This window comes from Ananas comosus, linkage group 7 (genome assembly GCF_001540865.1).
Source record: "Ananas comosus cultivar F153 linkage group 7, ASM154086v1, whole genome shotgun sequence".
Classification (NCBI taxonomy): domain Eukaryota; kingdom Viridiplantae; phylum Streptophyta; class Magnoliopsida; order Poales; family Bromeliaceae; genus Ananas; species Ananas comosus.
Genome location: NC_033627.1, coordinates 10,086,207 through 10,158,295, shown reverse-complemented (window position 1 = coordinate 10,158,295; position 72,089 = coordinate 10,086,207). Strand labels below are relative to the sequence as shown.

The 72,089-nt window shown below is 39.5% G+C and overlaps 3 protein-coding genes across 7 annotated transcripts in view; 1 reads left to right on the top strand and 2 right to left on the bottom strand.

Annotated features, from left to right (window-relative positions):
• Positions 1-6,468, top strand: part of LOC109713108 (probable calcium-binding protein CML7) — an 8,418-nt gene extending 1,950 nt beyond the window's left edge. Inside the window, exon 2 of one of the 2 annotated variants that reach the window (XM_020237071.1) lies at positions 6,170-6,468. The gene's annotated coding sequence lies outside the window, so the exon portion shown is untranslated. Of the gene's footprint in view, positions 1-5,442; positions 6,148-6,169 lie in introns of those variants that run through there. The other variant, XM_020237072.1, reaches the window with a different exon arrangement.
• LOC109713471 (WAT1-related protein At4g19185) lies at positions 41,118-52,423 on the bottom strand. Of its 4 annotated transcripts, none has more exons than XM_020237567.1 (8): positions 52,318-52,423; positions 51,890-52,154; positions 45,285-45,347; positions 45,089-45,205; positions 44,727-45,012; positions 43,212-43,367; positions 42,059-42,210; positions 41,118-41,508 (listed from the first exon to the last, which is right to left on the bottom strand). In XM_020237567.1, the coding sequence occupies exons 2-8, from the start codon at positions 52,108-52,110 to the stop codon at positions 41,298-41,300; spliced, it is 1,206 nt and encodes a 401-aa protein (XP_020093156.1). In that variant the 5' UTR covers positions 52,111-52,154; positions 52,318-52,423; the 3' UTR covers positions 41,118-41,297. The 4 variants fall into 4 exon arrangements, with proteins under 4 accessions (XP_020093156.1, XP_020093157.1, XP_020093158.1 ...); XM_020237568.1 differs by having other exon boundaries at positions 51,890-52,151; positions 52,318-52,407; XM_020237569.1 differs by lacking the exon at positions 52,318-52,423 and having other exon boundaries at positions 44,727-44,875; positions 44,963-45,012; positions 51,890-52,266.
• Positions 58,185-70,836, bottom strand: LOC109712737 (conserved oligomeric Golgi complex subunit 6). Its single transcript, XM_020236479.1, has 11 exons — positions 70,547-70,836; positions 70,369-70,421; positions 69,608-69,755; positions 69,375-69,482; positions 65,434-65,501; positions 63,902-64,025; positions 63,679-63,825; positions 63,332-63,595; positions 62,972-63,256; positions 60,698-60,838; positions 58,185-58,901 (listed from the first exon to the last, which is right to left on the bottom strand). Exons 1-11 carry the CDS (start codon positions 70,769-70,771, stop codon positions 58,377-58,379), a joined length of 2,088 nt encoding a protein of 695 aa, XP_020092068.1. The 5' UTR covers positions 70,772-70,836; the 3' UTR covers positions 58,185-58,376.

The window sequence follows — 72,089 nt, the reverse complement described above, 5'->3', positions numbered from 1 at the left end:
AGCTTTGTGAGATTCTGAAAGATACCAAATACTCAAGCGGTACTTTATAGATACACTGGAGTTCTTGTGGCTCTAATTCGGGATGGAATCATTTCAAGTGGCTTAGTTCCCACCGTCCTTTTTTCTATTGGATGACACCTGCATAATGCATTTTGTTGTTGATAAACTCGGGATTGATGTTGATAATTAGTTTTGTTTCTTCATGAACAATGTAGGACTATTTTTATATCTTTGCACAAGTTAGTCGGTTTATTGCTTTATGCTATCTGATCATTTAAGCCGGTTTTGATGTATGTTATCATATCATATTATTATTAAGAATATTTTGTTTTCAATGCATCCTGTATATATCATATTCTCAGATATATATATATATATATATATATATATATATATAGATATATATATATATATGCAAGATAAGTGCACTAATTGTTTTAGCTTTTCTTTGTTAAAATCGGCTGTACAATTCGCTGCAGCTCCATTCATCTCGTTCCATTTTGGATCTTGTTCGAGAACGTCATGTCGTGGCACCGATTCAAAGCTGTTATAATTGGCTTGATGGAAGCGGACCGGGTGAATGAGTGGGTGGTTACTGAGAAATTAGGTGACACGATGAAGACGAAACCATTAGTCACTGTTGTTAACAAGCTACGTACCGAGTTCTGGAAAAGGTGATATATAAATTAACTGCATGTGTGATGTTTTTATTAACAAAGTTTACGAAATTGAATTCCTTATGTCTACTTTATAAACATCTAAACATTGGGTTTTTTTTTTTTTATTTATCCCTGCAGGTTTAATTTTGCAGAGCTCGGAATTGCAGCTTTTCTCATACTGTNATATATATATATTTTTTTTTTTTGTATTGCCATATTAGTGTTGTGTCATATCCTTGTCCCATATCCTTGTTTGTGAAACATAATGCTAAAATGACCCGGAGAGAGCACGTTGCAGCTTTTTAACTGAATCTGACTTCAATTAGAATTGTATTGAGAATTGGCCGATTTCACTAAAACAGACTATTATTAATAATTTTTTTAGTTCTCTATGAATTTATTATGCGTTAAGACATGGTTCGTATGTTTGATTATGGTATGACAAGTCAGATATCTACTGAAAAATTAAAGAGCTATCTGATTATCTTGACTAGATCATTAGCTCAGTTGGAGCAACACAAAAGATGGGTCCATTTTATGAGCATCTGATAGCCTATTCCTGATTCTTTTATTATGTTAGAGTTCATGCGTAATATATATATATATATATATATATAGAGAGAGAGAGAGAGAGAGAGAGAGAGAGAGAGAGAGAGAGAGAGAGAGAGAGAGAGAGTAGGTCTTGTGTGCTATTAGGAGCACGGAGGCTTCCGTGCTCCTAAGCCGTTTTCGATGATATAACTTCCGAATCGATGATCGGCACCGTTAGACTTGATCTAACGTATTTGAACTATCTATAAAATAAATTTTATGGTTTTTTGATATCATTTACCTAGTGATCGAAAGGATTTAAAATCAACGGTTGAAAATAAAAATCTCACAAAAACTTATGATGTAGCACTAAAATTTTCGATCAGAGATATTGATCTTGTTGTAAATAGTATAAAGAATTTTCTATCAAAATTCATCTAATTTGAATATTTCTACACCGTTAAATTTGCAAACGACATATATCAACCATTAAAAAATTGTTGATTTTGAATCCTTTTGATCATTAGGTAAATGATATCGAAAATCTGCAAAAATTATTTTCTAAATACTTCAAATACGCTATATCAAGTCTAACGGAGCCAATTGTCAATTCGAAAGTCCCATCATTGAAAGCGGCTTAGGAGTACGTAGTCCGTGCTCCTAATAGCACACAAGTCCTACTCTAGATATATAATTTTATACACACACACACACACACACACACACACATATATATATATATATATATATATCGGTATATAGAGTTGAGCTGGAATACTATCGGTAGCAAACGGGCTCCGTTGCCACCCATTTGTTTTTGATGATGGAGCCTCCAAATCGACGATCGGTACCGTTGAAAATGATCTATACCACTTGAAGTATCTAGAAATCAAATTTCATACTTTTCCGTTGTTCTCTTGTTCATCAAGTGGGCGTAAAAATGAACGGCTGAAAATGAATATGCTCTAAAAAGTGATGATAGAAATTTTGTAATCAAGATCGAGAGTATAGATCTTGTTCTAAATAATTTAAAGTATTTTCTAACCAAAATTCAATTGATTTGGATAGCTTTACACCGTTAAACGAGAAAACGCCTCATATCAACCATTAAAATTATAAATTTTGACACCCCTTGATCATTAGGTTAATGATGTCGAAAAGATTTGAATTTGATTTGTAGATACTTCAAGTGATATAGATCAAGTTCCACGGTGCCGATCGTCGATTTGAAGGCTCCATCATCGAAAACAAATGGGTGGCAATAGAGCTCGTTTGCTACCGATAGCATTCCAGCTCAACTCTATACACACACACACACACACACACACACACACACACACACACACAAAATATACATAGAATTGAGCTAGAATACTTTTAGAAGCACCAATTTCTAAAAGTATTCCACATTGTGTTGGCACTCGGCATGCCATTAGCGTGGGAGTGTATCAGCATGCCACATTGTGCTGAAACAAAAGCTTCTTAATTTTATGCGGTAATAGAGTTCATCTATGTGCAAGAAGCTTTTGAAAGAGAGCAAATAAAACAACTTTTATAGCTATTTTTTGTCAACAGCGCCACCACGGTACAGTTAAACATACTTCAAGGAGGAATATTACGTTGTTATAGAAACCATGTAGAGTGTTATCTTGGGTGGTCAAGAGGTCTTCTGTTTAATTAGGTTTATATACGGTGAGGCGGATCAACATCTATGGTATTGGTTTGCTATGGTAGTGATATGTTGGCCTACTTTTCCTGATATCTATATTAGTGATATTTTGGCCTACTTTTCCTGATATTTATGGTAGTGGTTTGGCCTAAACTAAGCTTTAGGCAATTTCTGTAATAGCAGATGGGATTTTAGTATCATTCTCATCAGTTATTATAGAAAATAAAAAGAAAATATGATGGGGCAGTATGAAGGAAAAAAACTGACAAAAGCCACAGTAAGTTATGTCATTTGTTTCCTGCTGGAAAAAGGTTTGCCAAGACGATTAGTAAAACCTATGTGGAGCCAACTTCTCAGTTGGGTCAATAGGGACAGCTTTCCATTTAGCAAATTAAACTCTTTGAAAACTCAACATAAGATTGTAGCAAGTAAAAAGATTTGCAGACAACATATAACCTGCCTAACAACCGGTGTTTAAAAAAGCGCGCCTAGGTGCTAGGCTCATCGGCCAGCACCTAGGCAGCCCACAGGCGAGCGATGTTGCCTAGGCGCGCGCCTAGAGCTAGGCGCAAGGCCTGCTCAAGGCGTGCCTTCGTCATATCTATCCTAATGGGTTTGGATTTAGATCTATATGCTCTAATAGGTTTGGATCCATATATTTATTGGTCTATTGGGTTGAAACATCTAAAAATAAATCTGAAATTCTAAACTAACATCATCTAAAACCCTAAACAATCATCGAATGACAAATCTGACGAAGGAGAGGAGTATTCTTCCTCGAATGATGAAGATGATGATTGATGATAGATGATTGATGATTGAGGAATGAGGACTAATTAATATTTCTACTGTGACGTATTTTGGCTTAGAGTCTTGAACACTTAGCTTTCATATGATCCCCTTTTAATGATTTTTGGCTTGAAACTTTAAATTTTACGCTTGTTACTTTTTTATGATCTTGTACTTATAAATTTTTCAAATTAAAATTTTCCATGTATTTGTGAATTACTAGTTACCTTTATGCTGGCCTTTATTTGGAGACAAAAAGGTAATTTGTTCTTTACTTTTATTTGTGTTATTTTATTATTTAAAAAATTATCATATATGTTGCTGGGCTTCTTTTCTTTCTTTATTTTTTTCTTCATAAAATATGGTTATGTGGTAAGTTATAGAATATTTATTGTGATAATGTGATTTTAAAGAGTATTTAATGCTACTTAACAATTATTAGGAAGTATAGTAAAGAACTTCTTGGTTATTTCAAAATTCTATGAAAAATGTGCGCCTTATCTCTCTCAGGCGCACACCTGTGCCTTACGCCTTGCGCCTAGGCTCTAACAGCTCTTTGCGCCTAGGCTCTAACAGCTCTTTGCGCCTAGCTGCGCCTTGGGCTTTTTTAAACATTGCTAACAATGTGGTTATTCATAAAGCTGATGTAGCCAATAAAGTTGGCAATGTTAATCAAAATCACTGGCATGCAGAAAAACAACCGAATTGCCCTTACAATCTAAATACCAGATTTTTGTAGCTCAATGAATTCCAACCTCGTTTCTGTCGCTCAGTGAAAGCCACATAGTAGATTGGTTTGTAGAGGTCTGGATGGTATCTATTTTTGTTTCGATGACATGTATATGTTTTTCCTGGGCATCCATCCTTCCTAGTTCCTACCTGTTGTATTGAGCACATAAGAACCTTTATCAGTAATTATGCTAAGTCCTACATGTATCTGGTTCTTCGAAATCTGAAAGTGACTAATATAATTCATATGTAGAGGGACAGTATAGCATTTTCTACTCAATCACATGGAAGATGAAAGGAGGAAGGAGGAGATCGGAGCTACTTGAACCTGGATGTCAATCGTTGTGTATGGAGAGTCGACTAGTTAAATGGTTGCAGTAGAAATGAAAATGCAGTAGTGAGGTAGATGTTCTAATACCAATTGACATGGCCGGCACTTGTAGCATGCGGTGGGTTTTAGCTGAGGATTACAATCCTAAAAACCTTTATTTGTTCAGGAGTCAAGTATCTAGCATGTGGGTGCTATTTACAGTCTTTCAGTTTCTATTTAGTCTGTGATTACAACATAAACTACGTTACTTAATGAAATACCTAATTTTAGCTGAATACAAGAAAACCCGGGCAATTTCAATCTAGCGTATCTCCATGTGTATGCCTAGTTCATAATATCCTCATTTAGAAGTTAGCAGAGTTGAAAGTGTCCTATATACATATATTTTAAACTCTCTTTGGGTTAGAAACACTTGAATTTGGAATGAGCATGAAGTAATTAAGTATGATACAGCCAGTTGGCCTGTAAGAACAGGTACAGATAATCCAAGCCTTTTTGTTGGAGTCGACAGATCAGTTGGTCTATCGGCACAGAGGGCCTGGTCAGCCAATCTGCTGCCGCAACTGGTTGATCTAGGGCCATGTCAAATGTAAAGTTCCCTTGGTATAGTTGTTGTGATATACTTAACTCATTTCCTTCATTTATATTACTTATTTGTAGTTGGATTTCAGCAAAAATGTTATATATAGAAGTGTTCACTAGACCAGATTTTTTTTTTTCTGGTAATTCTACAGATTGGAGTTGTTTCTAAAGTTGTACTGGCAAAGGGAAAAGAATGCCTGACTTGTTGAATCTTATTATTTACTGGCCAATCCCTTGAGAACATTAAAGATTCTTCGGCTAATTGGTGTTGCAAATCACTAAAGAACTGCTCTAATGTAACTATTGTCCAATTTCAGGTTATACACTGTGAACTGTTGCTGTATCTGCATATTTTAGTGTTAATTTAATAGTAAACTGATATATGGGTTTAAAGGTTTGCATGTGCTGTCCCTTGTTTAATGTTGATATTCTGCTGGAGCTCCATTTTAATATTTTTATAGAAAATTTATTCTCAATTTGCTTGTTCTTGCTTTATTGGACCTGCTCTAGCATTTGGACTAGCTTTAAAAAAATTATGATACACAACTAGTATCTGTTAAATTTGTGTTTCTGCTGTTATTCCATGGAAATCATGGACATTCTGCACTGACCCAGATACGGAACTAGCATCCCCTTCAACTTATTCTTGCTTTTTCAGTTTTTATCCTCCCATATTTTTCTGTATGAACATTTCCCTTACAAATCACATCATCCCCTAACTTTTTGGCAGCATGATAAGATATGTAACTCGTCTTGAAATGTTCTATCTGTCATGTATTTGTAACTTCTGATAATTAAGTATTTTCTGCTATTCTAGAACTATCTGGAATTAAGCTATCGCTTTCTTGAATCCTGCAATACTGTTTCTCTTGCATGCAGGTAGAAATGAAGCTCGTTGTGGAGGCGGTGCTTATCATTTCGCAATTTAATATAGCCATTTGTTTTGAGGGTGTTTGATGAACAAGTGGTATCCGAACGTGATCTTTTTAGTTTGTTTTGAGGGACTACTTCTAGTCCCTTTTGTTTCCTGGATATTGGATTGTAACTAGTATTCTCAACTCAATGTTATCAGTGTGATTTGTTTAACTGCCTGTATCTGTTTCTTTTAGTTGGTTCTGTGATTGTTGGTAATGCCAGATTAATGAGCAACATGGACAATAAAAAATCCTTTTGACTGAGCAGTGTGGAGGCTGTAATATTTTTTTTCCCCTTTTTTGGGTTGATTAAGGCCTGTAAAGTTCATCTGAGCAAGCTACCAGGTAACTTCATTATATATTTAAGCTCAGCATAATTGCTTATTTTTTGCTGCTGCTGCTGCTTCATGCTTTACTGTTACAATTTAGGGCAAATTTTAGAGGCCCAGTGTGACAGAGCAAATATGCATTTACAACCTTGTTAGGGCTTTGTCCCTCCTATTATTTCTACTTTAGTATTCTGACAAATGTGCTATATTCGATGAACCATGTTAGTACTTTACTATTCAGCACGTTCTTGTGGAAAATGAAAATAAAAATCTAAATTTCAAAATTTAAAATTTCAAAGTTAAAATTTTAAATTTAAAAATATATATTTAAAAATTTAAAAATTTAAATTTAAATATAATAAGAGAATAATATGATTATTTTTTATTTATAAAATCTACTATTTTTTTTATTTCATCTTACCTAAACAAACGCTATTTTTTTTATTTCCAGGAATAATTCAATTTTCATCCAAACGCAAAATTGATCTAATCCCCGCTTATACCTCAATTTATATCTATCCCTGGAATAGTCATTTTTTGCTTATCCTCGAACCAAACGATACCTAAGGGTCGCAATATTTCAAATAGCAAGATAGAAGATTGCAAATATGCTATACCGCAGTTGTGAAATTTTTTGAGGAATACGTCTTGAAAAATGCGACACCTACATTCCCAATGAGGTGTGCGTCATGCACCACCCAATTTAAGATGGAAGCGTTTTTACTAGTCACGTTACATGACTAGTGAAAGATCTTCCGTATCACAACGCTATGGGACTTTTTTTTTTAAAACCTTTTACGTGAAAATAGCAGAAAATTTGCATTTTTTCTCTTTCTAAAACTAATATAAAAAAGTTACCTTGGAGCGTGCATAGATTTACCACGTGGACCGAATCTTCTCTGTACAAACGGATATAATCCTTCCTATACATATACGACATAGAAATATAAAATACCACCAAAATCAACGTAATCAATCACAAGAAACAACAATTACAACAATCACGACGGATATGAAATCAATGAAGTAGATAGGTAACCATCGAATAGTTTAAATCTACAATTATTCAACCAAGAGATATTAATACTGAAAGAAAGCGAACTAAATGCTAGGAAACATAAATTCGTGATTATTAGATCAAGAGACATGACTTGGAGTTGGCAGCTGTGGTGTTTGCTTGACCCTTTGGCGCCATTGCTTGCACGGGAAGCACTGTGAGAATTATACTAACCACAAGAGCCTTCAATATCTGTTCATCTAGAATGAGCTGAATTTGAGGTAGCGCCGGCGGTTGGAGTTACTAAGACTATAATGTAAGTATCCAGTATTATCCTGATAAGGCTGGTGGGAGATGCGTTGAGTAGAAAGTCAGCGTAGAGTCTGAATATGATGATCATTCGACAAATGTTGTTTGCTTGAGGAGATGAGATGGTTTGGACTAGAGGTTGTGTCCCTTGGGGTTTCTACAAGGATCAGGGAGAAGCAGAGTGTAGACCAATACCTAACGAGGATTCGAGCTAAGGTTGAGAGCGGACAAACAAGGAATTTTAGTATAGATGTGTGCTTGTGGATTCTGAGATCGGCTATGTGTGCCTGTGGATTCAGAGCTCTGCAAGGAGATTTTGAAATAGGTTCATTGTACTCATTATACTATGCATCCGTGTGGAACCAAGATGTATAAAGACTTGAAGACACATTATTGGTGGAATGAAATGAAGAGAGATATTGGAAAATATGTTGCTTAGTATTTAACTTGTCAGTAAGTGAAGGTCGAGCACCGGATACTTACTGGCAAGCTTTAGAATCTTCCTATTCTGGAGTGGAAGTGAGACTATATCATGATAGATTTTGTCGTGGGATTAAGTCGAGCCCAGAGTGATTATGATGCAGTATAGGTGTCACGCCCCGAGACCCGCCTATTTGGTCGGATTCGGGCCCGCTAACAGACCGCCGAACGGACAGAGTTTTTCCTGTACGTCCTAGGCATCGCAATCAATACAATTCGCAAGGTTCCAACCAGAAACAGATTTCACTCAGAGATTGCATGAGGAAGTATCAAAAATATAAAACAACTAAGTTATTACAAGCATTCACATTACATGCTTTTTACATATTACATTTTCATTTTCTTCTCTTCCAAATACAATCAAGATTATTACAATATTATTTTTCTTTCACTCTATACCCCTAGCTAGGCCGACTTGGGGTACTGCTATCTCTGGTCTCAGTGGTAGGACACTATCTACGGAGTTACGCCCTTTCCTCGCACCGCCACGCCGCTCGCGTGTGAACCTGTAATCCCCAAAACAACGTGGGGTGAGAACTATTGTCCATAGTTTCCAGTGGGTACGGCCATTCAAGGAAAAAGCTCGACCTACCAGGTCCGAAGGAGACACTGCAACATGTTAGTCCAACGAATATCCACAGATATATACTTTTCATCAAATAAACTATGCAACTAACATTTATCATGTTCATGCCTTGCAACATGCAACAATGCAAATCATGCAATGATGTAAGTAGATCTACTTTCTGTATCGCTATCCACAGCTCATCCAATTGATTTCTAAGTTTTTCTCTATTTTAGATTCATGCCAATTACAATTCTGTTCATAAGGTTTCATCTACCTTTACTGTTTGCTCACAAGGTTTCATCTACCTTTATAAAGCTATTCACCCGACTCGATCTTGAGTCAATCATCCGCGGAATACCGCGTAAAGCCAGGCTCAAGGTGAAGGACGTCTCACATGCACCTCAGCCTTAAATCCACTCAACTGGGATACCGAATCCACTCTACTGGGATTCAACTACAGCTCATATGCTTGTCACCCAATCTGCTTGGCTAACCCGAAGGTTACGCCTCGACTCACTTCTCAAAATCTCATAGGTGAGGGGAATCCGCACTCGCACACCGAGACTGTCTGCGGGACAACTACGTCTGCCTCTAGTGTGAAGTACTCCGGAGACCACTGCTTCGGTGGAGCGACCACCGACAAGCGAAAACAGACTAAGTGAGCATGATCCAATCCTCGTTAACTGAGGATACCTAGTCTACAAAGGTCATAGTGCTTCTGCTATACTAGTCCAAATGCCACTCGATCTACTTGACATCCTGGTTGTCCACATCGAGTATTATAGTTTACACATTCTTGTTTTTCAATGTCGACTTCTCTAATCAACCTAGAGTTATCGATCCAAGTTCAACATCTACATGAATCCAATACATGCTACAACATGTCATCATGCATATTCTATCAACATAATCCACCATATGTGCATGCATATATTTTCATCATCCAATGGTAGTCATTACATAGCAATCATCTTATGCATTCACCTAGCATTTAATTCATGCATTCATCTACCATGTATGTCATGCATTCATCTAGCAATTCTACAACATGTCATCATGCATTTCATCTAGCATATACTCATCTAGTAGATTCCAATGGTAGGCAACATCATCAAGCATAATATGATCCAAGCATTCATATTATCATACAAGCCTACCAATACACATATATGCATCAATAATAAAACTGCATTCCACTTCGACATAGAAGCGAGCTAGTATCTTCGGTGAGCACAACCCACCTCGCAATGCTCTCCGATTGCTTGTCGACACTTGCAATCGGCCTCCCGTGGCACACAATACCCGGTTCGGCTCGAATCCGCAATCGATCACCGAACGTCTGCTAATCCGCGACCTAGGGTCATTAATGGCTCATCTCTAACCTTCAATTAGAGAACAATAGGGTTTAATTAGATCAAAACCCATTATTTGCCCAAACCCCATTTCTAGCCCTAGCATTAAATTAACCTCCAAATATTCCAAGATTAAATGGAGCGACATGCTAGAAACACTCTAGAGACTACTAGAACACTAAACATAAAGGAATGCCAAATCCTAAATACTTACCGAACTGCGAACGTTGAGTCGAAAGCACGCCGCTCAACCGGGCGCACGAAGACTCGAACCATCGCTCCCAACGCGTTCCCAAGCTCGCTCTCCGCCAACGCCGCGAATTTGAGAGAGAGATCTAGAGAGATAAGGGAGATATCTAGAGAGAGAAAGGGAGGGTTCTCTCTCCTCCATTCCATACGTGTGGGTGTGTGTTGTGGAGTGTGCTGGCTGCGAAGAAGAAGAAGAAGAAAGGGGAAGAATACCCTTTTACAAGTCAACCCCTCACATTAACAAAATTCTCAATTTAGCAGCTCAGAATCTGATATTTTTCGCCGGAGCCTATCTGAATGTCCGTTTGCGCTCAAATTTGACAGTTAGGCTCGGTTTAAGCTAATAAGAAAGAAAATGTCTTAACTTCTCAGTTTCAACCATCTTTGGTCACCGAAAGCTCTACCGAACTGTAATCTCTAGCAGATAGCAGTCGGGTTTTATTTTTCACTTTTCGGGTATCGGAATGATATGAAACTTTAAATCTAGCCTCATAAAAATAATTCTGACATACTCTCCAGTTTTCATAATTTTCTGACACTGTACATTTTCTGCTAAAATATCAGTCCCGTTCTATACAGAAAATTCTAAATCTTCTGTTTCCACTCCGATTTCAGCACTAGTCATTTCCGACCTATATTTTACTTCTTTAAGTCCAATAAAAATAGTATCTTCCACTATTTTTATTTACACTTAATTTTTATATTAAAATCTGGTACATTACAATAGGTGATAGTGGACAAACTGACCAAGCATGATCACTTCCTTCTAGTGTAGACTACATGGTCCCGGGAGCGACTCGCATAGTTGTACATAGACGAGGTAGTGAGATTGCATAGAGTACCTACCTTTATAGTATTAGATCAAGACCAATTGGAAGTTTAAGTTTCAACTGAATATAAATTATGGTGAGCCAAACAATGGAAGCAAACATTTGCAACAAAAAACAACTCCACCCGTTCACTTTTGGTAAAACAAACACCTCCAAAATTCCAGACATCCAAGAACTATAGAAGATAAAAGTACATAAATAGTCATGCTTTTAAAAGTATTTTAGCACAAATTACTAAGGAGCTGTTTAGTTTTTGGAAAACCTGTGAAAAAATTCTAAGAAAAAGTTTTCTATGAAAAGCTCTTTTTAGTTTTCCGTCCATTTAATTCCAAGAAAAATTAATTTTTTGGGAAAGTTCTTTTCCAGATTGAGGTTCATTTTACATTTCTGGAGCCTACAGACTGTTTGGTAACTCAATTGCACTTTAGTACAACCTTTTGCCCATAGATCGATGGACGGTCGGAACAGACTATTGAGAGCTTGGAGGATATGCTGAGGGCATGTGTTCTATATTTTGGAGGTGGGTAGTCATCGACACTTGAGGTTGGTGGAGTTTGTGTACAACAATAGATATCAAGTGAACATCCAGATGGCTCCGTTTGAACCATTGTATGGATGCAAGTGTTGATCACCCATGCATTGGAGTGAAGTGGGTGAAAAAAAGAAAGACTTTGTGGAGCAAATATTTTGTTACAGACAAAGAAAAATGCCAGGATTGCGTGGCGACATCTAGTGACCATCTAGAGTCGACAGAGGAGTTATGCTGATACTAGGGGATGAGACTTGGAGTTTCAGGTTCGAGACGACGTGTTTTTGGAAGTCTTGTTGTCCAAAAGGATTCGCAGATTTGGAGCTCGCAAAAAGCTTAGTCCGTACTATATTAGTCCCTTCGAGGTATTAGAGCGAGTTGGACCGGTAGCATACAGGATTGTATTACCGTTGAGGCTAGTTGGTATCCACGACGTCTTACATGTCTCGGCTTTCAGAAGATAAGTGTTCGATTTGTTGCACGTGTTGACTTCACTCCACTTGAGTTGGATAAGGACTTGAGTTACAAGGAGAGACTTGTGCGAATTCTTGCTCGGAAGGTGAAAAAATTACACAACCAGGTCATTCCTTATGTAAAAGTGTTGTGGAGTAATCACAATGAGCGGGAGGCTACTTTGGAGCCGGAGATAGAGATGTTGAAGTTCTACCCCTACCTGTGTCGAGGATGCTTCTTGAGATATGAGTTTAAATTTTGAGGACGAAACTTTTTACAAAGGAGGATATGGTGTTCCGGAAGCTTACTTGTCGGAATGACTATAGTATCAACAGTTGGACGATGAATCTGTAGAGTGTTGGGTCAAGCCTAAGTCGTTTTGGCGTGAAAAATGGATGTGAAAACAGACTCTAAGCATTGAAAACAGCCAAAAATAAAGTTTTGGCCAAAAATGAAGTTTTGGCGACTTTCTAAGCGAATGCCCTAAAGATGAACCGGGCACCTAGTTTCACAGTGCAGAGCTGCGGGAGTTATTGAAGTAATTTCAAGCTTTTTTTCCAGACGTCCAAAAGTTACTTTAGCAGTTCGAAAATAAGTTGGTGAGCTCCTTGAGTGTAACGAACTATGCTGACACATATAAATTGGGTTGTTTGGATTCGAGCACAGGTTTGACTGTTTCGGGCTTCTCAGAGGGGGCCTGTAATGTACCAAATTTTAATACAAAATTAAGTGTAAATAAAAATAGTGCGAGATACTATTTTTATTGGACTTAAAGAAGTAAAATATAAGTCTGGAATGACTTGTGCTAAAATCGGAATGAAAATAGAAGATTTAGAATTTTCTGTAAAGAACGGGGCTGATATTTTAGCGAAAAATTCACAGTGTCAGAAAATTATGAAAATCTGAAAATATGTCAGGATTATTTTTTATGAGGCTATATTTAAAATTTCATGTTATTTTGACACCCGAAAGGTGGAAAATGAAATCCGACTGCTATCTGCTAGAGATTACAGCTCGGTAGAGCTTTCGGTGACCAAATATGGTCCAAACTGAAAAGTTAAGATATATTCCGTTTATTTATCAAAAATCGAGTCTGACTGTCAAATTTGAGCGGAAACGAACATTCAGAAGGGCCGACGAAAGGTATCTGTACCTGAGCCTGCTAAACTGAAATTATAATAGTGTTTGGGGGGCATATATGTATATGTGAACCCATCTCTCTCTCTCCCTGGTTGTGTCCAAACCGAGAGAAGTGGAGAAGCTTCTTTTTCTCTCTTTCTCTCTTTGTCTCTAAGGTCTCTCTCTCTCTACCAAAGAGAGGATAGGAGGAGAAAATTAGACAAGCTTGGTAGAGAAGAAGGCTTGGAGTTGAGCTATTTCCTTTTCTTCTTTCTTAGCTTGAGAGGGAAGCTTGTGAGGTAAGCTTCATGAACCTCTAATGGTAGAACCTTAGGGTTTGGTTTATATACCCTAGAAATGGTTTTAGAGGACTCCCTAAGTGATATTAACATGCTATTTGCATGAATCAAAGGATTGTTTGGAGTATTCTTGCAATAGTAAACATCTAGGGTTCTAAATGTGGTTTTGCAAAGTATAGGGGTTTGATCTAAATTGGACCCATGTAAACCTAATTGCTAGGTATTCTAATGCGCTGGTGAAGTCGATTCGGCGATCCGTCGAGTCTGCGCGAAGATATTAAAGAAAAGACCTGTTTTAGTACAGATTGCCGCAGCACGCGGCGTAAGCTTCCAAAAATCACGAAATAAAGATCGTAGCATCGTGACATCACCTAAAGGTAGGGGGTGTCATCCCGAAGCAACCGGGTTTCCTTTTATGTCTAAGTTCTATATTGATCATATTCATAGAGTGATATTATGCATATAGGATGAGTAGATGGTTGCATTTCTAATTCCTTGCATGCTCTCTTAGTAGTGTAGCATTGTGGGCTTGACATTTGGACTAGGGATGCATGAGGATTGAGTCTTGTGACATGGAATCCTATAGTGGCATAAAGTGATGAACTTAGACTTGTGATGATAGAAACAAGCGACATTGGACTAGTGTAGTTGAGACACTACAATATGAATGAGTGGCATGTCAATTTAGTGTAGCGAGACACTTACAACAAAATGACATCACGAGTGGCATTCAAATTTAGTGTAGTAGAACACTATGACATGAACTTAGGATAGATAATGATCTCCTGAGTAGTAGTATGTGAACTAGTGCAGCAGGGGTATTAACTATCCTCCAGTGAGGGGATTAGATAATACTCACATAGTTTGTGTAATCTTGGCGTGGTCGCTCCACCCAAGTAGTGAGCTCCGGAGTAGTAGTCGCGTTGGGGCAGACATAGTTGTCCCGCAGACGGGTCTCGGGTGGGTGTAGCGCAGAGTCTCCCCACTAGCGAGATTTGAGATGTGAGTTGGCAGTAACCTTCGGGTTAGCCATTAGTCGGTAGTAACCTTCAGGTTAGCCGAGATGAGATTTGATTATCGAGGCATAGTAGCACGACGCACTATGTAGCAGTTCGTTCATTTGGATTATTTATTGAGGCATAATATCATGTTGTAGATTCATACTATGTAGTAGCTCATTCAATTGTATATTGAGACATAGTGCATGTTGTAGAGCACATCCTATGTAGTAGCTCATTCATTGATTATAGAAGCATAGTATCATGATTAGTAGAATATCATTACTATGTTCATGCATTTCATGATTACAGAGGCATAGTAGCATGTGTATATTCCATTACTATATAGTAGCTCTTTTCATACCTATCTATCTATCTGTTGCTTATACCTGCTTAGACCTAGTGGGAAGATCGGCGGAGTTGGCGGCCGAACCTACTGGGAACTATATTTATATAGTTCTTACCCCACTTTGTTGCCTTGCCTAGCGAGAGCGTACCGGCAGTTGACCGTGGTAAGGGCATAGCGCCTTAGTAGTAGCAGCTTTCCTATTTTGCATTAGAGTACCCTCGTGTACATAGAGATGTTGATGTATATATTGGAAGGCTACTTATGTATTTTGGAGATGAATGTGTATTCATTTTTGGGAGATGCAAATGTAAATTTAAAGTTGTAAATGCCGAATGTGGATGTAATAGCTAGATTGTCTCTCTTTTATGCACTTGTATATTTACTTGTATCTTGCTCTTGTTGGTATAGCACTTGTAGTGCTTTATTGAATCATGTATGTTAATTGAGTTTATTCTGGGCAACTTTTGTACATGATTGTCGTTGTTTAGCCTTGGGCGGACAGGGGAGGCTCTGTCCGTTCGGCGTCTGTTCGACATGCCCGGACCGGCCAAGTTGGCGGTCGCAGAGTGTGACAGGGCCTAATTCCCATTTTGGACGCAGCTTCCGGCTATTTCAGATGGCAGAAAGTGGTTTCGGGAGCCCGAAACCTGGATTTTTTGCAGGGAACATATTTGCTTTTGTTAATTCAAGGGTTCTTTCTATTCATCCATTTCCTCTATAAATAGCTCACCTGTGTCCCATGCTCACTCTAAGAAGGACAACCTAAGAATTCCTCATTTGCAGCTAGATTACTGGTTAGTTAAGATAAATTTGAAGTTTAATTGGATTCTCCGAACCTAATTGAGTTTCGTTAGATTTTTTTATTCTAATTTTTATACCTATGGATTTCTGCTTGGTGTGGAGTTTTCCTTGAATTTCTTTATCGAATCTAAGCTAAGGATCTCATGGGTCACTCCTTCCAGAAGGTTTGAGATGTGAGTTGAGTTAATTTTGGTAGAAATTCGGATTTGTAGCTGAATTGCGTAGTTTTTGTGTAATTTTCAGATTTTCGTTGTTGTAGCAGACTTTTGTTGGTTCTAGAGAACTCTAGGCTCGTGAGCTGTGAGGAGGTCTATTTTGTTCCTATTGTCGGATGGTGAATCGAGGTGGGTTTAATTTATCGAATACAATGAATACCTAGTATGTCTATGTGGAATCTAGCATTTACATGTATTATTATCAAGATTGCAATTGATTGTATATTTCTGCTTAATATAACTCCCTTTTAACTGATCTTAGTTATGTACATTGCTTTTTTTTTTCTGCAAGGTAATTAATGGCCATCTAGCTAAAAGAACTATCTTACACACTACATGGAAGTATGCAAACTGAATCTAGTCTAGTAGAGCTAGTGGGTTCATACAGTTGACCTACATAGGGTGGTATCAAGTTATAGACTTCTTTTGACTTACGTAGCCGTGGGTTCATACAGTTGTAAAATATACTAGTATTTGCATCATTTGTGTCGAGGACACCTAGTTAGTGATAATCTGTTTCATCATATGCGTCGACTATAGTCTACAGGAGTGTAGTATGCTTGACCTCCTTACTTTGATCCTTGAGCGGGTCGCTCCCTGAGCGGGTCGCTCCCCTCAAGTGGCATTCCAGAGATTGGCGGCTGGATTTAGTGGATATCTATTATGTCAATAACCATCAAAATTTTGGTAAGGATCAGACATGAGGCTAGCGCGGGTTTGACTGGACTTTCAAGCTAACCAGTATGATTGGGTATATTTCAGCAGTGTTGTAGCTAGTAGATGAAAATCTTTATGATGCATTCATTTCCCGTAGCATAGTTAGAGGCATAGTAGTGGCAGATTCTTTTTGCAGTTACTTGTTATCTTGTTTCCATTCAATAGTTCTTATTACTTATGGCTCTAATAGACCTAGTGGGTAAGTCGTTGTCGTCATAATGGTACCCACTAGGGACTACTTTTACAGTAGTTATCATACCCGTTGATATTTCTTTCATAGCCCTCTACTATTGTCGTTGCTTTTGATTGAGGTAAGAGAATCACGGGATAGAGAGCATCTCCTACCGGAGACCTGTACTAGTGGTGGACTCGTTGGACTCTAGTTTTGGCGTATACTGTACATAGAGGACTAGCAGTGCCAGCAGGGTTGTATACTTACTTTATGCTATCCGAGAGGTAGATATTATACCTATTTTGGAGTAGTGATGTATGTACAGTATGGTTTCATCTATGTATTAGTTAATTTTATTTACCCCTCTGATTTCTATGGTTGTAGTAGATCTTTATATGTGTACAGGTTTAGACGGTTCGTGAGCACGGTGCCTCTAGTGTATATGGCGGATTTGTTGGCGAGCCCAGGTTCCACTGCAACCTAGGTCGTGACACATGCTCATTTTGCAATGTCTTTACTTGCAAATAAATACATCAAGAGTTATATGTAATAAACAACCAAGTCTCTATAAAATTTATATTTAAGTAATAAAACTAGAAAATGTAGAAAGTAATTATACCTCGAATGTTGTCTTGTCTTGAAGAACAGATAAGTGTAGTCTTTAGCCATGCCTTTCGTTTGTGCATTTCATAGTCATTCTTCTTTTATCACTTTTCTCAGCATTAAACTCAAAGCCATTTAATACTGTAAAATGATTTAAGGATCTCTTCAATGTCTTCTTGTTCGGATATTTCACACCAACTTTCATGATTGGATTATCCCTACCAAACTCATAGATTTCACCATGAGATTCTATGATCATTAGATCCACTGCTATATATAGTATGAAGAATATACCATCAGACAATGTAGTCTCAGAATCCTTCTTGTAAAGTTCCTTTTTATAATTACCCTCAACTCCTACTGGGCTCCTAAATATGTTGTCCATTTGAGTTCTCTGTAAGGGATCCGCATTAATATTTTCTTTACTAAGACACTGGATGCTATACCTCTCCCTGTTATTACCACTAATGCTCATACCCTATAAGCTACATCCTGTTTCATTGCCATCACCAATGCTAGTAGTCGACACATTAAACAAGTTAATGTTTTCGCCTATGTCACATATAATACTATTTGCTTTTCATCACTATGCATATTAAAAATTGACATTAGCTGTCCATCATTGCTAATTGCCACATAATCTCCACATTGTGTAACATACCATAAAATCAATACTTGACCGTCACCCCAAAACTTTTCCTAATATCATCAAAGATTTCAAATTGACTATAGTGATTCATTTCTATGTAAATAGTGTCTTGGTATCCACAAACATACCTTCTACTCTTGCCTTTCTTCGTGTCTTGAAGTTGTCATCCTTATCTTATTGTTTCTTTAATGGTTGTATAAGAGTCCATCTTGTGGATCACATTTAATAATGTCATTAAATTTGACAAAAAGTGATTTATGTCATTAAATTTGATAAAGCCACCAATGAATTTTTATAAAAGATTGCTAATTAGGTTGATTGAACTACTTAATTCAAAAAGTAAAAAATTAAGGGGTGTTAATTGAAGAAAATGTAGTTGAAAAGGTCTTTAAGAATGGCCTTTGAAAGGTCTCCAATATTTTTGTCATAACAAAATAAATGTAAATAAAGTGCACACTCAACATATAAAAAAACATAGTTCATGAGCTTATAATTAAGATCTTATACTAATATGTGCATAAAATGAGAATAATGATATCTAGTTAGAATTAAAACTAACAACTAATAGATCTTGCCCAGCACATGTCCCTACAAACATAAATCCTTCAGAATGTGATTAAGAGCAAAAGGAGATCAACATGCCCTACGTAATAGGGTCTTGCCGTAGACCAGCAAAATAATAGAAGGAAGAGAAAGAGGGCAAGAAGGAAAATGAAGGTTTCTTGTTGAAAAAGGAACCATCTAATGGTGTAAGGCTTTGGAAAGATGAAGAGTTTCTGTTTTAGCATTAATTAGTTATTTCCTACTGAAAATATCATCTTTTGGGGGTAAATTCATCATTCTATACTTTAACTCTCATTTAGCTACATTTTAACTCGGGTAGAGTGATGCACGGTTAAGGCAGGGGTAGTAGTGATAATTTTATATCTTTGAAGGGATATTTATGATATTTTAAAGTTTTAGAGGGATATTCACGAAATTTACAAGTTTAACAGGGTACTGATGAAATTGCCACTAAATAATAGTTGATTTGTAGAGAAAGTGCTAATGTCTTATCTCAAAAGGTCACATTTCTTTGATGAAAAATGACACTATTTCTATTTTTTCATGCTCAGTATTCTTTGATACCATTTCTCTTGAATCATTATAGGAGGTATGAAGTAGTTCAACTTTCTTGATAGTTGTTCATATTGTATTGCCTTTTCCTCTTTGATTGATTATATGGTTGTCATGCATTCTTACGTATATATACATGTCTATGAAACATTATTACCTACTATGTTGAATGGCAACCTAGGCTCTATGAATATTCATGCCAGGAAGGAGGGGTGGTTGGTTGTTAGCCGAGGTTAAGAAAATACCCTCAAAAGTATAAGTTATAGAAGAGACCTGGTGAAGCACTAGAAGCACAAGATAGCTACTGAAGGAGAATAGGGAGTTGACATTTAGCAAGCATGAGGTGAGTTCTTTCCTTAGTTTTTACAGTATTGTTTGATAAACTAAAACTGCTAATGTTCTTGGATAGTTATTAGCAAGTTTTTTTTCTTATTTTGTCGATATAGTCTTCTCAGACTCTTATTATAATGAAATGTTATTTGTCGATGTCCAAAGATGAGATATCATGGAGTGCCAGACATCTTTATACCAAAATAATGATAGTAAGTCAAGTAGTTCAATGGTGAATCTTCAAATATGTCACGCCTCGAGCCTGCTACCAATTTGGTCCGGTTCGGGCGCGTCGAACAGACACCGAACGGACAGCACCTCCCCCGTCCGCCCAAGGCTAACAACCAGATCATGAACAAGAATTTGCCCAGGAACTTAAATTCAATACATACATGATCACGAAAAGAACTAGTAGTGCCAACAAATAAGAGCAAGAATCCACAAGTATAACAAGTGAAATAAAGAGAGAAACACCTAGCTATTACATCCATGCAACCATTTTTGCATCAAGTTTACATTTATAACTTGCAAAATGGATAATTATATTCATCTCAATTACATCATTAGCTCTTCCAAAAACATAAAGCATCTAGATACAAAATGGTGCTCTAATGCATAAAGGAAGCTACTATGCTACTGCTCAGGCGCAATGCCTTTGTTGCGATCCTCGCCCGACGCGCCTGCACTCAGCCCTGAAATGAAATGGGGTGAGAACTATCTTCCATAGTTCCCAGTGGGTTCGACCGCCGACTATGCCGATCATCCCACTAGGTCTAAGCAAGCATAAGCAGATAGATAGATAGATAGATATCCAAAACTGTAAATAATGCATATTGAAAGAACTGCAATATTCTACTATGCCTTGAGATTCAAGAATGAACAAAATAGCCATGCATTCGCTAACATGCTATAATACCAACATCGAGTATGGATACAACTCTACAATGCTCAATATGCACAATATGCCCAATATGCCCAATTTGCATTACTCTCTTGAGTTTATTACCCAATTATCTGGCTGGCCCATAGGCGCGCCCTCAACTCACATCTCAAATCCGTCTATGAAGGGGGACTCGAACCACCCAAGGGATTGTCTGCGGGACCCCACATAGGCTATCTCTTGGGACCCCACCTAGGCTATCCCAATCGATTCACATGCCAAACTCCGGAGCGCACTACTTGTGCGGAGCGACCGCCACAAGCGCTGAACAGACGTGTGAGTATAATCTAGATCCATTCCTCATCAAATGAGGAGATCCAGTCTCTAGGACTACCATGCCACAAGTGTTCTCTAACACTGAATTCTAATGCCACTCGTCAAGTTGTTTACTTGGTATACATTTGCCACTCGTCAAGTTGTATACTTGGTATATATTTGTCACTCGTCAAGTTGTTTACTTGGTATACATGTCACTTGCCATAATGCAATTATCCTGACTATACTAGTCATATGTCACTATACTCATCCATGCAAGATCAAGTTACGGTTTAACTTATCTCTATAGGGTTCTATGTCACAAAGCTCATTCTTATGCATTCCTAAGTTCACATGCCAAGCCCACTATGTCGCATACCAAGGAATATGCAAAAGTAGTAAAGTAACATCTAAACACCCTACCATGCATGATGCTATATATGGAATGTAATCACATAAAGATACTTAGACATAGGGAAAAGCCTAGTTGCTTTGGGATGGCCACCCCTTACCTTCGTCGATGTAGAGGTTCTAGAAACGCCTCCCAACGAACGTTACGACGATGTCTCGGCCTCCTAGGTCGAAACTAAGCTTGGTCGGCCTTGTTTTGCCGAGAACTTTTCACCGGCTCGACGAATGCTCAATCCATCTTCGCCCCCGAGTTTAGACACCTAGCAATTAGGTTTAGATGCCATCATATGAGATCAATCTTATAAATTTCCAAAAGCCCCCATTTGGAGCCCTAGGGTTAGCATTATGCAAAGCACCATGAAACCCTAGCCTCTAGCTTTAATCCAGCATTAATGGTGCTAGAGGTCCATTTGACCTCATTTCCAAAGCTCAAAACCCAAAACCCTAGGTTCTATCATTAGGGCTGAGAAGCTTACCTCTAGGTTAGCTCCAATGGAAGGAGGAGGAGGAGGAGAAGATGGTAGTGGTGATCTCCTTCAACTTCCCCTCCTTCTTCTTCTTCTTCTCTTTCTTCTTCTTCTCTTCCTTCTTGTTCTTCTCCTTCTTCTTCTTCTTCTCTTTCTAGAGAGAGATAATGGGAGAGAATGTGAGAGAGTGTGAGAGAGAGAGAGTGTTAGAATGGGAGAGGGAGTGAGTGATCTCCCCTCTATACCCTCTAACTAATGCATAAATGTAGCCAAGCCCCTCAACTTTATCCCTCTCAACCTGCCCTGCCTGGGCAGATTTCGCCCGGAGGGACCGGTCCTTCCCTGCCAGGGACCGGTCCCTGAGGACCTTCTCAAAATCACGCGTATGGGAACCGGTCCCCCTCACCAGGGACCGGTCCCTGAGAGCAGAATCTGTCAAGTGCAGATTTTGCACCATTTGCTCTCGTGGACTCGACTCCAATGCACTTTTGGGTTTCGTGCCACTCCGACCTTTTCGAAGCCAACCCATATGACAAGTAGTCGATCCTGGATGAAGTACAACTCTCGAATTTTGAGAATTCACTTCCTTACATCCTCCCCTCCTAAAAGGAGTTTCGTCCTCGAAACTGATTCAACTTAAATTTAACTCATTTTCCATAACTTATTCCTCAAACAGGTGAGGATGATGCTCTCTCATCAGATCCTTGAGTTCCCAGGTGGCCTCGCAATCATCATGATTGCTCCACCGGATCTTTACGTAGGGAATCTCGCGATTTCTCAGTTTTTGCACTTCTCGAGCAATAACCATCACCGAAAATTCTTCATAGCTCAAGTCTTCTTGGAGCCCCGGTGGCTCATACAGTAGAGCATGCTCAGGATCATGAATATATTTGCGAAGATGGGAGACGTGGAACACGTTATGCACATCTGCAAGCTTTGGCGGCAATGCAAGCCGATAAGCCACGGTCCCAATTCGTTCCAATACCTCGTAAGGTCCAATGTATCGGGGACTTAGCTTTCCCCGAACTCCGAATCGCTTTACACCCCTCATGGGTGAGACCTTCAAGAATACGTGGTCGCCTACTGCGAACTCCAAGTCTCTATGGCGCTTATCCGCATAATTTTTCTGTCTCGATTGTGCCGTGAGCAATCTCTTGCGAGCAAGGCGGACTTTCTTTTCCGCTTCCCGCAAAACATTCGGGCCAAATTCTGCACGTTCACCCACCTCACCCCAATGTATAGGAGATCGACACTTCCGCCCATAAAGCGCCTCAAACGGCGCCATCTCCATACTAGCATGATAACTATTGTTGTAGGCGAACTCGGCCATCGATAGGTAATCCCACCAATTTCCCTTATAGTCGATGACACACGCCCGCAGCATATCCTCCAGAGTTTGTATGGTCCTTTCTGTTTGCCCATCGGTTGAGGATGGAATGTGGTACTGAAATCGAGCCGTGTGCCAAGGGCTTCCTGCAGGCTTTTCCAAAAGTGCGATGTGAACCGGGGGTCGCGACCCGATCCGATCCGATCGACTTTGGCACCCCATGCAGTCTCACTATCTCGTCAGGATACACCTGTGCTAGCTTGTCGCCCGCCCATGCGGTGTGAATCGGCAAAAAGTGAGCCGACTTCGTTAATCGATCCACAATCACCCAAATTGCATCGTGGCCGCCTGATGAACGAGGCAAGCCGACCACGAAATCCATCGATATATCTTCCTATTTCCAAACGGGGATCGGTAGGCTCTGAAGCTTACCCGCTGGAAATCGGCGCTCTGCTTTTACTTGTTGGCATACTAAACATTTTGCCACGAAGCGTCCAACATCACCCTTCATTCTAGGCCACCAATAATGCATTTTCAGTCCTTGATACATCTTGGTGCCGCCTGGGTGATCGCAATAAGGCGACCAATGTGCCTCTTGCAAGATTAGCTCTCGGATCTCCTTATTATTCGGTACACACCATCGATTTCGGAATTGAAGTGCACCATCGGCGTCTACCGTGAAATCGCCGCCACGGCCCTTCTTGATGTCGCGCCACACCTTTTGGAGATCTGGGTCCGCGGGTTGCAGATTCTTGATTCTCTCCAACAAGGTCGGTTGGACAACGAGCGCCACAACTGAGTCGGAATCTCTGGAGCAACCACCTCAAGGTTCATTCGCTCTATGTCCAGCCTTAGGGGTGTTTGATTTGTAACCCACATAGCAAGGTTCTCCGCTGACTTTCTGCTAAGCGCATCAGCGACCACATTAGCTTTCCCGAGGTGGTAAAGGATGTCCACATCATAATCCTTTAATAGCTCCAGCCACCGCCGTTGTCGCATATTAAGCTCTTTCTGTGTGAACAGATACTTCAGACTCTTGTGGTCGGTGTAGATCTCGCAATGCGCACCGTATAGATAGTGCCACCACAACTTCAAGGCGAAGATCACTGCCGCTAGCTCCAGATCATGGATGGGGTAATTCTTCTCATAGCTCTTCAGCTGACGGGACGCATAAGCGATTACCTTTCTGTTTTGCATCAGTACACACCCCAAACCCATATAAGATGCATCGTTATAGACCACAAAGTCTTCGCCTTGCACCGGTAAGGTGAGCATCGGAGCCGAAGTCAATCTCTCCTTTAACACCTTGAAACTCCGGTCGCATTCATCGCTCCAGACGAATTTGGTGCTTTTCTGAGTCAGACGGGTAAGTGGAATTACTATTTTTGAAAAGCCTTCCACGAACTGTCTATAATAGCCCGCCAAACCCACGAACCTTTTGACTTCCGTGACGTTTGTTCGGTACGGCCAATCCTTGATTGCCTCAACTTTCCTTGGGTCTACGGAGACTCTACCCTCGGAAATCACATGCCCTAAGAATGCGACCTCTCTGAGCCAGAAGTCACACTTCTTCAGCTTAGCATATAGCTTCTCCTCCGGAAGGACTTGAAGCACTATTCTCAGATGCTCGGCATGTTCCTCGTCGTTGCGAGAATAGACCAATATGTCATCTATGAAGACCACGACAAATCGGTCCAAATACTCTCTGAAGACACGGTTCATCAAATCCATGAATGCCGTCGGGGCATTCATAAGCCCGAAGGGCATGACCGTGAATTCGTAGTGTCCATACCGCTTGCGGAATGCGGTCTTCTTGACATCCTCCGGCTTGATCTTCAATTGGTGATAACCGGATTGCAAGTCTATCTTCGAGTACACACACGACCCCTGCAATTGGTCGAATAAGTCATCGATTCGGGAAAGTGGGTACTTGTTCTTGATCGTGACTCTGTTCAATTCTCGGTAATCCACACAGAGTCGAAACGATCTGTCTTTCTTCCGCATAAATAACACCGGGGCTCCCCACAGTGATACACTTGGCTGGATAAATTGCTTGTCGAGGAGGCCCTGTAACTGACTCCTCAACTCCTTCAGTTCTGCCGGCGCCATTCGGTATGGAGCCTTCGAGATCGGTGCAGTACCGGGAATCAAGTCTATGACGAACTCGATCTCCTGATTCGGCGGTATCCCCGGTAACTCCATGGGAAACACATTCGGTAACTCCTGTACCACTGATAACTCCTCCAAGGTCGGCGCCACTCGATCCACTTCTACAACGGTCACCAAGAATGCTGTGCAACCACTGTTGACCAACTTCCTTGCTCTCGTTGCCGACACCGTCGCGGCGAAACACGAGCTCAGACAAGCCCGATAAGTGAACTCCTTTTGTCCTGGCTCTCGAAATATGATCACCCTGTTCTTGCAATCAATTTTTGCATGATACTTAGAGAGCCAGTCCATGCCCAATATGACGTCGAACTCTTTAAGGTACTTGAGTTCCAACATCCTAATAGGCATTATTCAGTCACCTACTTGTACTGGACACGAAGAACACTCCGTATAGGTATTAAACATCGACCCAGGGCCCTCAACTCGCCACTTGTCCTCACTTGCCTCTATGACTATATCATGCATGCGTGCAAATAATCTACTAATGAAGGAGTGTGTGGCACCTGTATCAAACATAGCCCTGGAGCGAACTCCGTTAATTAGAATCATACCTGCCACAAGGCGATGCTCCTCCGGCTCAGTAGGCTCCTCGGCTTGGGCCTGAGCGGCGAATACCCGTCCGCTCGGCGCTGATCGAGTCACCTCGGGCTGACGCGGCACCATTGCGTGCCCAGCCGATATGGCAGTAGGTGGGGCTCCTCCATAATGCGCCGGAGTCGCCGGAGTCGACGCAATTGACGGGGTAGGCGGGGCCCTCACTGGACAGTCGCGGCTCAAGTGCCCTTCTTGCCCACAGTTGTAGCACTTGCCTTGACGTTGCCTACACTGCAGCGCTCTGTGGCCCCCGCCACCGCAAATAACGCACTGTTGCGTCCCTCGACTCAACGACTGAGTGCGCGGATGCTTCGAGGGCTTCTTGGAACTCGATTGTCCCCCCGAACCACCGCCTTGACGCTTCTTTCCCTTGTCCTTAGACCCAGCCATCAGCTCACGTTCTTCTCGCACATGGGCATCTCCATGTTCTGCCCACAATGCTCGATCGAAGACCTCAGCAAAGGTCGTGAGCTTGAACAATTGCACGGCCCTGTAGATCCCAGGCCGTAATCCACGTAGGAACCAATCCGCCCGGTCCCGGTCATCCTTGACAACCTCCGGAACACAGTCAATAATATGAGAAAACTCTTGCTCATAGTCCGCTACCGAGCGATCTCCCCGCCTCAGTGTGCGGAACTTCTCTTGCAACCTCCGCTTAACCGTATCCGGGAAATAGTTGGCGAACATCACCCTTTTGAACTCGTCCCACAACATCGGTGGAAGATCAGAAGGCCGATCTCGCTTCACTCGTTTCCACCACACCTTCGCCGTCTTCTCGAGACAATGGGTGGCGAGGTTCACCTTGTCCTTTTTCGGAGTATAGAGATCCTCGAAAAGGGTTTCCATTGAATTGATCCATGACTCAACCATCGACGGCTCCACCTGTAAGGAAGTGAATTCTCGAAACCCGAGGATTAGACTTCGTTTAGAGTCGACTAATTGTCAAGGGTATAAGCTTCGGAAAGTCCGGAGGTGATTAAATGTATAAAGTGGATTAGGAAGAGTCCGCGAGAGCAGCAGTGCAAAATTCTGCACTGGAGCAGAATTGCTCTCGGGGACCAGTCCCATCAGGCTGGGCTGGTGGGGATTCTTGATGCAACCGGTCCCTGGCAGGGGAGGACCGATCCTCGAACGTTAACCCAGCGAGAAAAGCCGAAATTTGGCTAAGTCCCGAAAATCTAACTCTCGGGAACCGGTCTCTCAGGCAATGACCGGTCTCCCGAGGACCGGTCTCTCAGGCAGGGACCGGTTCCCGAACGCGAAATCCCCTCTGCCCGTATGGGAGGCTCTCGGGGACCAGTCTTCCCGAGCTGGGACCGGTCCCTCACTCCGAGAAACGCCCAGGCAGGGCTGTTTCATAGATGGAAAGTTGAGGGGCTTAATTGCAAAAATGGCTTATATGAGAGGTGGGGGACCCTCTTCTCTCCCTCATTGCTCTCTTTTCCCCTCACTCTCTCTCTCTCACTCTTTCCCTCTTTCTCTAGAAAGAAAAGAAGGAGAAGAAGAAGGAGAGGAAGAAAAAGAAAGAAAAAAAGTAGAGAAGGAAGAAGGAGAAGACTAAGAAGAAGAAGAAGATCATCTTCTTCTCTCTCTCTCCCTCAAGCTTGGAGCTTTGTATAGAGGTAAGCTCTAAACCCTCTAATGGTATTTCTAGGGTTTGGGATTTTTATTATTTAGAGATGGTTCGAATGGAACCTATTGAGGTTAAGGAGATGGCTCGAGCTCGAAATTGAAGCTCGCACCATGGATTTCTCCATCATTGCCAACCTAAGGCACGGATTTGAGATTGTTGGAAAGCTAGGGTTTTGATCTCGTTTAATAGGTCGTAAATCTAATTGCTAGGTCTCTGAACGCGTAGGCGAAGACGGTTCGTCGATTCGACGAGCGAGTGCGAAGATATCGCCGAAACAGGTACTTGAGGGTTCGCTTTGCCCCGAGGAGTTGAAGCGACGTACGAGGACCGCGATGTCGAGTTTGCTAACTACGCGGCACTGCCAAAAGGTGGGGGAGTGCCATCCCGAAGCAGTTGAACTGCTCCCTATGTCTGAGTCATCATATTGATCAAGTGCATATTGTGATATAGCATTATAAGGAGTTAATGTAATTGTTACATATTAATGCATGCTAGGGCTAGTTGGGTTTGCGGATACAGTGAATGAGAACCTAGTATGCAGGAGTTGAACATGAGATAGTTAACCCTATGTGTGATGAACATGCTACGTGAATATGAACCTAGCTGTAATACACTGGATCTTAGCAAATCGCAAGATTCGAGTGTTTGATCTGTGTTTGGAGCCTCTCCACAGTTTTTGGAGGGTCGTTGATAGTGTTCCGACCCCTGGCACGCACCCCGAGGATGTTGGTTTGAAGCTTGGTACCAAAATCCAAAAATTGGATTCATTGGACAGCTCTCGGGTAGCCTGCAGCAGAGCTTGTACCGGAACAAGACTGGCCTTGTACCGGTACAAGGATTGATGGTTGTACCGGTACAGCCATTGGGCTTGTACCGGTACAGAGCCGCAGACCGCGCGACCCGAGCCTCGGGTTTGCAATTTCGTCAGCCTTGTACCGGTACAAGAGCCCGTGTACCGGTACAAGGAGGCAGATTTCGTGCAGTTTGAACTGCAGGGGGTTTTTCGCGATTGTGGGCTTTTTATAACAGCACCCACGCCCCTTAGGGCTTTTTTTGTGCTGGAACCAGAGGAGAGGAAGGTGAGTGAAGCTCCACCTTGTCCCATTTGATTTTGATCTCCATTTTGCTTGGTTTTTGATGGATTTTCTTCTCTTTTGCCCTTTGGTGCCATTTCCACCATGGATGAAGCCTCAAGCTTGAATTTGAAGCTAAGTGGAGGATAGATCTTGGGATTTAAAGAATTTAGAGCTTGATTTGAAGCTTCTAAGAGGTAAGCATTATGTTATCTTCCTCTAGATTTGAGTTTTATTGGATTTCATGAGATGAAACCCTAGATTGTGATATTAGGGTTTATTTTGGGTATTTTGAATCTAGGGCTTTTGAAGCTAGATTGAGTGGATTAGAGGCTTCCATTAGGTTGGATTCGATGAGTCCTAGCTTCATTTTGGAGCTTTAGAGGAGATTTTTGCACTAGAGGTGAGTTTTTCTCACCTATGCTTGATTAGCTTAATGATTAAGCTAAGTTTTGTTCGTTTGCCCCGTTTGACATATGTTTCTATACCTCTAGGGTACTAGGAGACTAGAGGATACCCTCGTGGGAGCGCACAAGGAGTTTCGTTGTCATCGGTGGGTTTGGCTTCGTGGAAATGGGGCGAAATGGCCCCTATGCTCTTTCTACTTGTTGTAAATTATTTTTAAGTTCATTTCTATACTAAATGGGATTTATATGAATTTTAGAGCACTTAAAATGCATGCCTTGTGTATTATGAAAATTTCACTATATAGTAGAGCTATATGAGTAGAATGCATGCATACGGAAAAAGTGTTTATTTTGCAAGTGAAAAATACATCTCTTATGAGGATTATGACTTGGAATATATACCTTGGAACATAGTTGCCATGTTTTGACATAGAGAGCAAGAGTGTCATAAAGGGGCACTTGAAACTAGTAAACTATGAAACTGCAATATAGAGACATATTGATAGGCCACTACATATCTGCTATATTCCATGTTAGAGACATGATGACATAGGGATAGGCCATTGAGATACTTGACACATTCCATGTTATTAGAAATGAGGACTTGGTACTTGCGACAGATCGTTTGACTACTTATCATTGTGCTCATTCGCACATGCTTGTGAGGGTCGCTCCCTACAAGCCGGCACTCCGGAGATGGCCATCGCGATTCATATTCGTCGTGCGGGATTGGGCACCGAAGTGGATTGCCGTGGGACAGGCTCATTCCTAGGGTGGGGATGATGACTACCACGGGGCCATTAGGCTCGGCACCGGCCAGACAGCCTACGGGTGGGTCTCAGGGCCATAGGCAGCCTTCGGGTGGGTCTCTTCAGATTGGACTTTATATATCCATTATGACATGTGGACAGATGATGACTTAGTGTACTACTTGGACATTGATTAAAATAGTAAACAACGAAATTTTACTATTTCACATTGTGAACACCATGATAGTTGGAGACATTTACTTCATGCATAGTTGCTTTCATACTTATGCTATTTATGCTAAGTAGAGATATCATGTCGTAGTAGGTTACATTTTTACTTACCTGTCGCCTTTCTACTTTTATAGTCACTGACATCTTTTGTAGCTTTGAGCCTTGTGGTGCATTCACTGAAGTCAGTAATTGCCCACTGGGAACTATTTTTAATAGTTCTCATGCCCTCGTTTTGTAGTTTACTTTTCAGAGCCTTCGGCACCGGCGGAGGCACGGGATCGCGGCAAGGGGATCGCTTAGCTAGCTAGCGAGGAGCGGTACTTTGCCTAGATGGTTTACTCTTTCTTTTTGTAGTTGAGAGAGTGAGAGATTTTTGTATCCAGGTATAGAGACCACCTGTGTATCTACCTATAGCACTTGTATCTGGGTTTTCCTTGTATCACTTTATGTTTCATTTAATGGATTTACAGTTTTATCCTTATTCCTTGCTGTAGTATTTAGACATTTATTATACTCTGATACGCCTAGATGTCTTTTATTATTGCTTTTATTATTGTTGTTTTTAGACGCCTTATGCGTTTTAGACGTATGGCGGGTCTGGGCACGTGCCGGGCGGGCTTCCGCTGGGTCCCGGGGCGTGACAGATTAATTTGGTATCAGAGCCTAGGGATGAGTCTTAGGGGACCTAGCAAACCTTAGGCCGGTTGGACTATAGGAAATAGGCTCGTGAGAGACGAGATCTATTCGACTTGTAAGCGAAAGTATCTAGATTGGGTATCTTGAACAACTCTAAAAAGTGGAGTTAAATTGAAGTGTATAACTCCTAACTTCGCGGAGGGTTACGTTGGTGGCCGACAACGTAACATCGGGAGTTAGTAGTGAAGAACACTTCTTTACTTTCGCATGATTTGGGGTTTGTCTTTTGAGCGGGGATGCGATAGCGTAAGTGTTGCTAACTTGCGCTTTTATGTTTTGTAGTGACGATGCCGATTACTCGCTCCCAATCTGCCGGGCCGGACAATGCGGCGAACTTCGAGGAGGTCGAGACCTCCGCTACCTCCGGATCCAGCGAGGTCCGTGAGTTGAGGGGCCAGCTTGCGGCCCTCACTGACTTGGTCACTCAGCAGGCGGAGGCGGCCCGACAGCAGACCGAGGCGGCACGCCGACAGGAGGCGCGGATGAAGCGTCTGGAGGACCTACTATTGCAGCAGGCGGCAGCTTCCAGGGAGACTCAGGCCCCTACACCGCCAGCACCAGTTGTGGACGTTGCACCGAGAGCGCCGTCCCCCGCGCCCAGTTCTTCTCGTGCGGCGCCTGCCTGTCTGCGCCTGGTGTGGTAGCTCCACACAGGTAGTGCACTCCGGAGTTGTCACCTGAGGAGGGTTAACGTATTTACCCTTGGACTAACGTATCTGTTCGCAGGCAGTTTCGGGGGTAGTTGAGCCTAGGCTCCTCCCCTATGAAACTTACTTACGTGAGATTTTGAGCGACCCTCGAGTTCGCTAAGAGATTGGGTAACCTGATGTGTCACATTTATTGTTGGGCATAGTAGTTTGGTACTTAGCTTTACCCTATGACACATGCATGCATCATTTCAGATTGAGGCATAGTTAGATGTTCATTTTATATACTTGCCTGTTATTATGGATGCTTTCAATTCAGCAAAATATCTATCTATCTGCATATCTATCTTTGCCTGCTTAGACCTAGTAGGAAGATCGGCAGAGTCGGCGGCCGAACCCACTGGGAACTATTCGTGGTTCTCATCCCACTTTGTTGCAGGTCCGAGTTCGAGTGGCCCCGGTGAGGATCGCGGCAAGGGCGTAGCGCCCTAGTGGTATTAGTAGAGTTTCACTTCCTTTTGCTTTAGCTCTACCCTGTACTTATATTGAGAGTAGATGTTGTATAGGGTGAGGTTTTGAGAGTGATTATATATATGTTTTGGAAGAATGTAAAGGATGGAATAATTGTATAAAGTCAAGTGAGTTTAATAGTTAAGTACATCTCTCTTTTATCACTTGTATGCGTTACTTGTGTTGCTTGCTCTTGGTTGATAAGCACTGTTTGTGCTTCGTCGTTATTGTTAGATCATGTATTTAGTCAAGCGTATTTCCTGGGAACTTGTGTACATGATCTCGTTGGTTGAGCCTTGGGCGGACAGGGGAGACTCTGTCCGTTCGGCGTCCGTTCGCCGCGCCCGATCCGGACCAAACTGGTAGCGGTCTCGGGGCGGAGGCGTGACACCACCTTTCCCCCCTCAAAGATTGGCGGGTCGAACTTCTTGAACCTTATAAGAGCTGTCAATGCGCACTCCTGCTTCACTTCCTCAGCCGCCGCATCGGGTGTTGCCGTACCCGAAGCCGTCGGAAGCACACTTGTCGGCTCGGGACACGCCGCCACCGGGACTGCTGCCACGCCCTCACCTCTGCCGCCTCAGGCACGCATGCCGAGGATGCGTGCAGGTTGCGACCTTCCATCGCCGTCGCGGCCGTCGCTGCAATCTGTCGCTCCATCAACTCCTGGAGCCGATCAAACCGACCAGTCAACGTGGTCATTTGTGCCCGTAACTCCTGCACCTCGCTAGGACCAGACGACTCTGGTACCAAAGGAGGTCCAGCTTGCTCTGGCACCTCAGAAGGCGGTGATGGAACCGTCCTACGCGTGTAGCGTCTTGGAGACATTAGTTCCTGAAACGCAACAACCGGGTCATTAGTTCCTGAAACGCAACAACCTGGTCAATTAGCCTAACCCATTAACCTATTCGCGATTACCAAAATTACGCGACTCAACATTAAAAATCAGGCGGAAGCACACAAGTGCAGTCATTCTAGACTCTCAGCGTCATGTCGTCGGCCGCCGACATAATCACTTGAAGCCAAGAACTAATACCACTTAAATCTACCTCTAGCAACTACTAAAGAGATATCACCAACTTCGACCCAATCGAATCGACTTCCGCCATCGTTATAGGTTCACGTTCCACTCACGCACCTATATCCTTAAGGCTTACCAACCTAGGGTCTTCTAGGTCCATCCTAGATTTCTCTCTTTACTTGCTCTTAACTTACTCTGATACCATAATTACCTGTCACACCCCGAGCCCACTACCAATTTGGTCCGGTTTGGGCGCGTCGAACAGACGCCGAACGGACAGCACCTCCCCTGTCTGCCCAAGGCTAACAACCAGATCATATACAAGAATTTGTCCAGGAACTTAAATTCAATACATACATGATCACGAAAAGCACTACTAGTGCCAACAAATAAGAGCAAGAATCCACAAATATAACAAGTGAAAAGAGAGAAACACCTAGCTATTACATCTATGCAACCATTTTTACATCAAGTTTATATTTATAACTTGCAAAATGGATAATTATATTCATCTCAATTACATCATTAGCTCTTCCAAAAACATAAAGCATCTAGATACAAAATGGTGCTCTAATGCATAAAGGAAGCTACTATGCTATTGCTCGGGCGCAATGCCTTTGCCGCGATCCTCGCCCGGCGCGCCCGCACTCAGCCCTGAAATGAAATGGGGTGAGAACTATCTTCCATAGTTCCCAGTGGGTTCGGCCGCCGACTCCGCCGATCATCCCACTAGGTCTAAGCAGGCATAAGCAGATAGATAGATAGATAAATATCCAAAACTGTAAATAATGCATATTGAAAGAACTGCAATATTCTACTATGCTTTGAGATTCAAGAATGAACAAAATAACCATGCATTCGCTAACATGCTATAATACCAACATCGAGTATGGATACAATTCTACAATGCTCAATATGCACAATATGTCCAATATGCCGAATATGCCCAATTTGCATAATTCTCTTGAGTTTATTACCCAATTATCTGGCTGGCCCATAAGTGCGCCCTCAACTCACATCTCAAATCCGTCTATGAAGGGGGACTCGAACCACCCGAGGGATTGTCTGCGGGACCCCACATAGGCTATCCCTTGGGACCCCACCTAGGCTATCCCAATCGATTCACGTGCCAAACTCCAGAGCGCACTACTTGTGCGGAGCGACCACCACAAGTGCTGAACAGACGTGTGAGTATAATCCAGATCCATTCCTTATCAAATGAGAAGATCCAGTCTCTAGGACTACTATGCCACAAGTGTTCTCTAACACTGAATTCTAATGCCACTCGTCAAGTTGTTTACTTGGTATACATTTGCCACTCGTCAAGTTGTTTACTTGGTATACATGTCACTTGCCATAATGCAATTATCCCGACTACACTAGTCATATGTCACTATACTCATCCATGCAAGATCAAGTTACGGTTTAACTTATCTCTATAGGGTTCTATGTCACAAAACTCATTCTCATGCATTCCTAAGTTCACATGCCAAGCCCACTTTGCCGCATTACCAAGGAATATGCAAGAGTAGTAAAGTAATATCTAAACACCCTACCATGCATGATACTATATATGGAATGTAATCACATAAAGATACTTAGACATAGGGAGAAGCCCAGTTGCTTCGGGATGGACACCCCCCACCTTTGTCGATGTAGAGGTTCTAGAAACACCTCCCAACGAACGTTACGACGATGTCTCGGCCTCCTAGGTCGAAACTAAGCTTGGTCGGCCTTATTTTGCCGAGAACTTTTCACCGGCTAGACGAATGCTCAATCCGTCTTCGCCCCTGCATTTAAAGACCTAGCAATTAGGTTTAGATGCCATCACATGAGATCAATCTCATAAATTTCCAAAAGCCCCCATTTGGAGCCCTAGGGTTAGCATTATGCAAAGCACAATGAAACCCTAGCCTCTAGCTTTAATCCACCATTAATGGTGCTAGAGGTCCATTTGACCTCATTTCCAAAGCTCAAAACCCAAAACCCTAGGTTCTACCATTAGGGTTGAGAAGCTTACCTCTAGGTTAGCTCCAATGGAAGGAAGAAGAAGAGGAGAAGATGGTGGCGGTGATCTCCTTCAAGTTCCCCTCCTTCTTCTTCTTCTTCTCCTTCTTCTTCTTCTCCTCCTTCTTGTTCTTCTCCTTCTTCTTCTTCTCCTCCTTCTTGTTCTTCTCCTTCTTCTTCTTCTCTTTCTAGAGAGAGATAAAGGGAGAGAATGTGAGAGAGTGTGAGAGAGAGAGAGTGTTAGAATGGGAGAGGGAGTGAGTGATCTCCCCTCTATACTCTCTAACTAATGCATAAATGCAGCCAAGCCCCTCAACTTTATCCCTCTCAACCTGCCCTGCCTGGGCAGATTTCGCGCGGAGGGACCGGTCCTTCCTTGCCATGGGTCGGTCCCTGAGGACCTTCTCAAAATCACGCGTACGGGAACCGGTCCCTCTGGCCAGGGGACCGGTTGCATTATGCATCTGCCGCAACCACCCGCTAGGGGGACCGGTCCTTCCCTGCCAGGAACCGATCCCCGAGAGCAAACCCTGGGCATACACCTATGGGAACTGGTCCCCCTCACCAGGGACCGGTCCCCGAGAGCAGAATTTACCAAGTACAGATTTTGCACCATTTGCTCTCGTGGACTCGACTCCAATGCACTTTTTGGGTTTCGTGCCATCCGGCCTTTCCGAAGCCAACCCATACGACAAGTAGTCGATCCTGGACGACGTACAACTCTCGGATTTCGAGAATTCACTTCCTTACAAAATATTTCTTTATGTTCCTTAAAAAATTTATATTTCTGAAGATTCGATAGTTGATTAATTTGTTAGAGGAGGAGAAAGCAATGTCACAATGCCTCCCTAATGAATACCTAAAACCAGATTAGAAAAAAAAATATACAAAAAGCACTCGGCGAAAAGTTTGTATATTTGCTATCTAATTGGAATGTCTTTACAAGAGCCAATAGGTCCCCCTATTTATAGCCTTTCAGATTTACAATAAGATAAGAACAAAACACTTGAAAGAAAACCACCTAACCTCCTTATCCTTATTCAAATTGGTTTTATTCTTATCCAAATTGGTATAACAATTTGATCCTTCTTTGGATTTGCTGAAACAACCTCGATGCTTATCCGAACCGAAATAGTTCCCTGAAACCTTCTTGATTCTTATCCCAATCGAAGTAATTGGAACCGTCTCCGCCTTATTCGCAACAGTTGAAACTTATCTGAAAATTTGATCATCCCGAATCATGGCTCCCCAATTTGAGAGGAACCAGCAACTGCTAGATCTAGAATTGTAAGTGAGGCAATCAAGTTTTCCCAGCTTCCCTTGTGAACCACTTAGCGACACTTGGCTTTTGACCTTTTCGTCCAACATGAAAGGAGTCATGTTCACCTCGCGAGTCATTGTAACCTTGCATACTAGAATAGTATCCTTATGTTTCAAACTCCATCTGAACTTTTGGTTGGGCCTCTGTCAGTGCAAATAGCGAGGCCACAAGGACAGAAAAGTACCGGATACTTTCGGACATATTGACAAGCGCCCATGAAACTCTACACATCCATCATGTTTTTGGGCCAGGGCCACTTCTTGATGGCCCTGACCTTGTTAGGGTCGATTTAAAGCTCGTCGCCACCCACCATGAACTAGAGATACATCAGACTTGCTTACAAGCTCACATTTTTTAGGGTTCAAGTAGAGTTGGTTTTCTCAAGCAGCAAGAAAACCTTCTTGACGTGCGCTAGGTGCTCTTCTATGATCGACTGTAGATGAGGATGTTGTCGAGGTAGACGATCACGAAGTCATCGAGGAAGAGGTGTAGAATGTCGTTCATCAGCCGCATAAATGTAGTGGATGCATTGCAAAGGCCAAATGGCATGATGAGCCACTCAAATAGGCCCTACCGCATCTTGAATGTGGTCTTCCAGGTGTCATCCTCCTGAATTTGGACTTGGTGATAGCTGAACTTTAAGTCCGGCTTAGTGAAATAGCGAGCATGTTTCAAGTAGTCTGGAAGATCATCAATCCGCAGCAAGGAGTATCGATTCTTGATGGTGATTTTGTTGAGGATGCGGTAGTCGATACACATTTGGCACCCGCCGTCTTTCTTTGAATCGAGGAGCCACAAGGAGAGATGCTTGGTTAAATAGCACCACTCTTGAGCAACTCGATCACTTGTAGCGTTATCTTCTCATTTTCCACTACCGAGTTTTGCACATGCCGAGGTTCGGTAACGGAGCATCGCTAATCAATTGGATCTCATGTTCCATGGCCTGCTTTGGTGGCAACTCTCAGACTTCTTGGAACAAATCCTGATGCTTGCCAGTTAGTCTAACGACATTGTCAACCCTTTCCCTACATGCTAGGCTCAATACATTGTTGTTTTTCTCTTCAGATTCAACTGACAGAATGACTAGTAAAGCAAACTTTCGGCAGACATTTATCATCCTCTTGGCTTGGCAAACAGTCACTAGGTCTGCAGATATTGATAATGGTTTTGTAGTGAATAGAAATTTTTGTCCATCATCAACAAATTGGGTACTGCTGAAGACGACAAAAGAAGGTAGCGTCACAGTCCCATAGGTAGGGGCTGCCGAAGATGAGGTTGCAAATGTTTAGCGGCACAACCTCTCACACCATTTTGTCGATGTAGACACCAATCACCACAAAGTTCACCTTACACTTGCGATCGATTTTCATCTCAATGTTGCTTTTAATCCACCCCAACGAATGTGTGTGGGTGTACTTATTTTACACCTATGTTTTATACTATTTCATGTGGTCAAATCTGAATTGTTCAAGTTTTTATTACAGAGCTGCAAGAACAACTCCTGATAGACATGTGAACCAGGAATATCAAACCGCAATTTGTTTAATATGGTGAAACATATACATAACTCAAAGAAAAATTTGACTCTGAGCTTACGATTACAAAATTAATATTTCTCTCTGCTAACCCCCTTTAGCAACTTCGTGTTAATATTTTCTGATACAGTAGATTAACAGACAAGTTTATACCAATGCTTTCTACTATTAGTCCTAAACGAACAGTTAATATAGAAGAAGATTTTCCATCTTACTTCTTCCTTATTTTATTAAATAGGAAATGATGATGAGCCATCTTCCTTGTGTAGTTTATAATTTATTTCTTTTTTTGGTAAAATAAATGAATGGTTTGTTGCCTTATATTTGAAAAAAATGATGAGTTGGTAATTTTGGATAGTAAATGAATTTGGCACTTGCAGTATAAATAAAAGAAATTTAATATTTGTGCTACTGTTCTTTCCTTTCACCATTTCATATCAAAATTTGTCTTAATCCAAAAAGAAGCCTCCAAGATATCTGGATTGGTGCACCTTCACAAATTCTTTTGAATGTATTTTGGGAATTTTCATATGCTGAACTATGTATAGGCGACACGATCTGTATTAATTGATTATTTTTGTCGTAGAGCTCAAATATTTGGTGCCTTTCGATACTGCTGGTTTAGTTTATTACTCTCACTTAGTCTCAGCAACATTATATTGTTTTCGCTAAGTCTTGCTTAATTAATTTTTTTGCCATATATCCTTTGAAACATTGACATTTATATTTTATATTTTAATTTTTCTCTCATTCTCCTATTAACGTAATATTATTGTTTGCAAGAAATGCCTTTTGGATGGAAATTTGCTATAAGTGTCTTGCTTTATTATAATGTTTTTGCTTCAGCAGAGGATAACTGATACAGCAGGTTGCAGTACATTTTTTTTTATTTTTTAAATCACATCATAAAAGGTGTTGAGTATGATTTTATTTTTTTTTTTGGTGCAGTAAAAATTGTTATGTAAATGTCTAAGTTCTCATTCTGGCTATATCTGATTCATTGTTTTTCTTATGGTACTCGGATTTTGCTGCAAGTAGTTCTTTATTCTTTAGCTTTCTTATTTTTCTTTTGGGCTTTTTTTGCAATTAGCCTCCTGAAAAAAATTATTTTAAAAATAGTCTCAGCAAATTTAAATTTGCAAAAATAATCCTAATCTTGCCATGCAGGCGCCACATCAGCGCCGCGTGAACAGGCTGGTTAAGTTGAACACGGTGAACCATCACCGTGTTCAAACACGGTGAATGATTCACCATGTTTCATACTTATCTTTTTCATAATACATATATTTTTTCTTTCCCTTCTCTTTCTCCAGACACGGTGAATCATTCACCGTGTTTAGACACAGTGAATGGTTTACCGTGTTTAACTTAACTATCTGGCCCAGCGCATGGCGCTGACGTGGCGCCTATGTGGCAGGGCCAGAGTTATTTTTGCAAATTTAAATTTGTTGGGATTATTTTTAAAATAAATTTTTTTAGGAGGCTAATTGCAAAAAAAGGCCTTTTCTTTTCTATAGTGTAGAACATTTTGCTAGTTTTAGTTTGAAAATATTTAACTGACGAGCCAGCCACTCCACTATCTATAGATATATTAAAAATTGAGTTTTACTGTGGCCACGTGTCGGCTTCTTAGCGCCCCCCTCCTTCGAGCCCTTCGCGAGCGCGCGAGGAGTGCGCACGCGGCAGCACGGGCGGGCGCAGGAGCGCGAGGGGCTAGAGCCGGTGCCGGGCGCGGGTCGGGCGGCGGGGCGCGAGCGAGCGCCGGGCGCGGGTCGCGAGCACGTGGCAGCACGGGCGGGCCGGGGCGCGAGTGGGCACCAGCTGCGGGTCGCGTGCAGTGGCAGCACGGGCGAGCGCGGGCATGCGAGGGGCGCGAGAAGTCGCCGGCCGCGTGTCGCTTGTAGTGGTAGCATGGGCGGCCGCGGGCGCACAAGGGGCGCGAGCGGGCGCCGTGCGCGGGCCGAGCGCACATGGCAGAGTGGGCGGGCGGCTCGAGCGGGCGCGGCCGGCGCGGGTCACGACGCGACTCTCTCTCTCCCCCTTTCTCCCTCTCCCTCTCCCCCTCTCTCTTTCTTCCTCTCTACCTCTCCCCCCACGGGAGGAGGCACGGGCGCGCGGGGCTGGCGCGGCGCGGGTGGGCGACTCGACCGAGCGCCCTCCCTCCCTCTCTCTCTCTCTGTCCCCCATGGGCAGGCACCGGCGCGGGCACGCGAGGCGGGCGCGGCGCGGGTGGGCGGCTCGAGCGGCCCCCCTCTCTCTCTCTCTCTCTCAGTGTAAATTTAAAATGTAAACTTTTAAAATTTAAGTTTAAAAACTTTACATTTCAAATCTAAATTTAAAATTAAATATTTAAAATTTAAATTTTTTTATTATTTAAAAAATATATTTAAATTTAAAATATAAACGGTTGAAGTTTAAAATTTAAATCTTAAAATTTTAAATTAAAATTTTAATATTTGAAATTTAATATTTGAATTTTTTAATTCAATTTATAATTTAATATTTAAAATATTGAAATTTGAAATTTAAAAGTTAAAACTTAAAATTTAAAAATTTTATATTTTATCTTAATTACTAAAACTAAATTTTAAAATTTAATATTTAAAATTTTTAAATTCAATTTATAATTTAATTTTTAAAATATTGAAATTTGAAATTTAAAAGTTAAAACTTAAAATTTAAATATTTTATATTTTATCTTAATTACTAAAACTAAATTTTACAATTTTACATTTTTAAACTTTAAATTTCAGTTCCTAAATTTTAAATTTTACATTTTATATTCAAATTTTGAATTTTAAAATTTAAAATATAAAATCTAATATTTGAAACCTAAAATTTTAAATTTGATATTTGATATTTAAAAGTTAAAAATAATATTTAAAATCTAAGTCTGAAAGATATTTATTTGAAATTCATCAATTTTGAATTTTAAATCTGAATGATAGTTTAAAATTCAACTATAAAATCAAAATTTAAATTTAAATTTTAAATCGAAAATCAAACTGATATTTTAGATTGCCTATATTGATCCGCCGCGAAGCGCGGGCCCTAAACTAGTATATATATAAATATAGAGAAAGGCTAGAGTATGCCTAAAAGTAAACTAAAGCGTTTACTTCCACATCCGTTTTTACCGTGTGAAGCCAAAAAAGAAAAAGAAAAAGAAAAAGAAAGAATTTTTGCGGTACGCCACCCTTTCTCCATTTCTTTCAATTTCTCTTATTTCCTACCCTGAGTTCATTGCAAACAAGAAAAAATTAACAATTTTCTCAAAGTAATTTTCTTTTTCCCCCTCCCTCTCACTCTCTCTCCTCTCTATTCTCTCCATCCAAAATGAAGAGCACGTCGCGAACACAAGAAAGCCACACCAGTAGAGTTTTCAAAAAAGCATTTCCATGCTGCTACCGTATAACATCCTGTGAAAAGCACAAGAAAGACGCAGCTGCATACAAATATAAGCACATTTTTCAAAAACCTCAGGTTGAAAAAAATTGATTGCTGTAACATCCTTACAAAGAACCTGCAGTATATTACCCTATTCTCCCTAAAACTGTCACTCTCGCGAGCTCTTGCTCCCTAGCTCTAAATTCTAATTATATAAATCAAAAAAGGGGCCAAAATAATAATGAAATATCATGATTCGTGGGGCTCAACCCACGGCCAAGGAAATGCAGATGAGGAGCCGGAGAATATGTTTCCTCTCTTTTTTGCCGGTGCATCAACATCGGGCTGTTCAGTTATGCATTTGACAAATGAGATCCCAATAGTGGCCGAGTGCCGCTCTCTATGACGCGCCCAAGTTACAAGATAAAGACCAGAGATAATCAGAAGGCCCCCAAGAATGCTGTTAACGAAAAAAAAAAAAAAAAAATGTCAAGAAAAATAATGTAAAAAAAGGTAACAAAGGAAAAAAAGAAAAAGAAAATAAAACTTGGTATTGATTTTAGCATAGTAGGAATCAAATTTTGCAAGTGCAAGACTGCACATTCTGCTTACAGTGTTTTTCAGAAAGAGAAGCATTGACTAGGAAGCTTTCCACAAAAAGATACAAAAGGCTAATTAAGGGGGAAGATTACATTAAAGGAAAAAACTTAGTACTTCGAGGCCAAATATTTGGAATGATCATTAAACTTAGAAGAAAAACTTCATTCAAATGAGTTGGCAATCATAAGAAACTGCATCTTGAATAACAGATATCAGAAAGATATCATTAGAATTTAGGTTTTAACTCACTCTCCTAAAAAAGAGATGCGAATTAAAACTTATCTTCTAATCGAAAGACTAAATATAAAAGCATGTTAGCATAACTCTTGGAGCTACAGTACGATCTAGGAACTCGCGGATACAAAGAAATATCTGAGTTACTGTAGGAGGGGGCAAATTTTTTTTCAAACCTTCCAAGGTAAATGGGGCTTCCAAGAATAATCCTTGAGAAGAAGGCAGATACCACAGGTTGAAGTGGATTATATAAAGCAACCAATGCAGGACCTAGAATCTTATTTGACCATGTCAACAGCCAATAGTTAAGAGCAGAGGCGACAACTCCCTGAAAAACACCCGTAATTTAATATAATATATTATACATTTGAGACATACATGCAATTTCTTCGTGCAAATAAAATGTGGCAGATTTGTGCTTATGCGATCAATAAAAGGCCAGATTCTGCATGTAGGAAGGCACATTTCATATAAGTCATGTAGAAAAATCATTAAAGAATATCAGATAATTGAAAAGCTGAAAACAAGTGGCTCTGAATCTAAGATCTAATGCACAAAAATTACTAGCATCATCTTATGGTAAAACAAGAAAGCCTAAAGAGTCAAATGGGAAAAGGACATAACTTAAAATTTGCAAAATATGGAGAAGTTAAAGAACTGAATACAGATCTGTTATTTCTACGTAGAATAGTTACGAAAGACCAGGGAGTAAGCTATGAGGGAAGGTAAAGCGCTTCATTTGCGGCTTACAACATCCCAAGAGCCTATTTTGTCAGGTGCAACTCTGGCGAGCCAACCCTATCCCTCATCCTATCTAGAAGCTGCAAATCTAGACCAAGCCTGATCAAGCTCCAATTTAGGTAGGCCCAAAACAGTCGTAAAAAGGAGAACATACTAAGGAAGAAGAGGGATATAGAGGAAGAGAGAGAGATTCTCACATCCCTCTCTGTACAAGAACACGAGAAAGGAGATTGGGATGGGATTCAGAACAGGGTGGAAGAGGCAGGGTTGCTGGATTAAGGGAGTATAAAAGATGAAAGGGATGGTAAGAACGGTGAAACGAGTCCACCTTTTTATTTTTGTCTTTACTTTCTTCCAACTAGTTAACTACTTTAAGGCAAAGTCATGACTATAAAATAAGAGGAAGTTTGCAGAGAATCAAACATAAATTAACAACAAGTCACAGAAACAAGTTCTTCATATCTCACAGCCAAAAAAATTTTAAGCCAAAAAAATTTTAAGCCAGAAACTCCTGTTAAAGAGACATGCATTTACTAGGATAACAAAAATTCGTACATTGTGGAGAACAGTAATTAACTGGAAACTTACTGCATATAAGACTGCAATAGTCTCAGATCGTGTCAGAGTCCAATCTGCTTGATCATTAGTTGCAAAGAATCCTGATAAAACCATTAAAACAGCTCCAAAGAAGTACGAGTATGCTGTCAAAGACAAGCTGGAAGGGTACTTCGCCAAAACTGGAGCCTGAAATTAGTGCAACCTCACATGAACCAACATGAAATAGCAGCAACCAGATGACACTAATCACTTAATATCCTAGTTTTCATGTTGACAGTTTCAACCTTCCTCACTCAAATAGTATATAATCATAAAGTTTGAGTGGGTTTGCATATAAATGATCTGTGCGCTTCACAAAAAGATAAAAATAACAATTTCGAAAGAGAACTGTCAAAGGGCATTAATCTTGTATAGACATTATAGACATAAGAATGTGTTCTGAATGAGACATTTCAGCAGACTTTTGACTTCCATAAAATATACAAATTGTAAATGGCAAGCAACAAGAAATGGAAAAGTTTCCTTCACATACAACAATTTGCTCATACAGCTTTGTTACAAGTTGTGAGTATTTAGCATGTAAAAATTTGCCAACATGATATAAGTAAGAATGCTATTGTTTCTAAAAGAAAGACAGCAATAGAAAAATTCACAAAACCAAGCTAAATCACCAACAATCCACTAGAGTTCAAGTAGAGAAGTAAGCATTTTTCTATTAATAGGCTTGAAAAATATTATAATTGTAAAAGTAGTCCTTCAAAAAATTTATTTACAAAACTAGTTTTATGAGGTGAAGGATTCACTGCTTTTTAAAGGCGATAAATCATTTGCTGCTTTCTCAGAACGTTAAAATTATTTTACTGTTTAATGTTACACATCCTTTGAAGTTCAGATGTAGAAAATATATAAATTTGGTAAAAGCAGTGAATGATTTATGATTTTAGAAAGCAGTGAATTCTAAAAGCAGTAAATCATTCACTGCTTAAGCCTAATTTTACAAATAAAAATTTTGAATGTCTATTTTTACAACTAAAAGAACTCTGTAGGATTAGTCGCCCAAAAACCCTGAAGTAATATCTAGAACATAGATAATCGATAATATTGGAAGAGGCAGAGTACGAGAATCCTTAAATAAGTTTGCAATAAAAAAAGGGAAAAAAATGTAGCTTTGTAGTTTTAATAAAGGCAAAGATGTTTCTTTACATTAACTTTTCTTTTGAACACCCAAGCCTTTTGCAATTATGTGGATGGTCATGCTACAGCATGGAGGTGGTGGTCTCATCTATGCCAGCATGATACACGCTGTGGCATAGGCTAGCATGTCAATAGTAAGATACCCCCTTGCTGGTGAAAAACTGGCACATTTCTAAGATCAATTTTTGATAATCTATTGTTTATTGGATGCATTCAATCTTTTGTATCAAGTGATAACAACAAAATTTCTGCTAGTAAGACGCTTGAACCTATGATTTCTGCATCATGTAAATAAGGAAAAATATATATAAATATATATGGAGCAAATTGATAGTCTGCCTATTTCATTACCTGTAAAGCAAGATAAGTAGCCATGCACAAACAGTTTCCTATTAAGCACAAAACTCCAATATGCCACTGTTCAAGTCCAAAATCAATAAACCAAGATGCTAACCATCCAGCTGGCTCAGGCTGAGCCTTTGCGCTTATGTCATTTTGAGCTGCTATGTCAAATTCATTATTACCAAATATAGCTGGGCCTCTATACAACACCATTAGTACAGCACCCGAAACACATATAAATGTACCAGCAATCTTAGCTCGGCCCTCAGATGTAATTAAGGTCACAGTTTCCGCACTGCAAACCAGCAAATCTTAAGAATGAGAAATAGAAAATAGAGGTAAAGAATTGATAAGTACCTAAAATAACTGACCCTGTAATTGCAGCCAAGAGGAAGGTGAACACAGGTATTGAAGGTTGAATAGCTGCAGCATAAGTTGGATTTGTGTAGCTAAGACCAACTAGGAATAACAGCTGATTGCCAAAAATCCTACAAAGGTGTCACAATATTAAATAAGAATTTTTGTGAGTGATGACATTACTCTATTTAAATTGAGTTTAGTGGGTACCCGGTTAGCCCAAGAATGAAAAATGACACAAGGAGGCGTCGAGTTAGTGGAAGTCGGACATTTCTGTAAACCAAAGAAAGATGTCATTATTGAATGAAAAACATTTGATTACACAGTCTACTGAAAGCATAAGCTTGTTTGAGAGCAGAAATTCTAATTTTACAAAACGAGTACTGGTACTAAAAAGGTTAAGAGCACTATACCTATATTATGCTATATATAAAACCGTAATTATATAGTGCAGGTTCAACATGGCCAAATGTACATGGTCATGGCATACCAAAGAAACCAGAAAGGCTAACATCCAAAAACATACATATGTAGAAATAGAACTATGTAACTTATATATCATGCCCATAGCCCGGATACGCACGAAAATTACTGTACACCTTTCCGTATGAAATAAGAGAGCACACACGCATACAAACCCCCAAACCATCCACCCCCGCGGACGCACATGCCCGCAAGCACACAATCATTAATGCACACACAGAGTGACAGGGAACACAGTCCAAAGGGTAAGGGGTTAGATCACACTCTGGAGGATGTGCCCAAATCGCTTGCAAAGCCAATAGTAGAGCATTTGAATTTACAATCCTTCCTGATACATATGACATGGAATAGTTGGAGTTACTAAAAACCAAAAATTATGGGTCTTGTTGCTTTTTGCCTATGCATCAAGTGCAATATAAATGATTGGTCTAAGTTGAATAAGTTTCTGACTCATAGCACAGGATTCGTCGTACGAAAGTTACAGTCATATTCCTTGGCCTAGACATTCACAAATATTTTCTAACAGAAAAGAACTAATTTCAATATATTTTAACCATTATAATAACAAATCCTTATATAACTGCGAAAATGATCAATTCTTATATTAGTTGATGCATAAGCAAGAACCAACCAAATACTCAGCCATCTTGCTGAATTTAAGTTTGGTTTTCTGGAAAGAAATGAAGTGAATAACCTCACCAACATGTAATCTGGAGGAGTCAAAGGTAGGAAAAAAATGACAATGCACGGAGCCATACAGTCTGTATGTGTAAATGGGGTGGGAATCATGCAACAGCAATTATTTTATGTGGTAGGATCCCCATCGTAATGTTGTTTTGCCTATCTACTTTTGTTTTTCGAGAGCATGGTAGCACACTACCGCTTCATTCATTTAGGAGACAAACTTGGCTACAGAGTGAGGCAACCAAGCCACTAAAATGAAGAAAAAGAAAAAGAAAGAATATATAGGATCCTAAAAGGCAAAAAAAGAGAACAAAAACAAGGCCCAAACACTGAGAACCAGGAGGTTACACAACACGGTATTCTTCTTAGAGGCCCCTCAACGAACGAACTCCACAAACATCTATTTCAAGGAGTGTTTCCTTTTTTGTAAAATTCTTCTGTTTCTCTCAAGCCAAATTACCCACCAAGCGATGGCAATTGTGCTAACTCATTTCGCCTCGTGGGGCCCCATTTGAGTCGACTCGCCTCTAAAGGGCATCTGTGGATGTTCTTCTTATTAGGAATCAAAAAATCCAACAAAAGTCTATTAACTTCACATTCTGCAAATAAATGGTCGACCATCTCGAAATCATCCAGACAGAGTACACAGCCCTGCTCCCCTTGCCAACCCCCTTCTGTAAATTGTCGACCACAAGTACCTTTCTTTTCAGAACTAACCAAACAAAAAATTTGACTTTCAACGGGGTATGAATCTTTCACAGTTATGTGAAACTCCTATCTTTGACTCCATCTTGCAAGAAGTTATAAAGAGATCCAACCAAAATCCAATCTAACTAGGCCAATCTCCATTCAATTAGACAGTGTTAAGTTAGATAATGCCTCATTTAATTCCCATATCGAATCTCCATCACATTACGCAGCTTGGGACAAAACATACCAGGATGTCATCCTATTTCCACTTGCTCCCCTCAGAGCAATCCATCACCCAACAATCTTTCTACACTATTCTAAAAATGTGGAGGCATGAAGACGGTAGGGTAGAATCACTGCACCATAAGTCAAACCAGAAGCCCACACTACTACCGTCCCCAACCACATAAGTGACACCATACTTAAAGATGTCTCTAGTCTTTAAAACATTCCACCACCATTGCGAGTGGGGTCTGAAGAGAACTCCTTGTCTAAGCGATCTCCTTCGAGAATAGTATAGGGCATTAACTAGGGTACTCCACTAGTGGCTCGTATCCGAGGAGTCGACCGCCACCACTATTTTGGCAACAAGTCTACGTTCATGTTCTCCATTCCCTCAATCCATAAACAACCATCTGTTTTGTTCCAACAGACCGACTTCCATCATACAGATAATGTCCCCCAGCGACAACAGTCCTTTCCTTCCAAAAAAAAGCCCTCTAGAGGGCTTCGATACCCCATAAAACCAATTTAGGCACTCTATACACTCAGAAGTACAAAGGCACATTCGAAAGTACTGAGTTCACTCAGACCAGTTTGCCTTCCCGCAAAAGGAGTTTAGCTTGCCACCCTTCAATCTATTTTCACCAAGGATTTAAGTGTCGTGGCACGGGGTCGTGCCGGAAACTTGCCAGCACGGTACAGCACGGTGTGTGCCTAGACGTGCCGATGCGTGCCGATCAAAAAAATTCTTGTGTGTCGACAAATAATAGCATGAAATATTTATTTTCTTTAGCAAAAAAATATTCTAACTATTTATTATATCTTTTTATCACATCTTTTGAATTTTATTGAAGAAATTACTTACTAATTTAAAGAATAGAGGGTTTTGAGCTATGCCATTGGCACGTGATCTGTATCGTGCCGGTATTTTGTTGGCACAGTACGGCACGGTGGATACGGCCCGTGCCGACGGGCACTTAAAACCTTGATTTTCACAATCTTGCCTATTATGGGCTACCAATTATTTCTAAGTCACTCGTTCGTGAGAGGTAGTCTAGATAGTCGACAAAGAAAGGTCCCCAACAAGGATTAAAGTGTCGCAGGCACGAAGGCATGTCGATTGTTTCCTAGCATGATACAACACTGGCACGATTACGTATTGACACGTGGCATGCTTGTGTGCTCATTAGCACGCACGACCTCCTAGTGGCACGCTTTGGCACGATCTTGTTTTAATTTTTTTTTGTCCTAATAAACTTTTATAATGTTATTTTGAAAGATTTAGAAAAATAATTATGAACATTGGCTATATATAGTTTAAAAAACAGTCAACAATTTATATAGTGGTATGCTTTTTCATATACAAAGTAAAATATAACTATAGCTCATAGAGAATAGAAATTAAAATACAATAACAAAATCCACAGATACAATAAGAATTTAAATTTGTATTTTTACGGAAAGATGCCTACTTAGTTCCACATAATCGTTGCAGTGAATAATATGGCATATTGTAATCTACAAATACAAGATTCACAATTGCGGATATCTTTCTTTTTTTCAAATTTAAAAAATTGTAAAATACAAAATTAGAGAACATTATTTTTTCTTAAAATTTTAAAGAAAATTTGCAAAATTCATCCATATTGATTCAACGAGGGGCCGCATGATAACTAGATTAACTAGAATAGGATTGCAACTGCTCCAATAATTCCTTTTCATTTTGCGTCTTTTAAAAATATTTATTAAAAATTTGAAGAAAATTATTTTTTATTAAATTTTTTAAGAAAAATTATGAGATATATCCATAAAAATTTAACAATAAATCATATAACAAATTAATGTAGCAAATTTAAACATCAATTGCCTCAATTTAGTTTTTGATTTTCTTAGTATTTTCAATCTTCTAAATTCAAAAAGAATTTTCAAAGTTAAAAAACTTTTGTCATAAATCTCATACAAAATGCAAGATCTATCCGAAATAATTAAAAATCAGACCATATAATTACTAAATCAAGTAGATCTATTTTTGTAAACTATAAACAAAAATTTACATAATTTCATGCTTTTTCAAAAAAAAAGTTCTACAAGTTAGAATATTCAAAATCTATGAAAAAAATTAAATTGTAAATTCTTTTACTTACCTAATTAGTATATCTTTGATTTGCTATTTCTTTGCCTTTTCTTTTCAGCTTGAAACGATCAAACAGAAAAAGAAATTAGAGAAAAAAATGATGAAAAGAAAAGAGAGGAAAAAATAGAAATAAAAAAAAATAGAGAAAGAGATGAGGAAAAAAGGAAAGACAGAGAGACAGTAAAGGAGAAGAGAGGGTAAAAGAGAATGAGAGAGAAGGACGTCTGTGGGAGAATGAGAGCAATGTCTATAGGAGAAAACCAAAAAAAAGATAAAAAAAAAAAAAGTAGGCCCAAAAATAAAAAGATTAAAGCACTGCGACTATGCTGTGACTGTCTCGTGCGATATGCAAAAGGTATTGCGACACTCGGGGACCAAGCAGGGAACTCCCATACTATGCCCACTAATTAGGGGCACAGTGTCATACGTCTCGTGCCGTACAGCACCACCCGATACTTCTAACCTTCGTCTCCAGTTTGCATCTCTAGGATATTAGCCAACCTCTCACCTTTATTGTCGTCTCTACCTAGATAGAAGAGCAATGACTTATTCTTATTTATCATTAGACAAATGCACACTCAAAGATGCTCCACACAAATTTAAGGTTTCTCATTTGCTTTCTCTATCTTGCAAAAAAAGATCGTGCTGTCTACATATATGATTAATGCGACCTTGCTCTCCTCATTATGTCCCACCCCGCTCAAAAGATTGTTAGTTATTAATGACTGCCCGTTCCGTCATGTTCGCCACCCTCCATTATCATGAGAAAGAGATAAGGAGATAAAAGATCACCCTGACACAAACCTCTTTTTACTCTGATCCATTTACAGGGGTGGTCATTAACTAGAATTGCTATTTTGGCATTGGATATACATTGTTTGACCCATCCCCACCGTTGTGGTTTGCCTCTAACCATGTAATAACCTTCCTAAGGTACAACCAATTCACTCTTTTCTAAGCCTTCTCGAAATCAGCTTTAACTCCAACACTTTCCTGTCCCACTTTTGAGAACTGACACGATAGCTCACTAACTGTCATGAAAGAGTTTAGAATCAACTGGCCTTTCAAGAAAGCGAATTGGGAGGGAGAGATGATGTCTTTCAATACACCTTCTAATCTATTAGCGAGTACTTTGGACATGATCCTTTGTATTCTAGTAATAAAACAAACGGGTCTAAAGTCATTGGCCAGCCTTGCCCCCTCTCTTGGGGACTAAACAAATATACAAGTAATCTATAGGCCCAGTTCTCACTGTACCATCATAATGGTCTCGGAAAATATAATATCAATCGTCCTTTACCACTTCCAAGAAAATCCGGTAGAACTTCATATTAAACCAATCCAACCTAGCACCTTCTCTCCGCCTAACTGAAAACTAGTCATTTTAATCTCTTCCAAAGAAAAAGGTGTAGTAAGTTGCTCGGGGTGCGGGATGATTCTTTCCTAGAGTAGACTACTGCAATCACCAATTGACAAGCTATCTGAGACTACCGGGGCACAGACCTCCTTGTATCTGTTAGAAATACTCCCTCTTTTCTTCCTTCCTGTAAAGTCTCCTACCTTCATCCTCTTTCACATCGATAGAGTTCTCACGCTTGCTCCCATTTGCCTCCGCGTGAAAAACCTTTCTATTTCATAACCACTGCTATTTAGCATGTGCCTTCAAAGTAATTCCTTATCCACAATAATAGCAGCCAGACTCCTCAAGTTGCTTCATTTTCTTCTACTGCCATTGTGTTAAGCATTGTTGTACCTCCAAGACATCTAGTTTTGTATTTTTCAGCATACTTCTTAGCATTTACTATACTACAATTCTCTATACACCATTTTTGTTCCTCCTACAACAGTATCGTTACTTTAGCAACGAATGATAGGATGCTAGTACATTTGCTTAACATCTCGTCCCACCATAATGGAACAAAGCTTCTAAAGTCTTCTCGCATTAACCAAACTTCCTCGAATCTGAACGTTGACTATTCCTTTTGCCACAAGTTGATAGCATTCCAAAACCAGGACTTAGTAGTAAAGTGGATGTGAATGGCATGCTACTTGTCATGCATCAGCATGCAACAAAATTCCTGGCACTTTGAATGCAGGCCCTTTCAGGTGTTCCCTAAGAAACAACATTACACTTTTCTGCAGCATCTTGTGTTGAAGCAACCAAACAGTCCTAAGTCTGAAAAGAAATGCTAGGTTTTCTGCTGAAGAAGAACAATTAGATCTATGTTTTTTTTTTTTTTTGGTTGCCCCAAGTTTCGGGCATGCAACCAGTAGGGCACATATTTTCTGTAGATTGAGAAGATGGGGTCGGTGCTCGTAGGCGATTAAGGCAAGTATTCACTTCAACAAGGAATCAGCCAAGACAGAATGGGTGCTGTCTGCCGGGCGAAATAACAGGGCACCAATTTTTACAAAAATAGAAAGAGGATAAAAGAAGGGGATAATATTTTAATCTGGATTCGTGGTAGAAATTTCTTTGTTTTGCATAATAAATTATCCATATAATGCTGATGATTCCCCTCTGTGCGGATTCTCGGAATAAATGGAACCGCAAAGTAGAAAGGAAGAAGGCCAGCAGAGATGGGATTGCTGATTGAAATACCTCTCCCGGAAGAAGGCGATGGGGGCGAGGATGGAGAGGGCGATGAGGTCGCGGAAGATGCAGAAGACGACTTGGTTCATGCCGACGTTGAGGGCGAGCTTGGCGATGACGTGGTAGCCGGCGCTGATGACCTGGACGACCGCCATCGTGGCATGCGCCTTCAGCACCAACATCTGGTGCTGATCCCCGCCCCCGCCGCCGCCGTTCACCACCAGAACCATCTCCTCACCCTCACCAGTCACCTCCGACGGATGGATGCTGACTGCTGCAGTCGGGATTTCGAATTTTTAATTTTTAATTTTAATTTTTTAAGCAAGCAATCTTCGGGAATCAGAAGGAGCAGGCGATGCTAATCATGCTGGCGAAACTATAATGTAAAACACAAGCATAACTAACAGGGTTCGTAAGCTAATCGGTCAGGGACCTACCGGTGGGCGCGGGTCTGGGTTGGGAACCAATTCATCCGTGCAATGCAACGTTACCCCGTATTCTGAAAAACCAAGCTGAAAGAGCCTGTTCGGTATGGTTATCAAGTCTTTTCGGCCCAAAAACAGAAACCAAATTGAATTGAAAATATATATATATATATATATATATATATATATATATATATATATATATATAGGATACTCAAACTATATACTATACCAGTACGATCGCTCTCGTACTCATAAATCATTTTCGATAATAAAGCTTCCGAATCGACGATCCATACCGTTAAACGTTATTTACAGCATTTAAAACTTCTAGAAATCAAATTTTATAATTTTTCGACATCATTTACCTTACGATCAAGAGTTCACAAATTTCACAATTTTTAAGGGCCGGTATAGGATACTTGCTAGTTTAACGGTATAAAAGAATCGGAATTTGCTGAATTTTTTATAAAAAATTCTATTCACTACCTAGATAAAGATCAATAACTCCGATCTTGAATTGAAGGATCCGATCATCCTCTTTTAAGACGTCGTTCGATTTTGACCGTTCATTTTATGCCCGCTTGATGGACTTTATTATGATTTCGAAAATTTACGAAATTTATTTTCTAGAAGTTTCAAATACTCTAGATCATATTTAACAGAGTGGATCGTCGATTTGGAAGCTCAATCATCGAAAACAACTTATGAGTACGAGGGCTCCAATACTCATAATAGTATAGTAGCCACGGCCTATATATATATATATATAATATATATAAGAGAGAGAGAGAGAGAGAGAGAGAGTAGAGAGAGAGAGAAGAGAGAAAGAGAGAGAGAGAGAGAGAGAGAGAGAGTTGAGCTAGAATACTATCGATCGCAAATGGGCTCGGTTGTCACCATTTGTTTTAGACGATAGAGCCTCCAAATCGACGATCGGCACGTTGAACATGATCTATACACTAGAAGTGTTTAGAAATCAAAATTTCAATATATTTTCGATATTATTCTCTTATCCATCGAGTAGACACAAAATAAACGACTAAAAATAAATTCTTTAAAAAATGATGATAGGAGTCTGGTAATCAAGATCAAGAAGTATAGATCTTGTTTTAAATAGTTTAAAGAATTTTCTAACAAAAATTTAATTGATTTGATATCTTAACACGTTAAATGAGAAACGCTCATATCGACCATTAAAATTACAAATTTTGAAAACCCATTACATTAGGCAAATGATATCGAAAAGATTTAAAATTTAATTTCTAAACATTCAATGGTATAGATCATGTTCAATGGTGCGATCGTCGATTTAAAGCTCTATCCTCAGAAACAAATGGGTGGCAAGGAACCCGTTTTCGCTATTCGGAGTAGTATTCTAGCTGCAACTTATATATATATATATATATATATATATATATATATATATATATATATATATATATATATATGAGTCCGGCTACTATACTCTTATGAGTACGATTGTCCTCGTACTTATAAGTTGTTTTCAATGATTGAGCTTCCGAATCGACGATCCATACCGTTAAATATTATCTAGAGCATTTAAAACTTTTAGAAATCAAATTTCATAATTTTATATGAGTCCGGCTACTATACTTTTAGAAGCACCAACCCCTTGATGCTTCTATGTTTTTAGCCCTTGGATCTACTCCTTGATTACTAATAGCCTTTGGATCAAACATTATTCCACCTACCACCATCTACCACCATCATCACAACCCTACATCTTTCCATCCAAAGGCTAAAAACACAAAAGCACCAACCACTTTGTGCTTTTGGGAGTATTCTAGCTCAACTCTATATACAAGCTATGGCTACTATACTCATACTCATAAGTTGTTTTCAATGATGGAGCTTCCGACGATCCACTCCGTTAAATATGATCTAGAGTATTTAAAACTTCTAAAAAATGAATTTCGTAATTTTTCGAAATCATAATAAAGTTCATCAAGCGGGTATAAAATGAACGGTCAAAATTGAACGACGTCTTAAAAATAAATGATCGGATCCTTCAATTTAAGATCGGAGTTATTGATCTTTATCTATGTAGTGAAGAAAATTTTATATAAAAAATTCAACCGATTTCGATTCTTTTATACCGTTAAACTAGCAAATATTCCATACCGACCGTTAAAAATTATCAATTTTGTGAGCTTTTGATCATAAGGTAAATGATGTCAAAAAATTATAAATTTGATTTCTAGACATTTTAAATGCTCTAGATAACGTTTAACAGTATGGATCATCGATTCGGAAGCTCTATCATCTTATGAGTACGGAGGGTAATCGTACTCATAAGAGTGTATATATATATATATATTATATATATATATATATATATATAGAGTGAGGCTACTATGCTATCGGAAGACGGAGCCTTCCGTCTTCAGCTCGTTTTCGATGTTGCGATTTTCGAATCGTCGATCGGCTCCTAAACTTGATCTAGAGTATTTGAAGTACCTAGAAAATAAATTTTATAATTTACGATATATTTGCCTATTGAATGAAGGAGCTCAAAATCAACGACTGAAAATAAAAATCTTACAACATATAATAATATGACATTAAATTTTAAATCAAAATATTGATTCTTGTTTTATATAGTATAAAGAATTTCTATCAAAATTTCACGTGATTTGGATATTTCTACACCGTTAAACTTGCAAACGGCTCACTACAGCCATTGAAATTGTTTTGATTTTGAGCCCATTCGATCACTAGGCAAATGGTATCGAAAAATAATAAATTTATTTTCTAGTACTCCAAAACTCTAGATCAAGTTTAACGGAGCTGATCGACGATTCGAAAGTCGCAACATCGAAACGAAGCTGGAAGCACGGAAGGCTCCGTGCTTCGATAGCATAGTAGCCTCACTCTCTATATATATATATATATAATAACACTCTTATGAGATTTGGCCCTCGTACTCATAAGTTGTTTTCGATGATGGGGCTTCTGAATCGACGATCCACTCCGTTAAATATGATTAAAGTATTTAAAACTTCTAAAAATAATTTCATAATTTTTGAAATCATAATAAAATCCACAAACGGGCATAAAATGAACGGTCAAATCGAACGACGTCCTAAAAATGATGATCGGATCCTTCAATTTTAGATCAGAGTTATTGATCTTTATCTAGGTAGTGAATAGATTTTCTATCAAAATTCAACCTATTCTAATTCTTTTACACCGTTAAACTAGCAAATATCCCATACCGACCGTTAAAAATTATCAATTTTGTGAGCTTTTGATCGTAAGGTAAATGATGTCGAAAAATTATGAAATTTGATTTCTAAAAGTTTTAAATGCTCTAGATAATGTTTAACTGTATGGATCGTCGATTCGGAAGCTCTATCATCGAAAACAACTTATGAGTACGAGGGCAATCGTACTCATAAGAGTATAGTAGCCGGACTCTCTCTCTCTCTCTCTCTCTCTCTCTCTCTCTCTCTCTCTCTATATATATATATATATATATATATAGATAGATAGATAGATAGTCTGGCTGGAATACTATTGATAGCACGAAGTATTTTTACCACCCACTCAACCCTAGGGGGCCCACATCATCCTAACAGCACATCTTTTAATTCAAGGACAGAAAACTTAATACCCCTAAGTCATTGGTGCAATTAATAGTATTTCAACTTAGTTCTCTCTCTCTCTCTCTCTCTCTCTCTATATATATATATATATGAGGAATTTCGGTCGTATCTTGAAGTGTTGTTTTTAGTTAATCCAGCATGAAGGATGAAAATATGCTTGAGGGCAGCACCTCACACGCTTTCAGATTAAAAGTTTTGTAGTTCGTTTTCCTTCAAGTTGTAGCACTCCTTTGTGAGTTCAATTTTCTGAAATTATCACGAATTAGTTAGATTGCTTAATTTTTTTTCTTTTTTGAGAGATAGATAGCACGCTACCCACTTTGTTTATTTTCATATAGAAATAAACTTAGCTAGAAATGTGAATCAACTAGGATTCGAACTTGGGTCTCGGATACCAACCACCAAGCCCTTTGCCACTTGCTCTAGGGACGGTCGGTGTTAGATTGCTTAATTACAATCAGATTTTATAGTGGTATATTCTTTAACTTTTTGCTGTGCACGGCGTGGAGGAACCTGCTAAGGGCTTTGTCAATGCACAAACTAACTCGATTCGCCAAATCAGCACTTGCCGCACTAAGCGCAAATATATGAAACCTCGAAGTTCTAAAATCTAGGAATAAGATCATCTTTTTGAGAGAACTTTTAAATTAATTAAAATTGAAAATGTTCCTATTTTATTAATAGCAAATAAAATCTATTCGGTTTGGCCTAAAGAATAGTTATTATTCTTTGAATGGTTGATGCATTTAATAAGTCGGTTTTATGACAACTATGTACTTGACATGAAATCTTACTTCAAATAGATGCACCTATTTAGTAGGGGCATTACTTTGGAATTGATGAAGGCTATTTAATCGTTGGTTTGTGAAATGTAATAACGATAGTAGTAGGGGCATTACTTTAGAATTGATGAAGACTATTTAATCTTCAGTGTGTAAAATGTAATAATTGTGTAACATTGTAACACCCCCACATCTTATGAAAATAGAATTGTAATTGGGTATATAAGAGAATATAGAGTTGTAATTGGGTATATAAGAGAATATGGAAACTGATAATAATAACTGAGCTTATTATTTGTAGTGGACTGGGTCGTTACATTTGGTATCAAAGTCAATCACCAGAAGAGTACAAGGCTGGTGAGACAAGGCTCACATCACCTGATGATTTTGGGTTGTGTGATAGGGCTTTGGCCTAAATTGGATATATAAGAGACCATGAACACTAGTAATAATTACTAGGCTTAAATATTTTGGGCCGATGGTTTGGTCCAATCAGTTATTATTGTTGGTAGGCCAGATTATTATAGACGTCCCGCTTTCTAAAGAGAGTCATTTATTCTAAAACTACTCTAGTCCAAATATAGCCACTACATAAAATATTATAGATCGATTAAAAGATTTGTCATAATTATTTCAAATTCTTGAGGTATCACAAATGTTGAGAAAAAAATTAATTCACACTAACAAATTGAATTAGAATTATTACCGGGCGTTATATTGCGGTTATCATTTGATTGAAAATACAGAGATGAATGAAATGAACGACTCATTTGTAATTATGTTGCAACCGACAGACTTTAAAACCATGTGTGTGTGTGTGTGTGTGTGTGTGTGTGTGTGTGTGTGTTTGTTGTGATGGCCACCAAATGACAAGTGCCTGTGCTGTGATGGCGACCAAATGATAAGACTAAGAAAAACCAATCATTTCAAGTTAATTACTCTCCGGTAATGCTCTACTTCTTTTACTTGATACAACTACTGCAGAAATCAAATTACATTGACAACTTTGCTACACTTTGAAAGTGCTCAAAGAATTAATTGTCTGGGCAAACGCAGCTAGTGATTGTGCTTCATTATATCTTGAGAGATTGTTCGATAATCTAGGACGCACCAATTTAGATGTTTGATGTAAACGGATTGAGTCTTAAGAAGAGTATAATTGCTGCACGTCTTGAAGCTAAACTCAATCTCTCTACCTCACTTTCTCACAGGCGCTATTCCAACAGTCAGTGTGCGACTTAAAAAAGGTTGTAATAATCCCTCTTGCACAGCACAAAAAGATTAAAAAACTTACAAATTTCTTGATAACATAGGACTGGACAATCACCAAATTTTAACGTATTGTATAACTAACTTGTCGTCAATGCACTTAAATCTGTCAGGAAACAGAAAATGTTGCGCCTTATCCTCTCAAGAAAACATTAACCAGTTCAAAGTGTCAAGTAGATCTAGCATGCAGACCTGAAAATTGGGAACCTTTCTCCGATACTTTCAAAATGATATTACAGAACAACAAAAAATTGATTCATATTTGTGAAAACATAATGGTTTGAACGGAAATTTATACAGTAAAGGCAGTTTGCCCAGCCAAGCAAAAGCAGTAACAAGATAGATCAAATGATACTAACTACACTCAGGCATACAGTTACTGACAAAGGTTTCAGATTTCCAACATGGTTCGTATATGATCCGGCGAATGCTTCACTAAGGACCTAGGGTCTGGATAATGATTCTTCGGGTCCGACACTGCCTGATAGATGAGATCATAAGTTCCTGCTAATGCCCTAGCCACACGAGAACATGCATCCAAACGCAGCCTAGGGACTTGCAACAGCTCAAACTCCGGGAGTGAGCCTTCACTTCCAGTCACCAGACCAAAGAATGCTGTTAAACATTCGGAAAGCACTTGCGGTGACATTTCCTCAATTTCTGCCAAGGGCCGAGGCTCATCATTAGTAGAACTAACTGCAGAGTCAGCAGAGTCTTGTATGTACATCATCTTATTCAGCAGACCGCATCTCCGCAAAATGGCATCAACTTCGTCGTCCACAAGGATACTAATGTGCTTCTCAATAGCAGAGCACAAGTTACTCACATAACTTGCAGCAACCTCTTCTCCTATCAAAGGTTCCTGAATAGCTGACAAACAGTTGATGAGGTAGATCTTTGACGAAGTTTCAACACTCTGCAATAAGAATATAGTAACAAAAAGAGAAATCAGAACTAAGATATCAAAACACACAACTAACAAAGAAGTAACTAAAATAATGGTCTATAGAGTAACAATTATCCACAACATGTAGTTTCAGAGATTTAACCAGCCAATTAGAATATCAATTTCAAATGAGAATCTTCGTATCTATGGTTGTTTTAAATATTTGAGAGGAGCATGCACCAAGTTACTGGTAATATGGTGGCCATAATAGCTTTTCAACTTTTCCTAGAGGGAACTAAGCAAGATCACGGTTAGTCAAGTAAGCTGGTTACAAACAGTTTCTGCAAGGATTACAAACAGTTTCTCCATCCTCGCAGAGATGGTATTTCAATTGCAAAAGCTTAGTCATTAATATTCTTCAATCAGACTTTTTCAAACTGTTTGTCTTTCTCATCTCATTATTCTTAGCAATTTTAAGCATATGAATTTGCAAAGGAAAGAAGTGTGTTAAAAAATTTCTCCCATTCATTAACTACATTCAGATGCTTGGCGCCAACGCATGGACTTATTGAGTTGCTGCCGCAAGGAACATAAATGCATTTTGTAGGGTGAATATTGGAGGGTTCGCTCAAGTGGCCCTGCTAGGAAGTCTATTCCAAGGAGGAACCTAGCTGATAGGCATATGAACACTGTTGAGGATAAATTAGTCATAGGTAGATGAGAAATCTTTACACGAGAGATTTTGTGAGCACTGGGTTAAGATTTCCACATGGAAGTTTGTACTAGAGACAAACAATAGACTGCACACTTAGCATGAATTACTAACCATTGAATGCGATGTTATATAACTGAGTTAGCAACAAAGCCAGGTAGTAGGGTAACCAATAGTACCATCACTAATAATGCTACACTAGTGAAGTAATCCGCGCAATGCGATGGGTAGATAATAGAAAAAATAAAAATTTATGGAAAAAATGAAAACATGGGAATATAGATATTTCATGATTGTTGAGAATGGGGCAGTCGGCGATGGCACCATACAATATCCTTGTCGAGGACGCATAAGGAGCAGCGGATGGAGGCCGAACGACTCCGAGCGACGAGCGAGAGAAAAAAGGGGAAGGAAAAAGAAAAATCTAAAATCATGGGTAGAGAGATCCAAAATCGCTACGTAGGTGAGGGGAGAGGGAGAGACGCCACTATCGTCTATCGGTTTGGGAGATAATGGAAAGTAAGAAATGGGAGGAAAAAGAAAAGAGAGAGAGAAAGAGAGTTGAAGGATGTGGCTGTGAGGGAGAGGAAGGGTTTTACTACGATAAAAGAGAATAGAAAATAATTTAAAACAAATAGTGGGTCCCACCATCCTCAAATGAAGGTGGTACATCCATGTTGGATTTGGCCAAGAGAAATCATATAGCCATGAGAAATCATATATAGGTATAGATAGATAATAGACTGCACACTTAGCATAAATTACCATGCATGGAATGTGATGTTATATGACTGAGCAACAAAGCCAGGTGTTGTAGGGTTATAGATAATACCATTACAAATGATGCTACATAATATGTGCCATACCCAGAAATACTTTTCAATACAAATGCTTATTAAAGACTTGCAAATTAATATTTTTCCACGTATTAAATCATATATCATGAGATATAATATCCAAAATGATTAGGGTCTTGCAGGACGATACTCAAGCTATATGAAGTAGATCCTTTTTGTCACAAACATAGCTGAAGAGTATTACTGATCAAGAATAAAAATAAAATTGACTGATTGCCGGAAGTATACTGTAAAAGTAATAATCCAAAGAAAGAAACCTGCGTTGACGTAGAGACACTCTTGGCAAGAATAGCATCAACAGATAAGGACTCTCTGATATTTGGACTAGGATCAGAACTAGTTCTTCTCCTTGAATGTCCTCCTTTAGACTTCTGGGCCTCTGCTGCTTTTTCACACATCTAAAAGATAAAATAATAATTCAAGTTACAACTGACAAATTTTAGCCAATCATAAAGACCTTCATTTTGAAGCCTATGGAGAGCACAAAACAACTCCGAAATCACAAGAAAGAAGCAGAACAGACAAGTTTCTTTCATCCATGAATTGGGAGGAAATCAATTATAGATGCAAGAGACAACTTCAACCATTCCAAATAATTCGCTAATAAAGAAACATATGATAATCTCATGAAAGGATATCATGAGGTCCAATATACATGATTTAATGATGATATGCAACTTTTAGCTGATTGAATTTAACCGGATGTTTCCTGAAAACACCAATTGAAGAAATCAAATTATATTTCATTCATGGCCCCTTCCACACTCCTTCCACTAATACCTTCCATTGATATTAGACCATTATGTAAGTGCAAAGGCTGGATAAATTGAACATGGAGTGGCTGTATAAAAGGAACATACATGATGCAAGTGAAAAAAGCATACTAAGTGTTGCCCCAATTAAACAGACAAAAACTTGATTCCCACAGGTTCTCTTGAATACAAATCTATAAAAACATTTGAATTGTCAGCGCAAATAAACCAACAACTAAAGACTCTGAAGAGTAATCATTTCCTATTTTTCCTTTTTCTTAAAATATATGAGTATATCATGCTCCGAATTGTAATACATTAATATAGGCAATGTCAGCCGCAAACCACTTAATAGTAACAGGTAGACCTAGATGTCCTGTACAATTATAGTGCAAACGCACATCAACTGAGAGGGGAGACATGGTTAACACCAGCATCTATATAGACTGATCAGACAGGTAACACTAGTGTCTCTCTAAGAAGTCTAAAACACAAGACAGATATTCACCCAGATATTAGCACCTCTCTTTCTATTTGAAACATATCTTCTCATTGAGATGTCTAGTTCAAATTCATGCACCATACCTACATCAGTGCGCATGTAAATTTGCAGTTCGACATTGATAATAACAAGTTTGAAGCATCAGAAAGAGATTCACCCTCGCGTTCAACATGGTAACAGCTTTCTATATAATTGATAAGTATCTTCTCCTTGAGAAGTCTAGCTCAAATTCATTATTCATGCTTTATACTCCTATCAATACTCACATGAATTCACAGTTCGAAGTTAATTTTAAAAGGGAGAACTTATTGCCAGAGGGGTAAAAGAAAAAAAGAAAATTGTAATTAGTTGGTGAAGAAAAGGGTAACTTTTATTGGTTATTTTAAAGACCAAGAGATGCATACAATACTAAAGTCACGAATCAGTTAAACCTTAAGGAATTTTCTAATGTTTGAAAAAGCAGACTATGCGGCCAAATATGCGATTCGGACCATCAACTACACTGCATATGTAACATGCTATGCAATATGCAGCCCGACCCCATATGCGGTACATATGCGGTTGGCGGCCTCATATGAGCCCGCATATGCTTCATACAAGTTTAGTTAATAATATTGCATAGAAATGCAATTATCTTTATATAAATATAACTTAACTATCTCTCTTCTTATTTTAGTAGGTATTATACCTAATATATCCAATAATTATATTTATAAATATTAGTGAATAATTTTGTAGTTGTCGGATGTTATTTGATATATATATATATATATAAATGATGACGTGTTTGATGACATGAATGATTATTGAAAAATTATTATTCTTCATAAAAGTTTAGTATGCTGCTTTTTGGAACATTAATACTTGTTTGACAATTTTTATGATTTTTTGTCAAAATTCTATTTATTTATCTACTTAAGTGTAAATTGCTAATTAGTTTATTGGTACATGTGTGCATATGAGTTCCGTTACTTGAAATTAATTATTTCAATTTGTGAATTCTGAATTATTACCTTAGTTATTTTACTTTGTTGGAAAGCATTTATATATAATTATATATTTTTAATAGCTATAAATATTTTCTAATATTTTAATAGCTGGACCACATATGTGCCAACTGCAAGAATACCGCATACTGCATTTCAGAACATTGAATTTCCAAAGTAAAATATCTGTAGTTGCCTGATAAATGATTCACAACATTTGTAGGGAACAAATATTGCAGAGAACTTCAAACTTTAGCAAGCAAGAATTAAAGGAGGAAAAGTACTCCTCACCTGAATAATGGGATCAAGTAAAGTGGTAATTACAAAATCAAAATCAGGCTTTTTGCCAGAGGCAGGTACCATCATTCTCTTGTATGTATCTATGAGCTCAAGCAACAAAGAAATTCCTTCCCGAAGGGCTGGCGGTGGAGATAGATCAGCAGCAATAAGAGGAGGGTACCTCAGCAGTTTGTCTCCCCGAGACTTCAAAATATTGAAGAATGTTTGCTGAGTAGCATCTCTGAGTGCCCAGAGTGTATTGCAAAGAGCTGTTTCTCTGCCCAACAAGTCTGTTATCTACAGAAGGAAAAGAGTATGTAAGACCCGTGAGACATTGAATTTAGTAAATGATGACATACAGATCAAACTCACTGTAGAACTGTAGAACTCCAGAGTATTACTAAGTTTGTAAGAGACAACGAGGCTAGGTTGAGACTGCAAAACTTGCTCAACTCGAACTTTGAATGGTCGACATGCCCCTTCAAATATTCTATCCAGAACAAAGGTTATCGCAGGCTCTGTTTTCAGAGAATCACTATCTGTATTTCCGGAAAGACGGTGAGCAATAGGTCCAGTATCAGTCATTGCATCCGGATCGAGTAACGCAATTATAAGTTCCCTTTCAGATGCTAGAGCCTTCTCATACAACCAAAATTGACAAAGTAAGATAAAGCGATAAAGCTGTTTTACCGAACTTTGCAGTAGAATAAGAGACACACCTGATGTAGCCACCCCAACATATCACCTACATAGCGTAAAGGATCATGCGCATGCACTTCAATTGGTCTTGGTAGCCCTCCAGGTCCCCCTCGAGTAAGAGCACTTATGAACCGTCTAAATAAAGCATGATGCCTCATATTTGCGACCTAAGGCACATGGGTCATTCACCATTAGATCTTAACTGCTGAAAGGGATTGCAATCAATCAGAACATACTCCATACCTCTTCTGCACAGTACTTGAAAAGAACAGGCCTTTCCTTTAGACAACGAATAGCCTTTTTAAGAAGATCATCGACTTCCGGATTATCACTATCACCCAATTTTTTACATTCAGCTTGGACCCACCTGGAAAAGGATAGTCAGATACGATCATAAAAGAAATCACACGGAATTTTGTTGGCCTACATGAATCAGATATATACATTTATACTACTTGACTATCCAATGTCAAGGGGCCCAATCTTACTGGGATCTATTTTCCTCAAACTACTAATTTTTGCAATCCTAGCTGTATCTTATGTTAAGAAAACAAAAAATTGACAGTACTTAAAATTTTAACCATGGTAAATTGATTAATCTCAAGTTTTTTTTTTCTTTCTTTAATTGGACCAATTTTTATGTCCTAGAGCAAACTTACATTACAATTAGGCTAGCCAAAATGAGTTTATTGCAGGTAACTAAAAGATGGACAGGATTATGAGTTGAATTCTTAAATTATAAGCCGAGTATAGGCCGTCTTCACATTTTCCCAGCTCTATTTCTTATTCCATGTCAACCCTTGTCAACCATTTCACCTTATTTCTTCCTGTCTCCTAGTATCAATCTTTTCTTTGTTGTTTAACATTCCGCTGTTGGTTATCACGTAGCAGCTTTACCATATCTTTCAGGATTAGAGAAAAAAATTCAGTGCACTCCTAGCAATTTAGACCATGTTTAAAAACATTCAATATAGCAATATTCTCAGAAGGCATGAAGACCCTAATGATATACGATGGGATAGAGGGTCCTACGAGGTGGATTTTACAAATATAGGTTTTCTAGATTGCTAGGGAGGGAGTGGGCTTTCTGGTGCCTTAGAGTGAAAGAAAGGATGCGTTGTGAAGGAAGTAGTTTTAATAGATTTTGTTGAAATTTTGATAAAGTTTTCAAGAGTTTTTCAGATTTTTTGGAATTTCTATAAATAATCCAATTTTCTAGGAATTTCTAGAAATTTCTAGAAATTAAAAAAGAAAGCTTCTTCCTTAATCCAATTTGTTAACAGATCGAATATCATGCCCTCATCAATGATTAACCAAACTAATATAATCTTATTAACATTGAGGTTTACTAACCACTCAAAATTCAGAGGTTATCAGCACATAGTCCATTACTTAAAATTAGAAATCAAATGTTTTAATAACAAAATTCAAGAAGCATCTCAATCTTTGGCTGCATATGACTATAATCTGCAGCATGCAAATCAACAGCAATTCACACTATTATGAGCATGCGAAGATATGACAGAATTTAAACATTCAAGAATTCAAATATGGTGATTCATAAGGCCGACTATCATCAAATATCAATAGTAGACTCAGTTGAACCTTGTCTAATCAACATATCAAGACATAACACCTGCAGACATAAGCAGCCAACAAGAACTAGCAGAATAGTTTAACTTTAGATGTTCAAGGGAGACATATAGAATCAGATATAATTACGACCTGCACAATGATGATTAAGCAAGACTAGTACAATAAAATACAGATACTACCTGCACAATCTCTCATAGGCTCCTTCTTGGTAAACAGACATCATATCCATGAGCTCCAAACCAGCACGCTGTGCAAAGGAAATATCAGCCAAGTTCATGCCGAAACACTAATACATAACAATTATATATGACCAGGATAAAAAAAAAGTTCTTATACACACTGTATTTTCTCTATAAATTGCTTAAGCATCTGAATTTCCATCAAACTGCCAAAGATTGAATACTTGAATATTTTTAAGCCAAACACATCAGAACATATATGTATGTACCAAGGAACCTATGCATGCACCATCACAAATATCATTTTCTTGAGTGCATTGCATACCCAAATGGCATGGTTGTAAGTTGTAAAACCTTGCTCCATTGAGACATTTTTTAAATTAATGGGCAAGAAAACACCTCACGAAGAAGGCAAGATTGAAAATATTCGTTAAATAAAAAAAAGAGAAAATAAAGATTGTTAAATTTTAAATTAATGGGCAAGAAAACACCTCACGAAGAAGGCAAGATTGAACATATTCGTTAAATAAAAAAAAAGAGAAAATAAAGATTGTTAAATAAAATATGGAAAGATAAAGATGCTGAATCATTCACAGTCAGGACAACAAAGGGACCACAAACAGTAAAATGCAGCGAACTGAACTGTATAAGCTGTTAAAGATATGATGCAGATGACTAGGCACATTCACAATCTGATTTATATGGCACAGAGAGCAAGCACATGTACAGCAAAAGATTTAAAGTACAAACTTTTACATCAAAAGAACCAAGAAGCACAATTTGCAAGTTTAAGGATTCAATGCATGACTGAAAGAATCAGGATCTGCACTTATTCAAGCAAAACAAGTGGAGGCTCAAGTCCAAAATTTTGTTGCTTTATCATACGAGTCAAATCTTTTCGGGAAGCCAGTACTGTAACACACTGGATTTTTGCAAATTGCGGGTTCGAGTGTTTAATCTATGATACGAGCTTTTTCCAGTTATTCTGGAGGGTCGTTGACAGTGTTCCAACCTATGGTTGTACCCCGAGAATTGAGGTTTGAAGCTTTGCACCAAAACCCGAAAAGTCGGATTTTTGCTCAGCTCTCGGGTAGCCTTCAGCAGGCTGCGTACCGGTACAGGGTTGATGGCTGTACCGGTACAGGGTTGATGGTTGTACCGGTACGGGATCGTGTACCGGTACACAGGCAGCTTCCCAGCCAACCCGAGGCTCGGGTTTGGCATTTTCGTGGGATGTGTACCGGTACGGGGGCCCGTGTACCGGTACACAGTGGCAGTTTTTGAGCAGTTTGAACTGCAGGGAGTTTTTCGCAATTGTGGTCTTCTATATAGCACCCCACGCCCCTAGGGCTTTCTCCTGAGCTTGCCACAGCAGGAATAGAGGTAAGGGATCCCTCCTTGATTTTCCTTTTGATTTTCTTGGATTTTGGTGGGATTTTAAGAGATTAAACTTCTCTTTTCGCTCTTTGGTGCCAACTTCACCATTGTTAGAGGCTTGGATCTTGGAGAGGAGTTTATTGGAGAGGAGAACTTCAACCCCTTTTGATTTGGACCCTAGTTGGGGGCTTCTTGAGAGGTTAGAAACTTGTTTTCTCCTTTTGATCCTTGTTTTGTTAGAATTTTTGAGATGAAACCCTAGAATAGAGACTTAGGGTTTATTTTGGGCATTTTAAATTTAGGGCTTTTGGAGCTTGATTACTTGGATTAGAACCCTCCTTTGGGTTGGATTGGTAGAGATTTAGCTCTCTTTTGGAGCTTGGGAAAGATTTTCTACTCCCTAGGTGAGTTTTTACCCTTTTCTTGTGATTGTTAATGTTCGAGCCTAGAGTTGCTCGTAATACTTGTGTATCTCTTCGCTCCTTACTTTTAGGGTGCTTAGAGACTCGTGGACAACTCCGTTCGGCGAAACGAGGGACTACGCGACGGTTCGGTGGGTTTGACCTCACCAAAATGAAATAAAATTCTTATTTGATGGTTTTGCTTATCGTAAAATAAAAATGCACGCCTAATCATGCTTGATAGAATATTTGAGAATTTTATAATGCTTAAAATGCACATGCTATGTACGATGCATATTTGACATCCATAAAGTAGAGAGTTTTTATATTGGGCTTGGGGCCTATGGTTAGCATTCTCATACTTAGTTGTGGATCATGTTTCATTTAGTGAAATTGATGTGTGCATTGCACTTATGGACTTTGACCCATGCTTAGTATAGTAAGCCAATGTCATAAAAAGGCATTGGGCTTGGACTAGATATGGATTTATCAAACTAATGTCATAAAGAGGCATTAGGCTTGGCATATATGTGAACTTAATAAACCTATTGCCATAAAGGGACATTAGACTTGATGGATAAGCGAATTGCATGTGCATGTTAATAATTATGAGAACTATGCTCTGTGGATAGATACATGTTAACATCTTTATGCATTGTAGAATGCATGCGTGGTACACATTAGTAATATGAGATCACATTGGAGAACATGCGTATTAACCTATTGTTAATGGGATAAGCCAATGTCATAAAGCGACATTGAGCCTGGGACATGTATGAATCTAGTGAGCTAATATCATAAAGAGGCATTAGGCTTAGAATACTTATGGACTTAGTAAATCTAAGGTCAATGACATAGAATTTTTATTGAACGGTTAAATCTTCACATTGAGACATTAAACTAGATCTTCGAGATGCTAGTGACTTTTGCCATGTTAGAGACATGATGACTGTTGAGTGGCTATTACCATGTTGGAGACGTGACGACTGGACTATTGAGGTATTGACCATGCTTGCTTGCCATTTGTGCTCATTCGCACATGCTTGTGAGGGTCGCTCCCTACAAGCCGGCACTCCGGAGTTGGCCTACGCGACTTATATTCGCTCGTGCGGTTTTGAGAAGCCTACGGGGTCGAGTGGGACAGACACATTCCAAGAGCAGGTATGTTGGGCTACCACAGGCACTTAGGCGGCACAAGCCGGACTTCACCCGTGTAGATCCTGATTGAGATTGAACCAGAATATTAAACAACAAGCTAACATTCGCTACTAGCTAGGTTATAGTAGTTAAACTCTTGATATGCTATGGCATAGAGTTGGACATTTGGACTTATAGTATACTTGACAGTATCGCTTATTACATTGTAGTATTTTTGGTTGCTATGATAGTACATACTAGATATGTAGTGGACTTTGGCACATATAGCATACTTCATAGCATTACTTGTTGCATCATAACATATTGTTTAAGTTTCGGCATATTGGATCATGTAGAGTAGATATACTCCATGTTGACATTCAGAATACTTGTGGCATTGTTGTATAGCCTTCTCTACATGCTTTCTTTTCCGCAGTTACATCTCCTTATCTATATCTGTTTATGCTTTGGGCCTAGTGGTGCAATTTGGTGCAGGTCAGTAATTGCCCACTGGGAACTATAATTTATAGTTCTCATGCCCCCTATTTTATGTCTTCTTTCAGAGCCTTCCACTTCGGAAGAGGCTCGGGATCGCGAGAAAGGTATCGCCTTGGGCTAGCTAGCGAGGGATTTAGCGAGTGGTGGTCCACCTCCCATTTGTTTTCTTTGGAGAGGTTGAGAGCTGTACCAATGTATTAGAGACCACCCTGTTGTGTACTATTTTGGACAGATATTGTATAACTATATGTTTCACTCTTATTGCTTTAGTATTTTTCTTTTACCTTGTTGTAGATGATAGATCTATTTGTGCTCTGATATCACTAGATGTTGATTATCTTTGGTTTTATTTTCCGCTGTTGATGTAGACGCCTTATATGTGCTGACATATGGCGGGTATGGGCACGCTACCGGGAGGGCCTTTGCCGGTCCCGGGGCGTGACAAGTACTATCCTAGTTTATAAATGCATTTTGTGCTTAAAGTTGATTGGATAATAGATAAACTCTCATGAGGAACAAAGAGTATACCTGGTGATGCGTCCGCAGGAGTATCTTGCAGTTGGCATGAATCTCTTGAACATGAGAAAGTGCCTTAAAGAAGTTGTCATTTAACTCATCCTCCCGAAGTGCATTTATCTATAGACAGATAAGCAAAAGTAATTATAGAATATAGATAAAGACAGAACTCCAATTAATATATTTTGCAGTACATAACAAAGTTTATATTATAATTTGGAGCTTAGTCACTCTTTACACAGTACCTCTTCATTTGAAAGTTGATAATCACGAAGAAAACATGACACAATTTCTTGTCGTTGAGTAGTTATCTCAAGTTCCTGCTGTAACCTCTCTGTAGTGCTGATGATATCTCCTGTACTTGCGCTACAATTGCTTAATACTTTCTCAATTCTGCAAAAACAAATAACAAAGTATAAACCCAAATACATCGAACAGTAAAAAGAAGTAAGCAAATGAAGAAGTAAAAAATTTGAAGAGCAACTGCATCACAAAGAACAAGGTACGCCAAAATACACAATGCCATTGTGTGGTTCTCTTAAAGGGAAGGCCAATAAAATAAAGGATTCAAAGACATGCAAAACCATCCTCCTTTACAGTTCACCAATTCTGGTGCATGTTAACCCATCTTTCTCACGGGATTTTTACTACCGTGCTACCATCAGTAGTAACATTTTGCTGATGTTGCTTTTCTCAGACATTCCTTTATAGCATTTAATATGCAGATATTACCAAACAAATGACAAGTTTGCTGAATGTAAATGTGCTGCTAAACTTGCAGCGCTTCGAATTGCAAGCTCTCTCAAGGCAGGCGGCGGTACAAGAAATTTTCAGAGAATTGACTTCTAGATCGCTAAGTCATTATCTACTTCAGCAACAACCCGGCATAAGAAAACAAAACAAGTGGTTTCTATGGAAAGATGTCAGAGAACAGCGCAGACGTTGAAACAAACTACTGTATTTGTCGATGCGGAAGAGCGAGAGAAGGACAGAAGGGGAAACTTACTGATCGCAGCATTGGGTCAAGGCATTGACCTCGTTCTCGACTCTATCCAGCGCCTGTAAATCACGAAAGCCTCCTTCGGATTAATAACAATAATAATAGCGGAGTCTACAAGAAGCAGGAATGGAGGAGGAGGAGGGAAGAGGAGGATGCAGGGCAAGGGCAGAATGGAGGGGCAGACCTGCTGGGCGGGAAGGGAGGCGTCGAGGAAGTGGCGGTTGATGGAGAGGGCGCGCTGCTCGATGGAGGACTTGAGATTGCGGCGGGCCTGCGGGGTGTTGTCGCTGTAGAAGGTGGAGAGTGCGGCCAGCGACGCCAGCAGATCCGGGCTGTCCGTGCGCGTCTCCAGCACCTTCTTCAGCTTGCGAGACAGCCCCGGCGCCAACGAATGGATCGTCGTCCCCATCACTCTTGGCTCCCGGCGTCCTCCTTTCCGATCTGGATCTTCTTCTTCCTCTTTGTTTCTCTTTTATTAACGACTGGCCAGAATAGGAGAGGGGTTGTGACACGTGACTTCCCGAAAGAAGGGTTTCAACCCAAGTCCAAGCCCAGCCCGAAAGTAATTATATTACCATGCCATTGAACTTTAGCCCAAATTAGTGAAAACAAAGAAGTCCGGCCCAAGCCCGAAGCCGAAACATTTTGTTTTTTTTTTTTGTTTTATAAATCTAAGAGTGCTAAATATCTATGGGTAGTAATATCTACTAGTGGAATAACCCGCGTTTCGCAGTGGATAAAAATTATAGGAGTAATTAATAATAGGAGAATATCAAATATTTTTTTGAGTACCTCATTTGTCACAGCCACGAAAGTCCCTCACTATTGGCAACGGGGATGAAATCGACGACACCTTCTCCGGCAACGGTGATAGTAAAAAAGACGACGATTCCTTCGTCCGTAACGGAGGGGGGAGATGGGCAGACATTAATGAGAGGAGGGAAGGAAGTGACGGTGTATGGGAAAAGATGAGGGAGAGAGAATTGATGAATTAATTAGAGATAAAAAATTTGGTGGAGGAAAAGTTTGGTGGTGCGAATGTTTAGATGTATTAATTAAATGTATTATTTGAAAGTTTGATGAAGGGAAAGGGAATGGTCAAATGCTGGTGAGGGTGAAGAACAACTTGCCATTAAAAGTTTGATAATGGAAATGTTTAGATGTATTAATTAAATATATTAATTGAAAGTTTGTATTAAATATATTAAATGATGGTGAGCGTGACGGACAACTTGCCACGTAACAAAAAACATTAGGAATTCATATAAGTTAATAGATTGAAAGTTTGTATTAAATATATTAAATGATGGTGAGGATGAAGGACAACTTTGTAATATATCGAATCTCGGTAGGTTATATCGAACTTTAGTCAAATTGACCAAAACGTGGTGAGAGAGATGGTTGGACAAAATCCATTCAACACTCCAGCGATGTTGGAGGGGTTAAAGTTGAGTTCCAAGTGAGATTGATAGGTTTTAGCGTTGCTCGACGCTAAATAGAGCCTAAGCACTGCCAAAATTGAGGTCTGGGCGCTGCGTACCGGTAACAGCCTTGGTTGGTACCTATACCCCGCAGCAACCCAAGAATAGCAGCTCTCAGGTTTGGGCTGTTGAACATGGGCTTACCGGTGATGCAATTTCGCGTACCGATACGCAGTGCTGCGAACAGCAGGTTGAGTCTGCTGCAAATAAAAGAGATTGGAGAGCCTAAATGCAATTGTAGCAGCT

Coding starts and splice junctions, on each gene's coding strand:
- LOC109713471 (XM_020237567.1), bottom strand. CDS start 52,110: ATGGTTCTGGTGGTGAACGGCGGCGGCGGGGGCGGGGATCAGCACCAG. Junction 42,211..43,211: donor CTATTGCAGTCTTATATGCA/GTAAGTTTCCAG, acceptor GGTGTTTTTCAG/GGAGTTGTCGCCTCTGCTCT. Junction 41,509..42,058: donor AGCCCCATTTACCTTGGAAG/GTTTGAAAAAAA, acceptor TTTCGTTAACAG/CATTCTTGGGGGCCTTCTGA.
- LOC109712737 (XM_020236479.1), bottom strand. CDS start 70,771: ATGGGGACGACGATCCATTCGTTGGCGCCGGGGCTGTCTCGCAAGCTG. Junction 70,422..70,546: donor CCTCCCTTCCCGCCCAGCAG/GTCTGCCCCTCC, acceptor CGTGATTTACAG/GCGCTGGATAGAGTCGAGAA. Junction 65,502..69,374: donor TCCTGCGGACGCATCACCAG/GTATACTCTTTG, acceptor TCCTTTGCACAG/CGTGCTGGTTTGGAGCTCAT.